Below are 60948 nucleotides of genomic sequence, written 5' to 3'. Positions count from 1 at the left end.
AAATATGAAGAAGAGACGTCAGTGGACGCAGCGTATTCTAACCCAGGGGTGGGCAAACATTTTGGCTCAGGGGCCACATTGACTTTTAAAATTTGACAGATGGGCCGGGTCAGCACAAGATACCATACATATATATCAAAAAAAAAAAAAAACGCATTTGTTAACAGTACATATGAGACTCGTCATTTGTCTGAACAGTGTCTGACATTTGAAAATAAAACCGGCTTGGTTTTGAAGACTCTGACATTTGCTTGCATTTCATGCACAAACTACGTTTTTGTCGTAGCTCCACGTCTAGATCAGTCACGTGTGTCAGTATATCCACAGAAAAGGCTAAATCACAAAGCAATCTGTGTCATTTAGTTCAGGAAAATTCTCAAGTGTTTCAAAGTGGTTCCCAAAATGAAATAATCTCCTGTTTGAGCTCCCACATTCATTGATCCAATCATTCAATCATTCACATCAAGTATGAATTCTGTACCAATCTTTGGTGGGCCAGATTAAAAAGACCAACGGGCCGGATGTGGCCCGCGGGCCGTAGTTTGCCCACCCCTGTTCTAAGCAGTCTCTGACAAAAATTAATTTCCGATAATGAATGTGTGATATAAATCACGAAGGACCCTGGTTCTATTCTCCCTTTCTGTGTGGAGATTTTATGTTTTCCCCATGTCTGCATTGGTTTCCTTTTGGTTTTTCGGGTTTCCTCCCACAGTCTTCTATCAATATTTGAGGTAATTTGTGTTGGTGGCTGCTGTTTTTCAAAGCTATATTTATGACTATTTGGTTATTTTTGACATGTTTTCAGCTTGTTTTTGTGTATATTGGATAGATTGATACTTTAAATCATTATTTAGAGATCATTTATATAAATATAACACACACATATATATGTATGTGTGTATAAATACATACATACATATGTTTTTTTTGTATGTGTGTGTGGGTATGTATATGTGTTTGCTTTTTGTTCTGTTTTGATTCTTCTGTATAGAAAGTAATTATAGCACTTCAATCAGCAGTTTAGATCTCAGACATTACAGTCTTTATCCAAATGAAAAGCTGCATCAAACACACAAAAGACAACAATTCCAAAGAAATTAAGTGCACGAACAACATATACAAAAGAAAATATAATCACAAACACAGAAATATTTTGAAATATGTGAGATGAAAATGTACAATAGAGGGTATTGCTAATGATATATGAGAGATGTAAATAAATAAAAGGTTGGACGAATGTGTGCATGTAGTTAGTGCACTGGGTCGAATGATTTGCTGTCTTAAAGTCACAGTCTGAAGCAGCCTGTCATTGAAAGTGCTATCCAGTGGTAACAGGGTGTCCTAGACATGCTGAACTCGCTATCGATGACAATTTAGTCCTCATCCTCCACTCACCCACCCCAAACACAAGCTCAAGGGGATGCTGCTGGAGGGGTGGCCTTGATCAGTTTATCAGTTTCCTTCTTGCTGCTGCCATTACAATACAGCAGAGAATGCCAGATTTTACCATACTGTGATAAAAAGTCAGAGGGACACTAAGTCGTGTCTCCTCAACAGAAAGGATATGCTTGGGCCTGTATAGTATTAGTGTCATCTGTCCAGTCGTGATCAGTTATTTTTCCCTGATCATTTCTAGCCGTGATAATGCTTGGATGAGTTTAGTGAACTGAAGTCTGAAGTGAGGAGGTTGAAGAGGACCGCTGCCAGATATTATTCCCTGCGGGGCCCCTGTACTGCGAATGACCTCTCATAATATGGAGCGCGAGTTATTTTGAAATCTAGGATAGGAGTTGGAGGTCCACCCTCCCACTCCAACTTTATCTTTAGAGTAAAAAGCTTTATTATTGTATGCTCAAAACATCAGAAAAGGACATTAATGTGAGGGACAATGACAACATTGACAATGTTATCAAATGTAGTGAACGATTGGCAAGCACAATAAAACTCCATTGAAATGAATGGTTGATGTTAAATAAAAAGTTAATACATTTAGTTCTTCTTGTTTTGCAGTTTAGTTCCCAGGGGCCTCATGCATTTTAATTTGTGTCTGATCAACCGTTTACTTTGCACCTGTTTGTACCCGTTCCAGTTAGTAATCTGCATAGAAAATTATCCTAATCACATGGCACCCCTGGGCCGTATGTGGATTATGCTTAATATTGTGACTCAATGAACATAATTTATTCAATAGGTTTCACTAAAAAATATCAGGTCTGAAGAGAAATGAGATGCTTCTGGGGTCTGCAAATCCAGATTATACAGTCACTGGATCAGTGCGATGGCTAGTTAAGAACACAATCAAGCCAAGTCACTTTGACACAGCTGAATGTGCTTTAAGTCGCACAGTTCATTTCTCCTTGAGAAGAAAAGGGAATCTTAATCACTTCCCTGAGGTCTCAGAATCTTTTGGTTTTGTAACAAGTCCAGAGAACCAGCAGCTCATGTGAGTTAAAATTTTGGAATTATTGAGGATCACTGTGGGAGAATGCCGGATAAGAAACAAAATATAAACAAACAAATAAATAAATAAATAAGGCCCCACACACACTTTTCTTCATACTCATCTGACAGTGTCTGATAAAAATGAAGAGGGCTCATCAAGAAAAGTTTATTTGAACATGGTCAGAAAAACTGCCTATGTCACTTCTGAAAATATGTTCAAAGACTTAAACAGCAGGTTCTGAACCGATACGGTGAGAACTGGACAATAAACAGAGCCCACATAATTCTAAATTTGCACAGTTACTTGAGAAAACCAAGATAAAAAAAATAAATCTCATGGGTAAAGAAGACATAAACTTTCACATTGTTAAAATCACTAGCCCATACTTGTTGCAATGGAAGAGGGACAGGCCAAAAAAATTTGATTTACATCTTCAATAGTCTTTAAATTCTTAAAAATGTGAAAATACTATAAATACCAATCATCATACTAGTCAAGAACAAAAATGGAATCACTTATCAATTCAATAAATACATCTGATAGCTTTTGACTACAAACTCAGTTTTATTTGAGGATATTGCTTCTGGAAAAAAAAAAAAATTCTACATATACGCAAAGCTGTTTTGGTTTGTCAAATGTCAGCACATTTCGGATCTAAAAATCTGCCAATGAAAAAAAAAGTATCTGCGTCAGCCCAAAAAAAGTTAACACTGTGGAAAATAAATATCTTTCTAGGACTTGAGTGTTTTCCAAGCCAGCAGTTTAAAGATTAAACTATTAATTGAACTTAATGCATCACAACAGATGTACAGTATTTTAATGACATGGCGTTCAACAATAAACGTTGTCATATCTTAGTTAAATCACTGGCTCTAATTGGAAGAAATCAAGACATGATAACAATGTACATTGTGATAACGAGTTAGATTTGTTCAAAACCAGGTAAACATGTTTAGCAGCAGTTACAGCCTTGAGTTGACATGAAAAGGTACAACATCGTAGCTTTGCCAGGAAAGCAGTTATTTCTCCACTACTGAAAAATAAATGTAATGACAAAAAAAAAAAAAGTCTCGTATCCGCCAGCAGTCACTGTTCCAAGACAGCTTTGCCATGTTTAACAGTTTGCTCATTTTGCTTCGCAAGTTGAGCTGCAAAAATTACTGTGGCCCGAAGAACCTCTTAAAACTGCTGTGGAGCTGAGGGGGGCGTTTTACTTGCAATTATCCTTGCACTTTTCACTCATGGAATTCTAAACTTCCAGTGTTTTATATAAGTAGACAAATGCAATAACAGTCTAAGACAAAGGGCAGGCAGTTGGAGGGGCGGGGGGGCTACTTGGTACGACTTGAGTTCAAGTCGCGGTGTTAGCATCACGGACTCAGCAATCGCTGTATGTTCATGAAACCGCACCTGTTGTGAAGGTTATATGGTTTACTTTAAAATGGAAGGTTTTGTCCAAAAGAACCATCGATGTCCTTGGCCACTCTGCTCAACACGGGTAATCGGAACATGATGGCAATGTTGACTAGTAGGAGGATTAGAAGCTTAATCGCTGATAAGGCTTTCTTTTGGGCAGACAGATACACCTGGTGAAAGAATTGAGCACCCAAGAATATTAATGGTGAGGGGTATCGATTCCCCGAGTAAGAGTGGATCGGCCGCCAGAACCACACAGTGGGCTGGTCATTACAGCTCAACCCATCATTTTGCTCAATCTCTGAAGTAACAGTCGCAAAACAGAGGACGACGAGAGGACATCTGAGAAAAGACTATTAATCCTTAATCATCATGTCGCAGCTCATGGAATGCCTTTGGTGATTTTTTTTTTTTTCTTTCGAATAGTCAGTTTTTATCATTACAGTCCAGAGGTAAATCTCAGTGTCACATATGTATATATTAAAAAAAAAAAAAGAAAAAAAAAAAAAAAGAAAAATCAGGAACCAAAAAGGAAACAAATGGTAGCGGACAACCAGAGTATTTCTTGGTGGTCTCCGGTGCGGTAAGAGATTTATTCTGTCCATTGAGGTTAGCCGTCCTTATTTCCGCAGCTCTCTGCAGCTGGAACATATGCTCGCCTTTTTCTTCACCAAAAAGTCACACGTTGACGCTCGCTCCAAAGTCACCGGCTCTGCGCTACTCAATGGTTCTTTGGGTGGCAGTCCTTGGCACACCACATACTTCTCTAGCCCGAGCAGCAGATTCACCACATGAGTCACAGAGGTCAAGCGCGCTGGATAGTCATCGTATAATGGGTGCGTCGGGAGCAAGGGCTGCTTTTGCACAGTTACCTGATACACAAATCCTGGGTCGATTCGTACTGTGGTGTCGGCCATGTTGGACTGTTTTGAGCACTGGATGAGCTGGAGCTGCGGGCCTGCCACCATTATGGCATACCATAGAATCGGCAGTGTGGTGGTGCGTATAGAGTTCAGCAAATTCATTAACTGGTTTTCAAGGTCCATGCTGCTCCCGGATGGAGTGTCCGCCAAACTGAAGATCTGTGTGATCTGCGTAGAGGAACATCATGGAAAAAAAAAAAAAAACACATAGGTGGGGATCATGATGACTATCGACAACATGCTCCCAAACAAAGACCTCCCCCCAGCCCCCCTTACCATGGGAAGCTCCTCATCTTCTTCAGCATGTCTCTGAATGTCCACGCCTCTGTGAGGTTTGTCCCCATCACATCTGCTGAGCTCGTCCTTCATTCAGAAGAGTGGAATCATGAGCTTATATGAACACAGAACTTTCCACCTGATTCACAGGAACTCTGCGATAAAGCAAGAGATCCAAGATGCTCTTCCCCCCTTTCTGGGATGGAGACCTAGCTGCCCCCATTAGTTAGCTTAGCAACCATGAGTGGTTGCAAAATATACTGGTGGACTACCTCAGTCAATAGAAATGAAAAACACATTTCAAATAAAACATTAAGTAAATAATATGAAATTGCAAAACGATTGCATACAATCAGTAGAGGGTATCAATATCCGCTCAACTGGGTTTTTAATTATAATAAACAGATCTCTAAGATGCTGATGGAAATGATGCTGTACAACCAGCTTTGATTTACCTCCTATCTATATATGATGCTGTTTGATTTAGACAAGTGAGATTGCTCAGAGCTCTATGTTCGTCTCGCTTCATAATAATTCGCTGTAAAATTGAAGTGGGCCACAGCGGAGAGCTGAAGATCAGCAAGACAAAACACCAGCCAAGGAGGAAAGGAATGGATGAGAGTCCTCAGTCCCTTGCAGCCAGTTCCGAGACGGGAATATTGCGTCATAATTGCCATTTACCATCTGTATATAAATATACAGACGCAGGATTGAAGGAAATGCCCACTATAAGCACGCGGCTCAAATTAGTGCCTGTGTAAAAGGGGCCAAGTTGCACTACATGGTGATATTGTTGTGTTATACCTCAGATCACTCTGAAAAGGATGTTGGCATGCCTTCCAGGTATTACACAAGCACTAGACCGCCTTTGTTTGGTAAAGTTTGCACAAACAATAGAATGTCAATGCGTTTTGGGATTTCTAATGATCCCTCTGGTCTATTGAAGTGTATTGGGCCGCTGGGCCGCTGTCTCCTGACATCAACAACGGACCTGCATTAAAATAGAGTGGCTAACCATCACGGTTTGTATCTTGATTCTAAGAGGGCGTTCTGAAAATGAGTAAAAAATGAACTAACCGGATGAGAGCTGTGATTGCTGCTGAGGTGGCGACCGCTGTCGGGATGTCCGTTTCTCACACCAAAGCCTGAATTATTTAGCTGCAGAAACACACCGATATATTAACATTTCGTCCAGTGATTTGAGTTGGGTTTCTTTTTAATTTAAAAAAAAATGAGCAAAGGACACTCCACTTCCAAACCTGCATAGATGAATGGTGGTTACTCAGGACCATCTCAAAGGCGTGTTTGCTGCTACTGGCAGACTCGGAGTTCCAGCTCATCTTCAACCATACACGTATAACACGAGAAAAGCAAATAAAGTTAAAAAAAAAAAAGACAGCAATTGAAGAGAAGAAAGATTAAGAGCTCAATTGAAGATAACTCACTGCCTGAAAGTTACTGTCATCGTCATCATTGTCAGAGAAATCCACTGCAGCTTGTAGGTGATTACTCTTCTTCAGCGATGTCTTTCGACTGTACGTGTAGTGAGGCCTCGGTCTGCCAGGCAGCAACGGGTTATCTGCCGTGTAGTCGCCTTGAGCCATCTGGAAGGGCAGCAAATGCCTCTGCCAGATAAACAAAATTTCCAATGCTCTGAAATCAACTCCAAATCATTTGCAAAAAAGAGAGCTGGACTCACTCAAAACCCACACCTCTGGTCTCTTACCATAGCTTGTCTCTGACACTGGCGCAGGCGACACTTCTGCCTCTTTTTGTTGCTCCCACCAAACTTGGGTTTGTCTATGCAGAAGTCGCACGTGCCGCAGTCTTTCCTGCAGAGGCAGGCTTTACATTCGCCGCAGGAACGTCGCTTCCTCTTCTTATGCCACTGTGAACAAGGGTGGGATCATTTAGCATGCAATTTTCAGCACAGACATTATGTAAACAAATACAAAAACCTTCCCGCCATCTTTAATAATGCATTAACTGATCATTTCTGTGATGGAGTATTCTGTCATAAAGTTCTGTTTTGTTGTTTAAATGCGCATTTCAAAGTTCTTGGGCTGGTACTGTATGTTTACTTTTGTGTGGATAACTTGAGGGTTTTAATTGGTACTTTTAAACTTTGGGAATTTATGTGTTTAATTTGTTTGCTTGTCAGACTCCCATCATGGCCAGAGCTCCCTTGAAATAAAGATATTGAAATTAAAACGTAAACCTGGGGAATCAAAGGCTGAATAAAAGAAAGATATCAACTGAATAACATATCACTACATCATAAAACTGGATCAAAATTATATATATATATTTTTTTTTAGTGATGAGCAATAACGAAGACATGAGAAAATATGGCAAGTCCCTCAAATACTGAATAACTAACTGGTTTATTCCAGTGAATCATATGCCCCATTAAATATCCTGACATTTTCTAATGTTATCTTTTTTGCCGCACTGACAGCAAAACAAAGGGGGGGTTTAAAATCTTTTTTACTGTGTAATTTCCCATGTGGTTTCTTTCACTGAAATATCTACTGTTTTTAAGAAATAACTGGGACTCTTAAATATTGATTGCCCAAAAAGAGGAATACATAAAGAGTTTGTGTTTTTTAATGAAGTAAAAAGAGAAACAGAATCACTCACATCATCGTCATCGTCGGTTGACATGTCGTCTTCATCGTCGACATCCACGCTGAGTGAGAGGTTTTCTGTGTCGCTACTTTTGAGACTCGGATGCTGCAGGAATAGAGGCAAAATCAACCCACTGGCTCCATTTTTTTTTAATTTCAACTTGTTCACTTTTTCAGCCCGTCATATCTCAAAAAGTTTGTGTGCAACAGCAGTTAACCACATGGTCCACATTGTATTTACACATTAACAGTGTGGTACTGCACAGACATTCAAAATACAAATTTGATATAACAGAAATGAAATCTGATATTGGCCTCAAAATGGATCATTGTGTATTTAAAAGGCGATTGCTTACAATGACAAAAGCTATAAACAGTCATTATTAATGCAGCCAGTTGGAGAGTGAAGGCTGACTGCTTGAAGTTAACTCAATATCATCAGCCCAGTAAACACTTAAAATTGCACAGGCTTTATTTACCTGGAAACTCAAGCTGTCTTCATATATTTCAGGAGGCTCAATATAAGCTTTTTTCTGTGTAAAGCCTCCACTTCCAGGACCCTGGTGGAACACTTAGTATGAATATTTCAGGAAGAAGTGTAACCCATAAAAACAATGAGCCACATGATAGTTACATTAGAGTTACATGACCACCTGCCTACCTTCCGAATTGGACATATGCATTTCCGTTTCCTGCAGATACGTTTTCGGGACTCAGGGCTCTGTAGGCCATGCTTACAGTTGGCACACTGCCCGCAATTGACGGTATTGTGACAGCCCACACACTGACCGCAGGGAATCCACTGCAGATGGAGAGAACAATGTTAGCTTAAAGCACTCATTCCATTATTGATTCAAATGCCAATAAGTTTTTTTTTAGCCCTTGATAAAAAGTATCTTAACTTTACCAAAAACAAAACTGGTATTAATTTCTCATTAAAAAAAAAAACACAAATTTAAAAAATTGTGTTTCAACGTAACTGCTGATCATTGTTTGTTAAATGACTATGAGATGCTCTGATCCCAACTTTTGGGAATCACAATTTGCAAGAGAAAATAAAAGGCTGATGCAGCTATTACTATTTGTAAAAATAACGCATGACAGTTTGTAAGCTTATGTCAATTTTATTGTGTTTCTGAAATCCAGTGACAATAAAAGCTATTCTATTTGTGGTGCTCCATCACTTGAAGTTCAATGCTTGTCAGAGAAGAAAGCCTGAGTTGTAGCTTACGTAAGTGCCCTGTATCTTAAAATAATGTTTCCACTATGAATTCCTGCAGATGTGAGAGCTGAAAATTTGCATTATTGTTGATCCAATCAGAGGAATTAAAAAAATGGTGATGATGTATCAGTGTTTTAGTTGCCATTGAAAAGATAGCGCCGGTAGGTTAAGAACTTTAAATTATAACTGTTGGTAAGTAAATTATTAGAGCGCACACTCTGATTTTTCATTCTGACATGGACGAAATTGATGATGATTTACCTTTCGGAAACGAATCATCGGATGTTCTTTTGTCTTCGATGCTGTTGAAGAAAGAAAAGAAAGTCAAGTTAAATGTCAACATACAGCCCATTTTATTTTTTTATTTTTTTTTGGGGGGGGGGGGGACCAACTACAGATTCTTAAGTTGGAGTCAACGTACCCCAGCACGAGGGACAACAGGGCCTTTTCCTTTGCTTATCATACCACGTTCCTATAAAGGAGATGCCACATTTGGCACAAACCCTGTGGAGAAACATCATAAGGCTCAGTCTTTGTATTATAAAATAAAGCCTTTCAGGTCACTTTATATATTATAGGGCTCACTTGTATAAGAAATATGAAGATGCACTTACAGAATGTTCTCCTCTGACCCGATGTCTCCATTAATGGAGGGGAGTGGGTGGGATCTTGACGACGATGGGATGGGGAGTTTGATTTTGTTTTCAGAGAAAGGACTCTCATTGTAAGCATCTTGGTTTGCAGACCCCATCATGCTCTCCATGGAGTAACCCGTTGTGTTTGAGTGGGGGGATTTGGTCCACTGGCTTGGGGTGAGCCTGTGGTGGGAGTCCGGTGTGTCGGCCCCCTCTCCGTGCTCCATCCAGCTGGACTCTGATGAAGAACACTCCTGCAATTTTCTCTGATGGTTCAGAATACGACAGCTAACTGTAGTGCAGCTCGTATGTCTGAGCCACCTGACTTTTCAAGTGATGTTAGAAACACAACGGTACCTTAATTCTGGTTCGTATTCTCACTGGCGTTCCGTTGCCGTCGTAGAACTTCCCCGTCTTATATTCAAATTTGGACAGGTCTAGAACTCCCTCGAGTACGGTAACCAACTCTACTCTGCTTCTGACTCGCTCACCCAGAGGACTGTTAATTTGAGAGGAAACAAAAAAAAAAAAAAAAAAACATTTTAAAAAAAGCTGAACAACAAACAAACGGTTAAACTAATATTGCTCTTGAAATGGTCAAGACGTTTTAAGAGTCTTAGGGTGGCTGACACCGTAAGGCCAGCAGGGTTATGGGGTTGGAGCTCGACTGTGACGATGGTGTCGCAGAGGAGAATGCTGTCCAAGATGCAATTCTTAACATCACCTCTCACCCACTCCATGACATGCTGACCAACTGCAGGAGCTCATTCAGCAGGAGACTGATTCCACTGAGGTGCACTACTGAGTGTCATAGGAGGCCATTCTTGCCTGTGGCGATCGGACTGTATAACTCGGTCCGGGGAGAACACAATACTAACTCACTTCTTGTCGTCTCACCATCCATCTGGTCCTATTTGTTTGTAACTTGAACCTATTAAGAATATTTTATCTTTATTTGTGTAGTCCTGCTAATCTCATCCGATTGATTTATTTTATCACTTTCACTGTGGAGCACCTGAGACCACTCAATTTCTCTCGGGATCAATAAAGTATTTCTGATTCAGACTCTGAGAGAGACACTTGTTTTAAATACAACCACCTATCATCTCTTCAAGGCAATGCTTTTCCCTTGTCCTTTTATCGCAGCAACATGTGCACAGTTATTTCAATATAATATCTGACAGGCACACAGGTTTTATCCGTCCCTTGTGTATGGAGCCATAAAAGAGCAACCCCCAAACAAACAAAAAAAAACATTTTTTTAATTCACAAAAGTTACTGAGCAAGTAAGATAGATGATAGATACTTTATTAATCCTTTGCAGGAAATGATTTGCTGATAAAAAACAACTTACAACTGTTTTCTTCATATATGGCGCATACAACTCACCAGCTATATAGCTCACCAGCTATTCAGCCAAATAGTCCCAAAAATTCTTATGGAGCAGAAATGCACCAACTTATGTTACTACTCTTACGGTTGCAGTAGATCTTAAACTGCATTCAGTCACATCACAATCACAGCAACTCACATGTATATGCAGCATCAGCTATACTACTACTACCACTACTTCTAAAATTAATTTAAATAAAGATAGAGCTCCGAATAGGAGCGTCAGCTGGTTCTTTTCTTAGGATGCAATTTTTTTCTCTTTATGCATGCTACCTTGGTTTACTGCAAATGTATGCAGCAAGGGAAGGTGACGAAAAACGCAAATGCTATTGAGCATTTGAAAATCAAAAGCAGGGATTTACCTCATGTAATAAACATCCTTTTGGCCAACGCTAGAGCCTGAGCGTCGAATGACTTCTTTCCGTTTCCAGCCTTTTCCAAGGTCAGGCCACTCCTGCCATCCCTCGTCGGGGTGCGATCGCCTACGACGGGGAACAGAAAGCCTGAAAAAAAAAGGCAACAAATACATTAAGTGCATATGCAAATAGTTCACATATGACAGGATTATTGAGCTGGTCAAGCAGCAGCTGAGATTGCTGAGCACCCTTGACTGAAGCACTCATAACATGAGATCTTTTGATAAGTCTCTAAAGCACCGTTTAAACAAACGCTTTGACGTTTAAAACTTCTTTGAATTATGATTGCACCATATCGCTGTTTAAGACAGATATGCTGTGGAAAGTAATAATAAGAATCAGATTATAGATCAAGATTACTTGTTTCGCGCCACCTATGAAGTACAACTATTCCATTAAATCAAAAATCTGTGCAATATCTATATTTATATTATATTCATACATTCTCCAGGACACCACATTTATGATCACTACATCTCACATCGCCTACTGTGAACCTGTTATTTCTACAACCATTCCCTGCACAAGGCATTATCTTTTATTTCTTTTTATACATTTGTACTCTATTGTGTATATGCTACATAGTTTTTGTATTTATTTGTATCTATATCCTTAATTTGCATATTCTTTCTATTTTTACAAATTAGCACACTTTCTACCCTGAAGTACCGCTGTGACAAATGAATTTCCCTGTTGAGGGATCAATAAAGCCTATCTTATCTTATTTTATCTTGTCGTGATCCCTGATAAAGTAAGTCAGAATCAGGCCACTTTCACAGGTTCAAACGGCTCTTTGACCACTTAGATCACGGCCTCCTGTATCTAATATCAACAACGGGCAGTTCACTGTGATATGATAGCGTACCTGAAAATACACAAAACAAGATTATTCAACTTACTGATAAACCTTTTTAAAGGCGTTTTCACTGCCTCCCACACTCTCAGTCTCTCCAGCCAAACTTTCGTCCTCTAGATCATCAAAATAATCATCATCATCCTCAAGGGGCTCGAACCAGTCAATAGGAGGCTCACCACCACAAGCCTTCGTCTCCTTGTCCTCTGTCAGAGTCTCATCAAGGTGATCGGACTTTGGGGTACCATCTATGGATTCGAACTTGGGGCTTTCATAGGCGAACGGTGTTTGAGCGGCGATTTCTACTTCACTAGTCTTCTCTTCTGTGCATTGTCCCACATCGTCTTCCGCAGGCTCTGTGCCAGGGGTCTGTAGTGGTTCCTCGTTCATTGATGCACCAGTTTCAACTATAAGCTGTCCGAACTGTCTTGCAGCAGATGGGCAAAAAATATCCTTTACGATGTGGCGTGCATCCTACAAAACGAGGAGTGTTTTCACACTCCCCGCTTGCGCTGGGCCTCCGGTGTTCTGGGCAGATCAGCCACCCGGATAGCTGACAGCTGTCCAGTCCGCTGAGACAGAACTTCACAAAGCAGAATGTTAGTGTGAACACCGTGTGCATCCGGTACAGCGTGTCAAGCAGTAACGTTAGCTTAAAACTACGTGACTGAAAAATTGGTTTTGGCATTTACCATGTAGCTGTGTGATGAGCCATTCATAGAAGAGTATTAACAAACCAAACATTACACATGGAACTGGGACGCAGCGTGTCTAGCATGGTGTTAGCAACAGTCTGATAAATTATGCACGCTACCGGGGGACCGGAGTTCCGTGTGTCAACTGTTAAATAGCTAGCAACGGTATTGTAGTAGCGGTTAGCTAGTAAACAACATTAGCCACGCTAGCTAAACCTACCTCAGATGTGTGCTGGTGAGCGTGATGAGATTATCTGGTGCCGACTACTTCTACCGCCACTGTTTCTTGTAGATGGATCTAGCGGTGTTTTGTCGGTAGTAATACATTTCGTTGGGTGATCTGGACTAAGAAACGCTGGAAGCCGGAGTAGCATTAGCCACGGTTATCTATGGCGTTCCTTCATAGTTACTACACAGATGTGCTAAAATTATTCCTCACTGTTGGGCGCTTGTATCGCTACCAGCTGACCAATGTGTGGAGTTGGTGGGTCGATAAACACACACCTTTAAAGTGATTTTTCCCAGATGCTTGACATTCTAGTGACAACACGATCCAATTCACTTTACTAGCAGAGCTGATGTTGCTAGCTAACATTACCATGCATCTTGTGCAGACGGAAACGGCGATACAACCAAAAAGCGCCCACCACAAGGATGAAAATTTTCAGACCACGCCTACAGACAAATAAAAGGTACAATTCAATCATTTGTTTCTCTATAACGGTCAAACTTCAAGTGAAAACCTCTAACAGAATAAAGAAAGGAAAACAGTGACCATCAGGCAATATAAGCAAGACTGGCATTTTGGTTTGCATACGTATATGACTCACATTATGAGCAGACAAATTAAAAGGGGGTGATTCCTCTCAACCCGACCACATCGTCTTTGATAGGTTCAAGCGTTCATCTTTTAAACGTTGCCTTCAAGGGTAATGGGTAAAATAATTGGAGTTTACCAAATCGGTTTCAATGTGGTAATTTTGCCATTGTATTAAATAATCGTTGGGTTAACTGGACAGTTCACTCGTCATGAAATGACACATGATTAGCATTAAAACAATTTGAATGTGTGGCCATACACACACCCATACACATATTTACCTAGTTTGTTGCTTTCTGGGTACCATGAAAGTACACTCTCATGCACAATCAACAATGAGCAAAATCAAACATTCAACTTCATCAAAAAAAAGAAAAAAAATTAAACATGTCAAAATTAATTTATTAAAAGCTGATGAACATGAAGAAAAATGCGACATTATATACAAATTATCACAGACACTTTTTCTGAAGTGGATTTTAGGAGTTTATTTGTGTCAATACCAAAAACAGCAGTTTACATACCACAGTCAGGAAAATATATATCCATTTACCACTAGAAATTAATTATCATAAAAAGTTTTAAACATAGTTATTAAGATAGAAAACCATATCTACCAATTTTTTTAAACATTTTCCTGGAAGTTAAATCCCCAAAACACACCTTATTTTATGTACAGTGATTATCTATCCTTGTTAGTACGGAGATCAGTCGTGAGGGGGTCATGCTGAATGGTTTGGTGCAGCATCAGAGCGAGCAAACCAGCTCTGTTAGTCATTGCAGTCCTGACATTACGCTCCTGTTCAAAGAGTTCGTCCAGCTTGTACCACTGTGAGGAGGAGGAGGAGGGAGAGGAGAAGTATCCTCTGTTACTTTCTTTTTTTGATAAGCAGCGGGCAATTGATTCAAACAGAAGTCAGTTCAAATGAAAGAGTATTAAAATAAATTCCCTGTCCTTGACAAAAGCAAGTCACCAAATATGGGCTTTTCTGTGATACTCTGACCAAAGTGCTCTTGACTTTATGAAAATTGCCACTACCTTCAAAGTACACATACTCCCTGTTCAGCTGCACTTTTTTGAATTGTACAGTTAGATACCCTTTTATTAATAGACCTGAAAATCCATGTTTCACTGCTGTGATGTTTTTCACTTGTACATCCGACCCACTGCTGCTATTTAACCGCACTGCCATAAAACTGCTGCACTGCAATATAACTGCTCCTGTTCACTATTGTAAATATGTACTTCACATCAACATCTTGTACCTTACCTGCTTGCCCTTTACTGTGTTCTACATCCGGATACATTAAAGATGATGCCTATGTAAACAAAATTGTGTTCTATGCACACCTGCTGCATAAAGGACAAGTCTACAATCATAGGTTAGGGCTACTGATACAGAAAATGTGTATGAATTCAATGTGTATGAATTCAATGCTTCCCAATGTAGCAATGAAGAATTTGACTACAAATGTAGAAATATTTCTGTAGCATTTAAAACATTTAGAATCTAGTTCGGCCTCACTGATTTGATATTTTATTGACTATTTTATTATTTATTAGCTTTGATTTCAAATATTGACATTAATGCAAAAATGTCTGATCTTTTTTCCATAGTACTTTTAAGTTCCTTTGGGTGTTTTAGTTTTAAAGATATGGTAAATGTTTGTTGATTTTTTAACATTAGTCATGTAATTTCTTGCTAATTTTTTTAGTTTTAACATTTAGATCCATGTAAATTCACGAAATTTGTGCCCTGATAGTCTCATACACTTTTTTTATAATAGTCAAGAGTTGGGAATGTACTGAAGTGATCAGTGAACTAGTAAAAATAAACAAACACAGAAAATCTAAATAAGTCACTTCTGTCTTACCACCCTGACTCGCTCCAAGTCTACTTCGGCCCTCCTAAGCTTTTCCCAGTTGTAATGTTTGTTGCATTTCCTTTTCGACACGCGACAGTATTCTCCCGTCAGCTCAAAGACATTCTTCACAAGGGGACACCCACACACCTCGTCCACGGGAATCTGGAACGAGACAACAATACTCTCTGGACAAACTCCAACATACCTACAGATATGGGGATTCACCAAAAGCCTGTTGTGGATATTCAACAATAATAATAACCGATTACCCTTCCCAGCACAAAGTAGGTTTGTTTCAGTATAACATGTCAACATTTATGAAATTGTTGTCTCTAAATTTTTGTGATTTTTCTTATTTCTTTATGTTTCTATTTTGGTCTCTCTTAAAAAAATATTACAGTAATTTTTTTTTTTTGCAAATTTCTACTTATTTATCTTGTGTTTTAGGGGGCCTTTTTTGTTTTGGATGATGATTGCTGAATTGTCCAGTTTTTGACTGACCAGAATTTAAGATGTTAATAATGCAAATTTGTTCTGTGACGTTATTATCGTTCCCGCTTGTGGTTTTGCTGAGCCATTGTGAATTTATGCAAATTGGGCATACAAACACAAGTATAAGCAGTTCTCACTGACCTTGGGATCTCTGGAATGCTCCGGACACAAAACCTGGAGTCTCTTGCAATAAGTCTTGCTCTGGGGATTGTACACATCACAGAACAGTCTTGTCGCCCTGTGTGGTGGGAAAAGCATGTATTAAAGCAAAAAAACATAGGAAACACACTCTCTATATATTACTTCCTCCCTTTCTTACCCTTCGATTCTCGTTGGGTACATGGAACCAAAGGAGGTCTGGCTCTCATACTGCAAAGACAACCATCAATTAGAGAAATTATTTTTAAATTTTGTTTTGTTAAAGATGAAAAGACAGAGTTTTGAGTATTACTTACCTTTGCGTAACATCTCTCCATATGTCTCAACGCAACCTTCGGGTTGACAGGATGGCTGCATGACACACAGAAAATCTGGAGATCCGTGTCCTCACCGTCACCTTCATTCACCTGGAGGGGGACCAGAGTGTGATGTCATAGGGACCCACAAGCGACGGAAAATGACAACAGAGCAAATGAGCCAACGCTGACTCACTTCCTCATCATGCTGCACCGCCTGCTGCTTGGCCTTGGCGATGATGCCCTCCAGCTCGTGAAAGCGACGCTCCATATCAGTGAGACGCAGCCGGGCATTCTGTTGTTCCCGCCGTATGCGCTCCAGCTGCTTCTTACCATGTTCCTCAGCAATGCAGGGACTCTGCTGCCACTGTTGGATACGCTGAGGGAGAATCTCATAGATCCGGCTGTGTCACACAAACACGCACACAAACAAACCAAACCATGCATATTAGGACACTTAAATAAGGTTTGCCATTTTAATCAATGTTTACATACAGTAGCAGTGACATCCAGAAACATAGATGAACAAAAAAGACAGTAGGTGATCTATTCTTTTCACAAAAAATATGTATTTGCCATTTCTAAAATTTGGTAATTTAGGTCAAATAACTGTGGAATTTTTAATTTCCTTTTTTCTGATCTAATGTTCACGCTTTGTTTTGATAAAAAAAAAAAAAAAACTATACAACTGTGAGGACCAAGAATGTATTTGAGCATATTTGCTTCTGTAAGTATTGTATCGCTGGATGGAGCGACAGAGTTTACCTGAATAGGTGAATAATGTGGTGTCAGTAGAAGCCAAAAGAACATGATGACATGTTTCACTATTTATTAATGTCAGATGTCTAGTGAACTACAAACACATCCATTTAAATATCATTTTTGCAAAAATGTGTGAAATAGAATGCATGCTCAACTTGGTAGTATCAATAGTGGAGTTGACACAAAGTGTGTGCATGTATGTATGTGTTATGAGCGAGTTCTTACTTGGCAGCTAACTTCATTCCACACTCCTCAGAACAGTATTTTGAGTTGGGTCTTGCTGCCTCAACGCAGCTTGGGCCCAGGCACTGATGGAGGCCTCCATGGTCCCGGATATCCCCTCTCTCAGTGTGTCTGCTTTTGTCTTTATGTTTCTGCTTTTGCTTGTGTCGCCGCGACTCCTTCTGCACCATTTTTTTTTTTTGTTAAACACAGTATTTCGGATATTAACTTGCAAGTACTCACAACTACCTGACAGTTAAACCGGCAATTCATGTTGAAGAATATGGCTTACTTTCTTGTCAAACTTCTTCTCTCGTCTCTTGACGTGTTTCACTTTCACTGCTTTCTTTCGCATGACAGGGCTGAAAGGCGGCTCATCATCATCGTCATCACTAGCCCAAGCCTGTGAGAGAAGAATAGCGGAGATATAGTCAAAACACTCCCTGATGAAACCTTTACATGTCAGTGGCTTCTATAAATGACTTGACAAGGACAAAAGTGGCAGAATTGAAACAGCTAGGGGGCAATTTAGGTGTTACCATATTGTCATCAAGTCCTGCTGCCCTGTACTGCTGGTAGAGTTCTGCCTCACTGTCGTAGTCCTCAGAGTAGTGTCTCCGTCTGTGGTAGGAATTCTCCCTCCTTTCTCGCAAGGAAAATTCCTCTTCTTTCACACGCAGCATTTTCTGAAAAAAGCAAGAGGCAACCGTTTTTAATTTCCACAGTTATTTATACAGGATAATGGTCTGCTAATGGTCTCAAAGTTCAGACAGCACTAATGGTCTCAAAGGAGCACACAAATGACATTTGACATTTGTGAAAACAGAACCAAGAATGAAGTTTTGACTCTGAAATAATTCTAATGAATGTTGTAAGCACTAAGATCCTTCACAAACAGTTCAGTGGTGGTGAAGTCTTGAACAATTTCACTTGTAAAAACTTGTATTCACCTTTCACCAAGTCACTTTGGGAGATCACAGAGAATATGGGATGCAGGTATGACAAAAATCCAAGCTCCCTCAGAATCTGGTTTCTTTACTAGACACTGTATATTCTTAATATATTACAATGGAAGCAAATGAAGGAGTGCTTTTATTAAATCAATTTGAGTTTTCTTGTATTATTTTATGCTCCTGTTCTTTTTATCATCCTATTTCTGATGCTACATTTCAACAGAATTTTGCCATCCTGCTGTTGCTACTTACCAATTGAATTTTGCTGCAATATCAAGCTAATGAAGTCAGTCAAAATATCAAATTATTCTGCTGCTTCTTGAATATCTAGAGTCAAATTTTGTACAAATGTTTTTACTCTCTTTTCCGCACTTTGCCTGTTTCTGTTTTGTGTTAAGTGTCTTAAGTGTTTTCTAGAAAAGGTAGGGGGTTAAAGTAGGCATGATAAAACAACTTTGTTACAAAAAACAAAGATTATGTTAGAGTTAAAAATATGTTAGTAAAATTAGTGTGTAAAATTATGAGAAAAATTCACTTGCATCGCTGCAGTACAAAAGTCAAACTGCCCAAGGAGTTAATTAAATTTAAAACACCCCAGGATATCGTTCAATCCAAAATTCACTATACTACAACATATTTAGACAAGATCACATATAAAACAAGATGATGATCATGTCACTTACCCTCGCTCGAACTTCACATTGCCGAAACCTGCACTTCTGCCTGATTTTGTTGGGGCCACCGAACTTCTTCATGTCCTTGCAGAAATCACACTGGGCACAGTCCTCAGTCCTCCTGCATGGCTCACATTCCCCACACATGCGGACCGAACGCTTCACCTTTTAAATAAAGGACAGTTAAGGGCATTGAAATAAGATGACATTCAACAATATTTGTGACAGGCATTTCAAAAAAAATGCTGATGATAATTTAAGCATCAGTACTCCAGAATTAAATAATTATAGGATCTTATTGGAAGTTTCCGTTCTATTTAAGTTTTGTCAGCCCAAGCCAAAAATTTTTATAAGAGCAGAACTTCAGTAGAGGGTAAATGGTTTTGTTTGAGAAAACATGTCTTAAATGTTGGGTTATATATAAAATAAAAGGAGATTGTATGTTTAATTATTATTGTATAATTAAAACTACAACCATAAAAAGTATTATTGCTTGCAAATATGAAGCTTAAATTTTGTCAGCAAAGAACATTTGTTGTCACCATTTATTGGTTTTTTTGTGAAAGTTTCCTTTTTTCTGGATACTACTATTAGATGCCTTTCAATTTAAAATACTCACTTTGGATCCGCGCCTTCTTTCACTCTTGTAATCAGGAGTGCTTGGGGTGCTGTACTGTCTTTCTCCTCTGTCAGAGTCAGGGTCTCTCTCACGGTATTTCTTTTCTTTTCTATATTTTATTTCCAACGTGGGGTCTTTATCTGTTGGAAAGGGAAAATAAAGAATAACTTGAGGATCTGTTGGATGCGTTGACACTTGGTGTTAATGCTAACAATAACAAACATATCATCACCTCTGCATCTCATGCAGTACCATTCTCGTATTGCCTTTGCCATCTTCTCCGTGATGCTGATGCAGTTGCCATGAAACCATTCGTTGCAGTTATCACACCCACTGTGGTTAGCAAACACAGAGGCTCATAAAAGTGCATCAATAGGCAGAAAACGAATTAATCAAAAAAAAAAAGAAAGAAAGAAAGAAAGACAGAGTGTGATCTTACATCATAAAACAGTTGATATCTGGTTTTCTACAGATACAGTACAGCGGTGCATTCTCCCCATCCATGCTGCTGGTCTCAGGCCCCGGTAAAGGGTCCACATCTGACAGTTCACTGTCCTGAGATCAGGGTTAAGGGCACATACAGCACAAACACTTAGAATAACACCCTGAGCTGAAAAACTCTTTAGACTCAAATGAAACTATAGTTCATTGTGTTATGCAGGTGATCTATTACGCAGTAAGTCACATTTTGTTGTTCATGTGCTGAATCCCCCATCCTTTAACTTCCTCCACAGTTTTAGCAACACTCTTACATGTCAAAAAAAACAACAACATGCTCAATAGTATGAAAAGGAAAAATCAAGCTCAGAAAAACAACACAAACGTGTTAGCTCTACACGTAATTAGTCCAGTACAAACTTTTAGTGTTACTCTTACCGTCAATGTGTTAATTTAGGCTAGTTAGCCATCAAGGTACTAGGCAGTCAAGAAAACTCAAATAACAGTTTGTAGACGTGAACTACAGTACTTTGTTTACATACTAAGCCGCTGCTGTAATGTTAGCTTCTCAGACAATTCAAACCCTAGAAACGATGGTCAAATCGTAAACTAGATTGACTATAAATGTATTCAAAAGCAGTATCACTATTGAAATTACATGGCTTAAAAGGTTCAATTCGATAAGAGTCTAGATGATGAAAACTGTTTTGCGCGAAATTAAGTTCAGTCAATTCGGACAAATGTGATTTAGGCCGTGCCTTTATCATCCACTTAGAAACCCCTTTTTACCTAATTCTGGGTTTGACGTAATGACAAAATCATTTTATACTTACCATCTTCAGCAAAACTTGTTCTTGGTGGTTTCACAAACAGTAAAAAACAACGAATAATATATAAGCCATGGACCTATTAGCCGCCGGGCTAACTGTATACGGACTCTCCTACGAAGGTAATGTCGCAAGCAAGGGGAAAATTGCCATTGGTTAGTTTTCTTCTTCGCGAAGAATGACCAATTTGAAAGATTCACTATTGACATCTGCTGGAATTTTCTTGCAATAGCTGTTTTAAACCTCCAAATAGCTGCTGAGACACATGTCCTGTCACCTAGAAAAGACTAATGAAAATCTTAAATCATCAATTACACCTTCTTCTTTTCCTTTCAGCTTTTTTTCCTAAAGGGAATCAACCTTCTCCATCTAACCCTATTCTCTGTATCCTCCTCTCTCACACCAACTACCTTCATACCCTCTCTCACGACATCCATACATCTTCCCTTTGGTCTTCCTCTAGACCTCCTGCCTGGCAGTTTCAATTCCAGCATTCGCTACCAATATATTCACAATCCCTCCTCTGTACATGACCGAACCATCTCAGTGTGGTTTCTCTGACCTTCTCTCAAAACGTTGAACATGTGCTGTCCCTCTAATGGACTCATTCTTGATCCTACCCATCCTCGTCTTCCCAAAGAGAACCTCAACATCTTTATCTCTGCGACCTCCAGCTCTGCCTCCTGTCTTTTCGTCAATGTCTCTCTTTCTAGACCATACAGCATTGCTGGTCTCATCACTGTCTTGTACACCTGTCCTTTCATTCTGGCTGATAGTCTTCTATCCCATAGTACCTCTGGCCCTTTTCTCCACCCATTCCAACCTGCTCTGACCCATTTATTTATCTCTTACCTCTACCTCTTTTCTCTTCACTGTTACACCTACAGCAACACTTTTGCACGGCAAGCATACATGTCCTGCACCAGTGGAACCTACTTCTCTGCCACTCCAGACTTACTCATACGATACCAGAGTTCCTCTCTTGGCACCCTGTCATATGGTTTTTCTGGGTGAAAAAAAATGATCAATTACTCCAATTGCATCAATTAGAAATGTAGTCAAGTCAGAGGCAGGGCACAAATTTCTTAGATAACTGCCTGAATTTTCAGGATTAAATACAGGTTTTTGATGCATGCTCTCTCTCATGCACGCACACACACACACACACACACACACACACACACACTGAGGATGCGTGCAGAGAGAGGACGTAGATCATGAGTGATGCAGCTGCTTCTCCATTGCTGACCACTGACAGGTCATTGTGAGGGCACCGTCTAGTTTGTAAACCATATTATCGCCTTCTTTGAAAATAAGCAAAGAAATTGAGTACTTTTAACATCTAATAAAAGTGTGCGCATACTTCTAGTTGCCTGAGTTTATACGATGTATGATGCACATCGATGCACATTGTTTCACTTAATTTTATTCATGTGATTGGGTAAGTTTCCTGACTAGGAATGTTTTTGACACTGTTGTTTTATCCTCTATAATGTCTGGACACATTACTGCCAAAATTTTGACTGAATATGTTTTCACCCGCTAATAAAAAAAAACAAACCTCAATGCTTTTTCCTATATTATCAATGTTTCCAACATGGAAATTAATAATAGATTAACCTCGCTGCTTTTTCAAGGATCGCCACTTATCACTAACAGCTCTGGAACCCCAGATACAGCTGGAACTCCAGAGCTTTGGTGTCTGCACAGAATGTTGTTTTTTTATTTACATTAGGACACAATTAGGATGAATATTACACATTAATGGTTAAAATATAAAATAATGCAGCCACAGGGCGGCACTGGCCTATGTCTCTCCAAGCCTGCCTTGGGGGGGCACGGAGCGGTGCCTCCCTGTGCCGGTCCCAAGCCCGGATAAATGCAGAGGGTTGCGTCAGGAAGGGCATCCGGCGTAAAACTTTTGCCAAAACCCAACATGCGAGTCAACCAAAACTATACCATACCAGATCGGACCGGGTTAACAACGACCGCCATTGGTACTGATGACCTACAGGGTACTGATGGAAATTGGGCTACTGTGGGCTGAAGAACTTCAGACTTCAATGGGCATGGTGGTGCAGGCAATAGACAGGATGAAGAAGTGATGGGCAGATTTGGTATACAGGATAGGAACACATGGGGACAGATGGTGGTAGATTTTGCAAAAAGGATGGAAATGGCTGTAGTGAACACTTTTTCCCAGAAAACACCGGAACATAGGGTAACTTATAAGGGTAAAGGTAGGCGCACACAGGTAGACTACATCTTGTATAGATGATGTAACCTGAAAGAGATCAGTGACTGCAAAGTAGTTGCAGGTGAGAGTGTAGCCAGACAGCATAGGATGGTGGTTTGTAGGATGACTGGTGACAAGGAAGATCAAGGGGACAAAGGCAGAGCAGAGGACAAAGTGGTTGAAGCTGGAAAGGGAGGAGTGTTGTATGGTTTTCAGGGAGGAGTTCAGAAAGGCTCTGGGTGGTCAGGGTGAGCTTCCAGATGATCGGACAACAACAGCTAGTGTTACCAGGGAGACAGGTAGGAGAGTACTCGGTGTGTCATCTGGAAGGAAAGTAGATAAGGAGACTTGGTGGTGGAATGAGGAACTGCAGGAGTATGGAGAAAGCGGTTAGCAAAGAAGAAGTGGGATACTGAGAGGACAGAAGAGAACAGACAGGAGTACAGGGAGATACAACATAAGGTAAAGATAGAGGTAGCAAAGGCAAAACGAAGGGCATACGGTTACCTGTATGCTCGGTTTGACAGTAAGGAGGGAGAGAATGATCCATACAGGGTGGCGAAACAGAGAGATAAAGATGGAAAGGATGTACAACAGGTTTGGGTGATTAAAGATAGAGAGGGAAATGTATTGACAGAGAGATGAAGATGTTGAGGTTCTCTTTGGGAGTGACCAGGATGGATAGGCTCAGGAATGAGTCTATCAGAGAAACAGTACATGTTAGATGTTTTGGAAAGAAAGTGAAAGAAGCCAAACTGAGAGGGTTCGGTCAAGTGTTGGAGTTGCCAGGCAGGAGGTCTCGAGGAAGACAAAAGAAAATATTTATGGATGTAATGAGAGAGGATATGAAGGTAGTTGGTGTGAGAAAGGAGGATACAGAAAATAGGCTTAGATGGAGAAGGTTGATTCGCTGTGGCGACCCCTGAAGGGAAAAGCCGAAAGGAGAAGAAAAAGACTGGGTAGAATATAAAAGAAAATAAATTAGTTGTACTTCAACTAATCTTATCAGTGTTTTTTTATCTTCAGGATTGGTTGATTGATTACCATTTTATTTCCTGAGAGATGAGCGATCAAATTGAATTATAGGATGGATACCCACATGAACTTACAGATTTGAATTAAACATGGATTAAGACAAAGCTGAGATTCAGTACTCACAATGTGCATCTTCAGAAATGACTGTCAAACATGGCAGCCTTAATGACTGTCAGAAAGGTAAGTGGTGTGTTACAGTTTTACTAAAATTATTAATTTCAACCCCAAAGAATTTTGGCTGCATATTAAAGCAAGAACATTGATGATATGTCAAATTCATAATAAAATGAATAGTGTCTACCCTAGGCCAATTAAAGTGGGGGCTACTTTCAAGTTCCGGGTTATTCCTTCATACATCTGGGTTAATTTCTTTACCTTTATTAGTTACTGTAGGAAGGAGACTTGTTGGTAATGCAACTATAACACTATGAATGTGATGAAGACAAAATGGCATAACATCAAGAACATAAATAAATGATAAAAAGCAAAGAACAGCAGAGGTATGGTGCAGCGTCTGTGTGAATAGTTCAAAAACATAAAACATGCAGCTGGTAAATTGTAAGTTTGACAGCCCTCACCCCTCCCTGTCAACTGCAGGATTAACTGTACAGACCATGAATAAATGAATGAATGAATGAATGATCAGTTAATCCCAGTTTCAATATATCTTGGTATTCTGCAGGCTTTACCGTGAATCTAATCCCATATTAACCCAAATTCAACTGCATCGCCATTTCCTCAGAAGGGAATTTTCACAAATGTGTTGCTTCTTCATATACTTATCTAAAGCAGAGACTCAAACTGATTTTAACATGCAACATGGGTGAAAAGATAGAGCGGACCAAGTGGTGTCCATCAGCGGCTCTTGTTCTGTAGAGAAAAAACAGCCTCTGTATGCCTTATTTCCATCATCCACAAAGGCCTTCGGAGTGCCTGAAATGAGTCAGTCAATCACACCCATCAGTCAAAAGAACTCCCAAACCGCCACTATCACTAAACCACTGGATGTAGATGGCAGGGCCTTTAAACGGCCTTTAACAAATAACTTGTTTTTCTTAAGGCTTTCTTACTCCAACTGCAGCATCTTCCTCTCTTCTTGCTCTGTCCTTCCAGATATCTGTGCTTCGATCCTCGTTGATCTCTGCAGATGTGCAAGTATCTGCTGCTTCCTGTGCGAATACCACTGTAGTGATTTGGGCCCCCTGTTACAGTGTCTAGACCTCGCCATGGAAATCTCTCAGATGCTTTATCACTAATTCATTTTCACACAAGAACGTCTGGGGAAGATGGATTGAATCTTTCGAAAGCCAACTGATGGGGGCACAATGACAATGTTACTTGTGGAGTTAGATGTAAAGTTTCAATTACAACTTTGCTGTTTGTTGTTCACAATTATCTCTAGAAATAATAAAAACCTGATTCTCTGTAAAATCACACATTATTTCATTTCTAGCTAGATTTATATAATAACTACTGACAGGGGTGGTGTGGCAAAGTAGGTAGAGCAATTGGCAGCATACTGCTCATGGTTCATCCACGATGGATAAATTGCAGAGAATGAATTTCCCCATGGGCATTAATAAAGGATACATTTTTATTACAGCACAACATGCTTTGGCCACTAGGAGGATCAGTGAACTGCTTTAACCAGTGCAATCCCTGCCTGTGGTAAGTCACAGAAAAGTTGGAGAGCATGTAAGATAATATGTGTAAAGAAAAAAAACAAAAACACTTTTCGTAACGTAACCTCATGGGAATAAGAAAACATTACACTGATTACTGACTGGAGATGACCTGAGCTTCAAGTAGAGAACTTGTGTCTAGCAAAGACGATTAAACAAAGGGCTTGGTGATACGGAAAAATAAAAATTACAATATTCAGAGGCCAGATCTTTAATGTCCACATATAGCACGATATCTGCATAGGCATAAAAGTCACGTTTAGGATATGCAACACAAGGAACAGAGTGTGCATAGTGAGAACACTTTAGTATCTTTCCCAACCTTAAATCTGGTACGTCACAACTCATTCACTTTCTGAAGCTTTCCAGGCCATTTTTCACAACTTCACTAATATCTGTTTTTTTCAGTCATTTTTTGATTATTTGTAATGTAGTTTTTCAAGTATTTCTGGGTCATTTGTCACTGACCAATATGTTTCTTAGTAATTTCAATGATTTCATGACTAACTTTCATGATTATTCTTTTCACGCAATTCTTTCCTATTCTATTATTTTGTGAGTGCATTCTGAAGAATTTTCTTTTGGAAATATTTATAAGTTATTAGAGGTGACTAGATGTTCCATGATTTTACAAACAAGTCAATTAAGTGATTGAAAAATAATTATTTACAAATACTAAATTAGTGTAGAACGCTCAAAAACAAAACCAGTCTTTTTACCTGACACTATACTATGCCTTGATGTAAAATAATGTATCAAAATGTTCTATATTTTAAAACCTATTTCACAATATCACATTGTTTGATATTTGTCTCTGTATAACCCAACCCAATTAAATGCTTATAACAATCCAAAATGTACTCAAATAATGTTATGTTGCCGCAGCTCTCAAATAGTTGCAATCAACTTTGAGAACTACGATGAAGAAAACAAAATATTAAATACAGGGAATCAGCATGAATAAACAACAAGCAAACAACACAAATATGCAGATAATCTTAAAAACACACATTCATTAATTTTACTTAAAGTTGCATTCAGTACCTGACAACCTAAAATGCCCCTCTGGAGTTTGTGGCGATTAATATTTGTAATATACATTTCACAAAACAAACAGTCATACCATACCATTTAAGAGCTGAGGATAGTGGTTGTTTAAAAGGCCAAAGGCCTCAGAATTCATAACATGAGAGTTGATGTGTTAGTAAATGTAACAATTTGGATTGCCCCTCTTCACTCAGGAAAACACAAAGCTAACTGGGAAAACCACTCAGTGATCACAAAGGTTAATGGAGACAAACAATGACAAACACAGGCAACAGTCCAGAAAAAAACTACTTGCCAAGCCTATTACAGTATAAAAAAATAGTTGATGAGCTACAGTACTACTGTAAAAGGATCATATTGATCTGCATTTCCCAGTTACTCTGAATATATTTGAAAATAAAACTTTTAAAAAGTTATGATTTGCAATTTGTTGCCACTCCAAAAGTCCTGCTTTGGCTAACTAGCTGCAGCAGCAAGTGATGTTATTGAAATACATGCCTTCAAACGTGTGTAATGGTGATTATACAAAAAAAAAAACTTTAATAAGATGCATAGGCTGTAATGAAATAAGGTGCAATAAAATTGCTTGAAATAAAAATAGTCTTATTTACAATACGTAAAAAGTATTTCACAATGTGCCAATTAACTTTACAAAGATCCCTTCTCTAACTGCTGGTGAAAAAAGCCAACAAGAATGAGAACACTATTAGCAAACCCTGAGTCCAGTCATCTGGACATAATAAAATAAAACTTATCATTGCTTTATCAGTTTGTTATGCCAATATCAAATTCATGAAAAAAAAAAAAAAAAAAAAAAAATCACAGCTTTTCCCCTTAATGAATAAACACATAAATTCAAGCAAAATTTATATCACTCTAAAGTCTTAAAAACTATTTCAGAATTTATGAATTTCTTAAGTTAAGTCCCTATTTTACAATATTCCATTTTAATAAGATTGCATTTATAGACCCGGATAGTATTTCATCCAACCACAAACAGGAACATTTAGGTCTGTATGGCAAAATAAACAAAAAAACTTGACTGTCCTGTTGTTTGTTAGTTTATATTTTAATGTTAGCTACTTTTGATTAAAGTTCAACTAAACTCTTTCACTTGCAAAGAAATGCTTGTCTCTTATCATAAGTCCTCGTCCATATCGAGGCTGCTCCTGCGACTGCTGGTTTTAGAGGCACCTGGTGACAAAGGAGAAAACAGGGGCTTGCCCGCTGTCTCTGGAGACAGGGCACACCTGTCGTCCATAAGAATGTCTCCCAAGCCCACCTCAGGGTAGAGAGCTGCGGCTGAGGTGTCGTCAAGCTCTGCAAAGCTCAAACCACCGAGGTCCAAAGGGCTGCTAATAGTGACCCCTGCAGGTGAGTCTGAGGAGGGTGGGGACAGGAAAGAAGTAGGTAGAGGCTGTCCGATGGCTGCCGCTCCAAGACTGAGGAGGTTATGGGAAGGAACTGGTTCTGGACCGGGGCATAGGGACTGACTGCCTTGATGGACCTGCTGCTGCTGCTGCTGCTGGAGCAGTGAGGGGTCAGAGTTCAAGCCGTGGGAGAGGCCATGAACTCGTGCCTGCATCTCCAATTCCTGGAAAAGAATGACAATTGCTATTCTTGATCAACAATGTTGTCACTTTTCAAGAAACATAAGCTTCTGGATCATCACAGCACAGAAAAGCAACACCAACCACAAACAAAAATTAAAATTAAAACCTAAATTTTAACCTTGACCAAGGGCTGACAGATATGGAAATATTAAAAAAGACCACAATTTTCAGACTTTTAGTTCAATGAATTATGAAGAAATAGTTTCCCATCATTTTCGGACCATAGAACACACCTGAATATATGCCACACTCACTAAATTTGAAAAAATAAAATAAAAAAAATGATCTTGTCTATAAGCCACAAGTATCCATTTGTTAACACACGCAGGCACACGCACAAAGTGAGAGAAATGGGAAATTAATTGGATAACTGTGCCAAAAACAAACTCACTTGTAAGAAGGGAACACAAAGTCAAGACTCCACACTCACAGACACATCACATTCTGGGGGCAAATTTGAAATTGATTCACTCTCTTCGAACCAAACTATCCGTCAAACACTAACCTGGATGCGTAACATCAAACTGTGGTTGGCTTGCTCCAGCTTCTTCTGCCGCAGCTCAATGTCTTTTGCTCTCTGCTGCTCCTTCTGTAATTTACGGATGTAGTCCACAGAGGCTTTCAGGATGGTACCTTTATTCCAACGCATCTCACTGTCATTGGACAAGATGACCAAGTATCACAAAAGCATCACGTATGGTTGCAAAGGGATACAGAAACAGAACATTTTTTGTTAAAAGGACTTGTTGTGAAGATACCTTGAAACTCGTACTTTTGGTTAAAGAAAAGTAACTTACGGGTCGCTCGACTTAGGAATCAGAGCACCAAGTTCTTTTATACGGTCGTTGATATTGAATCTCCGCCTTCTCTCAACTGTAAATGATCACATAGTAAAAACATTGTCTGGGTTTTGAAATGTAAAGTTTGTTATCATTGATACAAGAATGTGTGCTGATGTTACTGTAGGCAGATTCAACATAAGCGCAATAAATGGTTTACATAAGGCTGTACTTACTGAGGTTATGGTTATCTTTCTTCTGGCGTTCCTTCATCAGGGCTCTGGCATCTGCATCTGAAAGTGACACACAATTATTGTGTTTCTCATTATGGTGCCAAAAATATTTCAGAACTTTACAATTGGCTATGAATGTAGTTAAGCCAGTCTACAATATATGAAAATAAATAGCAAGGATTTCTTTACCAGTAATTTCCCTTTTAATTTTTGGAAGATCAGCAGGGCAGGAGTTGCTGACAGTGAGAGTGGGTGCTGCCATTCCAGGACTATGATATACATCCAACAGATTCCCTGGGAGCTTTTAAAGAAAATTAAGGAAAGAAATATATGAAATACATCTTTTCAGCTCTTAATTTTAAGCTTTTAGAGTAATTGAATGTGTAGTAACCAGTTCCACATGTAATGAAACAAAAACAAAAGAAATATTACAGGACAAAGTAAATGAGGGCATCAAAAATGACCTTTTTGACCGATAACTAACAACACAGACCTAAAATCTATTTTTAGTTTACGGATGAGTACCATGCATGTAAACTAAAGACATTTGTACATATTAAATCTGAAAATGAAACAGGATTATCTCAAGAATCCCAAACTATAATTACCTCACTGTGTTTCTTTTTGCTTTCTTCAAACAGCATCACCATAATTCTCATTTTTTGTTGTCTTGCAAACACTTGGTAAGTCCTTTTCAAGAATGTGAAATGTGAAAGCCCTTCTAGCTTTAAGATCTATTCCTTATGAGCACAAGACTCCCGGTCTCACTTCCTCCTAACTTGAGTCCTCAAAACTTTCCCCGCCCAGGCAGCACTTTTGTGACAAATGTTAAGTGAGTGCCAAAACTATATATTTACTCCTACAGTTTTTCCTTATTCACAATTTCACACATAAAAGAGACAGTCCTCTACAGGTTTTGAAAAAAAAAAAAAAAAAAACACTGAACGCATAAATGTAAAATGAATGATGAAAGCTCATTAACATAAAAACGGAAATATTCATTGATTTACATTCTTACCGTGTTTGGCAGCTGAAGACCTGAGTCAATCAATGTAATTATGTCATCATTAAAACTGGATTCAAGACTAATGATGTCCTCAATCACATCGTCAATCTAGATCAAGTGGGTAAGAGAAAACACCTGTTTTAAAAAAGTGAAGCCATATGTGTGGTGAATTAGCTGTCAGTGAGTAAACGCTGAATGGCTTCAGCGTGCAAAGTGATTTAACAGTTCCAAAGACATTCACGTGCAAGAGAAGCACCAGCGCGGTTAAAAAGCTGGTGAAGTATTTAACATCATAATGTGACACCAGGCCAACAAGACTACGATGACAAAAGGCATGCATCATCACAGTGGGACCTTTGGGCACATCACTGCAGAACAAACACAAAGTAATTAGGTAAGAAGTGAGCAGAGGGCTAGACTTTCAACTTCTCCAAAAAATGTACTGTAAGTTAACAAACACAGCCATTGGCAGGGTTGTGTAATCAGCTGTGTCAGCAAACTAAACCCACACACAAAAACTTATATTGCTGCAAAGAACCAGGAATCTTTCATACTTCCTCTTTGTTGGAACCGATGTTAAGGAGGGCCATAGGACTGTTGGGGGCACTGCTTGCGGATGGAGCAACTTCAGGGGCAGAACTACACTGTGGCACAGGAGACACGCCCAAAGTCTGAGTAACTGCCTTGTTACCCAGCGTGGTGGAGAGGTACTGCTTCACTTGCTGTCTCTGTGCCTGCTGGATGTGATACTTGGTGGGGTTCTCCAAGTGGGTCTGCACCTGATTAGGACAACAGTGGTTTTGAGCTTCGGCTCTCGCAAAGCACTGAATCCTAAAAACAGGACATGAAACTGCACACAAAAAATAAGAAAAAACATTCTCTTACTTTTAATATCTCCACAGGCACTTGTGCTGGAGGGGGGCGAGCAGCATTGGGGGGCAGTGTGACAGAAATGGCAGGAGTGGAGTCAGAGGCCCGGAGCTGAGAGACTGAGGCCTGCTGCTGGGCCTCACGTCTCTCCTGCTCCTGAGCTTGTTCTCGCATCAGCTGCTGTCGCAGCAACACACGTGAAGACATGGCTGAGGAGGGTAACACAAGGATGGAGCTATAGAAACGGCAAAGAGCAGAGTATACGTTAAAAGAAATAGGACATATTTTATAAGGGTAGTTATCAGTTGTTGTCAGACAAAAAACATCGGATACTATAGGGAGCTTTTACACACAAGCTAAAAATGCAAAACAATCTATGCTGTTGTATCATGTTTGTTTTTTTAGCAATGAATATTGTAATGGACATTTTGAAGTTGATTTTTTTTTTTCTTTCCTTACTTGGTAAATTCTCACCTGATAAAATGTGACAACTGATATATATTTCTGACTGAGAATAACTGTCGCTTGTCAGCAATCATTCTGCAGGTGGTCACATACTTTCTTGCGGGAACTTTGACAAATAAATTGTGTTGAGTTTTAAGGGGATCCACAGGTGATTTGCTTTGAGGGAGTATACTGCCCCAGTTCGACTAGTATCACCTCATCGGGCATGCAAAATCATTCCAGATTACACCACTGCAAAAATGCCTTCACACCATTATATTGAACTTAACATAATCTGAAAATCCTGGGTTATTTAATCACTTGGAGCTCAGTATATACAAACTTGCTATTTCTTCTCTTGTTCAGACCACTCACTGGCCATAAAACAATATGTCAGAAGTCAAATGACATGTACTTCACAAACAACCTTACAGGTTAAAGAAGTAGCCTCCGCTCTATCAAAACATGGATTATATACCTCCCACCCTGTTTAACTTAGAGGAGCAATATCAAATATTGAGATCATTTGTCAACCACTGAAGACATGACTCATCTATACTCATCATCATTTAAATATTTAAAGAAATTAGTCATCAAAATGTTAGAATTTTAAGTTCTTTACATTGTCCTCCTTTAGTCCTCTATACTAGTAATTGTGACATGTATCAGTTGCACTGCCAGAATGGAAAAAAGTGTTTCTCTTGAGGTTTGGAAAACATACCTTTTTAACCACTTCACTAAGGAACAAATATCTCATCAAATAATCATTTTAAAAAATCACAGATAACGACATCTCTGGTTGTTGAATGGTTAACTTTTTTTTGCTCAGTAAAGTCTGTGTCAACTACAAAAATATCAAACTGGTGTTGAATCACATTTGAAAACTAATATTTGATACTATGGAAGTTCCACAAATAATCTACCCCCAGTGAACTCCCATTCAAGTTTCAATTTCCATTTCATGGCCTCTTAGAAATCTCACAAGAAATTTTGACAATTATAGTTACTTGGTTAAACAGCAATTTCTTTCTCATAACTATAGATGACACCAAAAATTCACTAAAAGTCACTAATTTCTTCGCAAACGCCAATAGGACTACCATTTGCTACTACTTTTCTAAGGATACACTGTTTGTTTTGATTTCATTTCAGTGTGGCTAGGTACAAAGCTCCCAGTTCGGACAGTCAGGAGTTTTACTGTTAAATCCAGTGTTTACAAAACACAGCTGTAGTCCCCGGGTCGAGTCGTGTGTCCGCGATGTGTAAACTTACCGTCGGTGTTGCCTCTTCTTAAGTGTCAACTATGTGACGCTTCGACCAGCTATTACCAACCACGCGTGCCACATAACATTATCACTGAAGGGAATGTAAAAATTTGGAGTCTAGCAAATTGGTTAATGCTCTACGTGGGGGTGGAGTGTGTTCACTTTACGGATAATTTCACTTAGAAGCGCTGTCGAAATCGCAGTTAAACCATTTTTGTCATTCGAGCGTCAAGCCCATGCGAATTCATTTGACAGTTTGGTGTCGCTGTCAGGCCGCTCAACGCACCGTGTGGCCGATGTATATATATAAATCAACATTCCCATAAAGGAGTCCAGTGTTTTGTATTTACCTACATGACGACAGCTATTTCAAAGTGAAAAAGTTAGGTCGAAACGGTTGAAATACAACTATCGAACTGCGCAGTAACGGTTTAGAAAAAGGAAGTTAATGCCTAGCTGGTTAGCTACCTAGCTCCCGTTAATTGCTAAATTGGCTCACACCCTAGCTAGCTAAACGGATAACTCGATTATTGTAAAACTTTTGAACTTACTGTGGCAATTTAATATTTCAGTTGGATCACAGTCATAAATGCTGAAGGTCCTCCGCTTTCCCTGCCATTGTAAGTCGTTGTTTGGTAGGCCATCGGCAGACGATAGCCGCGGCGCTCAATAATGTTGTTTACCTCGGGCCAACGGGCTTAGGTCATCCGACACCTTTTACCCGGAACTGGTCGGCAGTGTATCTCGTCAAACCTCTAGCCTGAAGTACACAGCTTATACGTCATTTCAAGCTGTGTAGTTGTAAAATTTAAGTCTCATATCGTAAAGTTGACATTTTGTGGGGGTTTTATACTCTAAAATTATTTAAATGTAAAACACAGAAACAATCAGCTCGAAACTCCTGTTTAATCAACTGTCTGCAAATGTAAAGTCCATAGCAGATGTCAAGGTATCTGACAGTTTGGTTGCAATCTTGTCTGAGGAAGAAAGAAAAATAAAGATGTAAGATTTTGTTTCCAGTTTTGAATGAATGATTCATATCCAGATTTTCAGAATACCAACCAGCTCTTTTTTGTTGCTTTTTTCTTTTCTTGCTTGCAGCCAGGAGCGCTTGACCCTGCTGCAGAGGATGCACATTCAGTATATCCTTCAAATCTGGAGCCCTTTCTGGGGCATCATTAACCAGCAAGTCAGTCTTAGCCTTCTGGGATTTGATCTCGACTGTCATTGGCCCAAACTGTTTTGTCACAAGAGAAAAAATAAGAGTGAAATCAGGCATGGATTACAAGTAATGGCAACAAATAAATTATAAACTGTAGAAACGTAATACATCGCTCCTCACCTCTGGGTCCTGATCATCCTCCATGGCCTCCGTTTGATTGTTTGATTTTGGCTCTTCCACCTTTTCGAAAATAGAGGTTGGTTCTCCTTGTGTCATTCCAGTGGTTTCTATACAGAATCCCATTTGGACATCACAAGATGAATCTGGAATGCAGAAAAAAAGGGTAAAAAACTCTTTCTTTGTGTTCTTTTAACAACAATCTTGTAACACCATGTTCATATCCCTTTTGGCCCTTCCCCTTTTTAACCAGGTTGTTTTCAGTCAACTGGGGAGGAAATTATAAATCTTACATAAAAGAATAAAACAGTTACTAAAACAGTTACTACAAATAGACTTGCAATAAAATTGCAAGTACATTTTAAAAAAAAATCAAATCCAATGACAATATTGTTGAAAATACTCTATATTGCAATGACTATCACAAGAAAATAATTAAAAACTAAGTTGAGTTAGAGGACATGTTTGCTCATCATCTTGTTGTTTAGATTATTAATTTTTGTTCGATGACTTATAACTGTTTGCCTATGTTAGCAGTTTTTTTTTTTACTTTTTCAAAAAATGTGTTCAACAATGAATGGAAATTTAAATCAGATTTTGGAGGTAATAATCCACAAATCAGCAAACACAACTTATAATTGCCATATGTAAAGTTATTGAAGATAAGCTTTAAAATCAAGAGTTCTAATAATTTCAAAACTGTAGACATATGTGAATGTTTCAGCCAACTCTCTTGAGTATTGGGAGCAGAGGTAGTTGGCACTTTCAATATTTCAGCCTACTTTTAGACCAGTCTAAAATTCCAGTGCAAGTTTTTAGAAGATGTTTTTACCTGCAAGTACCTCCTGATTTCCTTTTTCAAGCTCATCCCAATCAAACGCTTTACCCATCTCTGTAACAATCTCAGCGCTGACGTGCGTGGGAAGTGTGTGTGTCTCTGGAGGGTGTGTGAAGTAGCTTATCCTTCCCCTAAATTATATCACATACTGGAATTAATACAGTGAGGAAAAACACTGTTTGATCAGCATTTGTAAAGCCTTGAAACTCAAGGTTTAACCCACCCTGTCCAGTCCATTAACACACTCTTGGCTGCTTTGTCAGTGTCAGGCAATCCTCCTTTCCTTAGTTTGCCTTGCCGCCGAGCAAGCAATGCCAGGAACTCCTGAGATGTGTGGAAGTCGGGAACTCCATAGTGCTCAATGATCTTTGGATCAAAAACAATTGAAATTACTGTTGTGTGCAGCTCATGCTTTCAATCAGTAAGGTAAGACTGGACACAAAAAGGTAACATACCTGTTGCTTATTGCAGCGGCGGAGGATGGCCTCAACGGGTGGAAGGGGATCAACAAGTTGTTCGATTTTCACACAGTTACGGAGAATCATTGCTGCGTCAGTCGTTGAGGTCGCCATGACAATGCCAGGGCAATCTAGAAGTTTTATGTGTTTGTCTAAATGCACCTCTTGAAGGCATCTGAAATTAGATTAATTTCTCAATAAGAGGGGCTTATCATGCTTTTCACTTTTACTGTCAATAAAGCTGTTTAAGTGTTGAATATTCATTATGAACTTGTTTAACATTTCAGATGCTACAGTTAATTTACTCTTTTTACCACAACATCTCATGTTTTGCATCATTTAGGTAATATTTTACATTCTTACAACTGCATTAGCGGAAGCGGAAGAGTGTTTAAAAACCCAAAGGTCAAGACACCTCAAAAGCACGCTTTAAGGTTGATAATTTATGATAAGAGGATGGTAAATATTGTTACAGGAGCTATTGTCACAAACATCTGGATGATCTGACAGAGTATGCATCCTACAGATGGTTGATATTTATAGACAGGATGTCATCAATATTGCATGCAAGAGAAATGGTAGCACATGATCAGGGGAAGGAAATTTGGATCATCTTGTCTGTTTCACCACAGAAACATGATGAACAAAGTATTCAAGCTCAACAATTCAATATTCAATCATTTTCCAATTTATACTTGATCTCACTAATAGAGTGTACTTGTCCTCGCATCACTAATAAAATTCACAGGAGCAAAAGCTCAGATCTTGGGATAGATTCGTTGTCAACTTCAGTATATTTACCACCCTGTGCTGTGTGTCAAGTTTATTATAGTACATGTTTCCAGTATGTTGGGTTAAGAAAAAAAGTAGAATTGCATGAAAGAGGTTTTAAAAGTTAGGAACTACGAAAGTTGCTTCTGGATAAAGATTGATGTTAGTTTTGGACAAAGATTGAATTGATGGGTTGCATAAAGATTAAGAATAGCATAAGGTAAAGGGATCTTTTTAAACCTTTAAATCAATCTATTCAGGACAGGCCCTGAATAAGATATTGAGTTGAAAAAGATAAAAAACAGGCCCTCAATTAGACAGAATGGAAAAAAATACACTATTGAACGAGCCCCAGAATTAGTTCTACCTACTTGGTTACACCTGGAGTGGCTCCAACATTACATGCCCGTGATCGTTTTAGACTATTGATCAAACTGCTTTTTCCCACATTTGGAAAACCTGTAAAAGATGAAGCAAAAGTCATTCTAATTGTGACAAATGATATATACAGTATGTTTTAATAAATTAAGACTGCTATCGGACTTTAATGTACTTTGTAACATCAGTTTCATAGTCTACTTTTCACATAAAATGATTTAATGTGTTGTGGGCTCTGAATGATACTAGTACAACCTAAAGCCACTTTAATAATGGTGATTAAAAATATATATTTATAACGTGCTTTCTGTGAAAGTACAGTACAAACAAGAATAAATTTAAGTAAGATGCAATGAAACAAAAAATCATTAATTCATTCTATTCCATTTATCTTGTAGTCATTGGTGGGGCTAGAGGTTTTTAGTTGACCTACTGCATGTTTTTGGACTATAGATGGAAACCCATGCAAACTCCACACAGTCACAGCCCCTCTATACTGTTCTTTGTATTGTATTTTATATTCTTACATTTCATATACGACTGTGTCAAACTGTATAAACAACCTACTCATTGAAAGACGTAGACTATCCCTGTACTGCAAGGGTACTTACTGAAATATTGGATTAATTACTTACCTACAACGCCAACAGTAATAGCTGTCTTAATGTCCAGGTTGCGACAGTAATTACCAAGTAACTTCATTAGGCAATCAGCACCAATGCAGGCACTGCTACCAAGAAGCTCTGTGGTGGCTTGAGTTACAGGCACATTGCTGCGCTTCTGAAAAATTAAAAACACAACAGATTAGAGAATAATATATGATTCTAATTGTATTTAATTTATTTTACAAAAAAAAAAAAAAAAAAAACACATAAATGATTGACAGGTTACCAAGTTTTTAGTCTGCTGCTGAGTAGATGCCTTGAACGCCACAGTAGGAAACTCATTACGAAGATATTTGATCCACTTTTCCACAATTTCCTTTGACACCAAATCTAGTGTTAAAAAGAAATACATATTCCCCCTATAAATCACTTGATTTTTCACTTACTATGAACATATGCACCTATTGAAAAATGAATTAAGACATTTCTCAAAACTTTTGATTAATAAAGCAACTGACAGACACATACCTATTTTATTGAGCACTAACACTATCTTCTTGTGTGTTCCACTCTGAATGACCGCCTGCTCCACCTGAGGACATCTGCAGCCAAGGGGATCACGTGCATCCAGAACTTCTAAAATAACATCTGCGGCCTCCACCACCTTTAAAATACAAACACAAATTACATTTACAAAAATTCCAGTTCACTCCACGATGCTAGACCTTCATCAGGGTGGATAGGGCATTCAAAGAACAGATTGTCAGTTGAGGGTGGCATTTTGACTGGGATATTTCTTCTACCTTTTGTAGGATGGTCTATATTGAACAAAGCTTGTTAAGCATAGATCGTTGATAGTTTATGGTTATGACGTAATCATACCAAAATTGTATTCTTTTAGCCGAGTAGTGTTTTGTTATTGGACTTCTCTGCTTGTCACGGATTGTCCATGACAAACACTGTGTTCAGGCATAAAGGTTTTCTTATGTGCACTTGGTACCAAAACACCCGGGGTGTGGACTTGTGGCCACATATCCCGGAAAACTCGGGTAAAGAGAGGGGCAGAGCTGTCAACTGATCACCACCTGGTGGTGAGCTGGCTTCGATGGTCGGGGGGGGTTGCCAGTCAAACCTGGCAGTCCAAATATAATGTGGGGGTCTGCTGGAAACGTCTAAGACTTGGAGAAGGTATTCAACCAATCCTGTTGGGGCTCCGGGTGTATGAGGTAACGAACCCCGTCATATGGGCTGTTCAGTCCCTGTATGATCGGTGTCCGAGCTTGGTCCGCATTGCTGATTGTAAATCGGACTCATTTGAGAGTTGGACTCCACCAAGGCTTTCTTTGAGGATCAGCACCTCCAAATCCAAAACCATGGTTGCTGAATTGGAAATGGGTGGAATGCCCTCTCTGGGTCGTGGAAGAGGTTTTGCCCCAAGTGCAGGAGTTCAAGTATCTCGGGATCTTGTTCACAAGTAGAGGGAGGATGGAGCAGGAGATCGACAGGCGGATCAGTGCCTTGAGGTCCCCCCAAAGGAGCTGGACTAAGTGGCGGGGGAGAGGGAGGTCTGGCCCTCACTGCTTCACCTGCTGCCCCCCGACCTGACTCCGGATAAGCGGGAGAAGATGGATGGATTGATGGACATTCATTTATCCAAGACAGAATAAAGGGTAAATATTGAAGAGCAGTCTTCCTCTACTGGATAAATAATGTAAAATGAAATATTAAATGTTCCTCAAAAATCTGTAATTGTGATATGATTTATCAATTTACATGCAGACACTGAATTTGCTAATAAATTGATTTTAACCACTATTGGTGACTGTTGCCAATTACCTAACCAATCTTATTCAACTGTTTTCAAAAATGATGAGCACTATAAGCCATTTGGCACACACCTTTAAGAATAGAAAACCTTATTTCCCCAACATACAAACTTTATGAAAGTACCTGCACGTCATGAAGTTTAACTGTATACAATTATGATGGCGATACCCATGGTCTTAATAGCAATTGAAAAAGTGTCTTCTTTGTGAAACAAATGTTCTTCCCATATATTGTCCAGTCCAAATTTGGATGTGTAACATGTTCAAAGCTGCAGTGTACCTTTTTAAATTCTCTGTAATAAGCTTTTCTTGAATTCTCATGTTCGAAGTTGACATGTTTTGCCAAATTCTGCATCTCGACCTCCTGTAATAAGAAAAGAGAAATCAGCAATGTCAAATTTTACAGTAAGCAGTGACCTTAACTAAGGGATCCTGGCATTTACCCTCTCCTCAAACTCTTGCTGTCGCTGTAGGATGTCATTCTGAAAGCTTTGCAAATTCCTCCTCTTCATCAGCTCCTGTTCTCTGGACAGTTTTTGCTTTTCTTGGAGTTCATGAAGCTTGATACATATAATGAAATTGATTAGCATTTTGAAATGTGGACAATGTCAGGAATTTAACCTTAAATTTAAGTACAGTTGTGTGTCAAATATTCACCCTTCGCTTCCTGACTTCCTCTTGCTTTCGGTGGTTCTTGACATGTTCTTTAATTGATGTCTGTCCAGAACCACTGCCCTTCTGGCCATCTTTGGCCTATAGAGAAAAACATAAGCATGTTTTTGATATAATTAACTCAAGAGGGAAAAAAAAACTTTGTGCAACGTGAAGATCTATGCATGTAATTTATCAACACAAAAATAATCAGCACCAGCCCACTGTGTATAATACAAATTACTCAATAAATACATGTATGATATCAAACTTTATTTAAAAAAAAAAAAAAAAACAACAACAAAACAAATACAATGTGTCGCGGTGCAGGTGACACAAATATTCAGCGGCAGAAGCGCTACCACATTTTAAATTTCAACCGCAGCATTGTAAAGAAACAACTGGATCACCACTAAGGTAATGCTGTTATGCTGTTGGTAATACAGTTGGTAAATTCAATACTAAGTATTATGGAATTTAAACCGTTTGACAGCATCTTATTTTACTGTTCCTCGTAGTGTATCTTTAGCAAAGCTAAGTTTGGCCGTCACAGACAACACAGCTGTACAGCCGCATAGCTACAACAGTTAGCATAACACCGGGAGCACTTACCTTCAATTTCCCGATTAAACCAAGACGCTTCGCTCGTTTTTGTTCTGAAATATACGAGAAAAAATGTTTGTAGTGGCAGACTCTTTGGTCTCAGTGGATGTTCTTCGTCCACAACAAAACAATACGTACTAGATTTTGACATTTCTTCTCAGGAGTCTCGTGCCTAGCCAACTTCACGTGTTTGGGAATGACGGGAGCATGCGCAGACATAACATCCGGTATATTTTCAAAATAAAGCAGTGTGTCTGTAACTTTGAACGGCGTGGCTAAAAAAAAAAAGGAAATTCTCAGGTGGACCTCTGTCTCATCACCACAGTGAGTGATAATAATAATAATAATAATAATAATAATAATCTATCCATCTTCTGCAGCTTATCCTCATATTAAGACAGACGACATTCATTCACTCATTCTGGGTAATTTTCCCAATTTTTTTCCAATTAAACTGCAACATGTTTTTGGAATGTGGGAAGAAACTGGAGAACCCAGAGGAAACCCACACACACACGCAGAGAACATGCAAACTCCACACAGAAAGGTCCCCTTGTCCTTTGAGCTGTGAGGCTGCCAATAATACTAATACTACTGCTACTACTACTACTAAAAATAATAATGATGAAATAATGATTAAAATAATAATAATAATAAATTGTTATCATTGTTGTTAACATTATTATTGTTGTTGCTGACATCATCATTATTATTAGAACTGGAAAACTGTTTGTTTTCATTTAGTCAGAAGTACAGGATATGTTGTGTGATGTGCTCCCATTTATTCTTCTAAATCTTGGCTCAATGAGGGAATTAATGATGAGAACACATCCATCCTGGGATTTTTTTTTCACTGTTCAGGCGATCAGGGCACTAAGACATGCAAATTGAAAGGAGGGTGGTGTAACCCCAGAGTGGATCCATACCCTCAGACCTTACTGCATCCCCACAGAATTCTATCATGCCATCCTAGTGGAATGCACAATTTGAGAGGAAAGAATTCTGGACCTTCTATATGCAAGCACTGCCGTTGCATACAGTTCCTCCCCCTCCCTCCACTGGGCAGGTCTGACCATAACCTAGTGCACACAACCCCCTGCTTTGTATCGTTAGTGAAGACACAGCCTACATGCACTAAGGCTGTTAGATGGTTGACAAAGAATGCCTTTGAGACGTTGAAGGGTAATTTTGAGGCAACAGACTGGTCTGCACTTTGTGAACCCCATGGAGTGGACATTGATGGGCTCACCAAGTGCATCACAGGATATATCACCTTCTGCACTGACTGCATTGTTCCTGTTTGGTCTGCTCTGAATTATAATTCAGAGTTGTCATGCTATTTGCGTCAAAACTCTGTTATGCAAACAGAAAACTTTGGCTGACCATTGACCTCAAATCTCTCCTCAACTCAAAGAGGGCAAACAATCCCAAAATCACTCTGGCTAAAGATCAAGGAGGCCAAGGACAATTGCCAGATTAATTTGGAGGGGAAACGTCAGAGAAACTGTATAAAGGAAGTGTGGAATGGCTTGAGGACCATCATCTGATTCAGGCTATCCAATTCCAATGATAGAGGGGCTGAGGGTGGGGTGGACAGGACTGATGAGTTGAATTTGTTTTTCAACAGATTCAATGCCGTTGCTACTGCTCACACCCAACTTGGCCTGCCTGCATCCAGCCTGCCGCCCCCCCCCCCCCACATGCACACACTGTCTGTGACTTCCCTTGTCACGGGTCGGGAGGCGGACTCGAGCAGGGAACCACACCAAGGCTAGAATATGTTCGGATTTTTTATTTTTAAAAAGGGGATGCGGGGTCTTCGCAGGGTTGGGGTCCGATGTCACACCGGCCGGCTGGGTCTGGTTGTGACGGGGTTCTCGTAGGGTCGGGGTCCAGTGGTCCACCAAGGGGTCTCACAAGGTCAGGGTCCGAAGGTCCAGGGGGGGCCTGGTCCACAAGGGGTTCACGCAAAGGTCAGGGTCTGATGTTACACCGGCTGGCTGGGTCCGGTCGTAACGAGGTTCTCGCAGGGTTGGGGTCCGGTGGTCCACCAGGGGGTCCCGGTCTACACTCAGGGTCCGGTGGTCCACCAGGGGGTCTCAAGGTCAGGGTCCAAAGGTCCAGGGGGGGCCTGGTCCACAAGGGGGTCTCGCAGGGTCAGATGTTACACCGGCCGTCTGGGTCCGGTCGTAACAGGGTTCTCGCAGGGTTGGGGTCAGGTGATCCACCAGGGGGTCTCACAAGGTCAGGGTTGTTAGGCAAAGGGGAAGTACAGGCACCACAGCTAGGTCCAGTCATGACAGGGGTCGTGGGGATAAACAATCCCCTGGCACCAGAGTGTGCCACTGCCCTTTATAGGGATCTTGATTAGCGGCCGCTGCTGCAGCTGGCACCGATTACGAATTGGACCCAGGTGTGAGACCCTGACATCCCTTCATTCTTCAGTGAATCTATATCGTCCAGAACTCCCAGGTCATGGTCATTTGTTTATCAGCCCCAGTGAATGGTTATCAGTGAATGATGCTATAATGTACCTTCTAAATCACACCTATGCCCATCTGGAACAGCCAGACAGCACCGTAAGAGTCGTGTTCTTTGACTTCTCCAGTGCATTCTATACTGTCAGGCATCTTTTCTTGTTGCTAAGCCGTCGTCAGATGACACCAGATCGGATCACTTCAGGTTCACCTGAAGCCTCTCTATATTCCTGCAGTCCAGCGGCAAACAGTGGCAACCAGAAAGGTACAAAGGTGGTCAGGGGAGGCTGTGGAGACCACTTTGAGGAGACTGACTGGGAAGTTTTCTACAATGCACATGGGGAGGACATAGATGGACTTACAGATTGCTTAACTGACTACATTAACTTCTGTAATTATAATTATAATTCCCCTCAAAAAACATGTTGCTTTCCCAACAATAAACCATTGGTGACAAAGGACATAAAGATGACACTGAACAGGAAAAAGGTGGCATTCAGGAAAGGTGACAAAGTGGAATTGAAGATGGTGCAAATTGAACTGAGGGAAAAGATTGCAGTGGGTAAGGAATCATACAGGAGGAGGTTTGAGAGCAAAGTTCCATAAAAGAACATGAGGTAGGTGGAGTGGTCTGAGAACCATCAAGTATGCCAAGGGGTGGGAGGAGACCTACACAAAGTCAATGAATTGAACATGTTCTATAACAGGTTTGATGATAGGGCCTCTGCCCACCCTCATCCCAGCTCCTCTCATGACTCCCTTCCCCCTTGCACAATGGCCTCAACCCTGTTCACCCCCTCCCAAAACCCTGATTGCCCCTCTACCCCTCACTACCTTACCTCCCCACCCTCTTCACACCATCTCTCCTCAACGACCCTCCCTGCTCCTGCCTTTTCACCTCAGCCCTGCCCCCCTCCCCATCGGGGCTCTCTGACGACCCACTGGCCTCCCTCGTCATCACCGTAGAGGACATGAGACAAGAATTCAGTCGTCTGGGAAAGTTCACAGGCCCTGACGGCCTCATCCCAAGAGAGCTCAAATGTGCTACTCAGCTGTGTGGTTTTATTAAGCATGTGTTTAACCTGAGCCTGAGCATGAGGGTTGTCCCTTGCCTGTGGAAAACCTCATGCTTGGTCCCTGTGCTGAAGAAAAAAACACCCTAATACACATAGTGACTATCAACCAGTGGCCTTGACATTGCACACCATGAAGTCGGCTCATCCTGAGACAACTTAGCTCCTTGTCAAACCAGCAGTGGACCCCCTGCAGTTCGTCTACCAGCTAACATATTAGAGTGGAAGATGCCATCATCTTCCTGCTGCACAGGGCTTACACTCACCTCAAGGAGGCAGGCAGCACTGTGAGAGTCATGTTCTTTAACTTCTCCGGTGCTTTCAACACCATTTGACCTGAATTACTCGGGAGTAAGCTACTGGACAATGTGGGTGGATGCTCCACTAGTGGCATGGATTACTTGACCACCTCACAGGCCGCCCACAGTATGTGAGGCTACAGAAGATCATGTCTGACAGGATCATGAGCAGTGCAGTGGCACCACAGGGGATGGTCCTGGCTCCCTTCCTGTCTACACTGTACACCTCTGACTTCAGCTTCTGCTCACAGTCCTGCCACCTACAGAAGTTCTCGGTTGTCGTCGTGGGCTGCATCAGCGTAGGCCAGGAGGCTGAGTACAGGAATGTGGTGGACAGGTTTGGGGAGTGGTGTGGACTAAACCACCTTCAACTAAACGTAACAAAGATAAAAGAGTTCATGGAGAACTTTAGGAAACCCCATCTCCATTAATGGGACTGATATGGACATAGTGGACAAGTACAAGTACCTGGGTATCCATATAGACAATAAACTAGACTAAAAACACAGATGCCATATACAAAAAAGGTCAAAGCCGCCTGTTCTTTCACAGGAGAGTCAGGTTTTTCATCTGCAGCATGGTTCTGCAGATATTTTATCACATGCTGGTGTCTGGCATCATCTTCTATGCTGTAGTGTGCTGGGATAGTAGGCTGAAGGCAGTAGACGCTAACAGAGTTAATAAGCTCATCAGGAAGGCTGAATCCATCCTATGAGTTGAATTGGACTCATTAGTGAAGGTGTCTGAGAGGAGGAAGCTGCTGAAGAAGCTGCTCTGTATCAGGGACAATGCCTCTCACCCCTTGCATACTGGACTGAGGTCCTACCAGAGCACCTTCAGCCGTAGACTGAGACCACCAAGGAGCATGCCACAGAAGGTCCTTCCTGCCTGTGGCCATCAATAATTTATAATCTTCTGCAAGAAGGAAACATGGCACCAATAAAATCAGTACTATGTTTCAAGGGAATGGATGCCATGTTGGAGCCTTCCAGCAGAAGAATTTCCTTCGGGATTAAAAAAGTTCTATTTTATTCTGTCCTATCCACATAGGTAGATGCATCCCTAGAGTCCTGGGTTGTGGACTATCTCACTGTGTGACAGAACAGACGACATGTGACATCAATAGAATTGAGGAACTAATTGATAAGGCCAGCAAGGTTATGGGGTTGAAGCTGGACTCTCTGACAGTGGTGTCTGAGAGGAGAATGTTGTGCAAGATGAGGACATTTCTCAATAACACTTCTCACCCACTCCACGACATGCTGTCCTATCACAGGAGTCCATTCAGCGGTCCATTCCACTGAGGTGAGCTATGTCATAGGAGGTCATTCTTGCTTGTGGTGACCAGACTGTATAACTCGGTCAGGCGATAACATCACACCATCTCATTAAAATCAGAAATAGGCTTTGTGCAATTTTTCACCTCATTTATCAAAGATTTGGCCTGCTGCTCGGTTTAGAAAAGGTGTGGCCCCGCAGCTAAAAATGCTCCGGATAATAAGTAACAGTTTCAGCTTAGTTACTGTGAATGCTGCCTTCTAAGTTGTCACTGCTGGAGACCAAGCAGAAAATGTATTTCTGATTTTTTTTTTTTCCATGACCTCACACACTGCGTCTGCTATACTTACATATTCTTATACCACTTGCCTATTTGACAGTGTTGTGTCCAGGCTATACCTTGTTGAGGTGAAGTAACGATAGCTGAGCTGATACCTGTTACATGACTGTAATGGTTTTTGCGTGCATTTTACGTGAACATGGCATAAGGAAGATGAGACAGGGAATGTTGTAAGCCTGAATTGCATGCTCAAGTCAGTTTGTTCCCTCACATTTGGTGTTGAGGTTGTCTGTATTTAAATGTCTCTACCAGATGATTTCCAGAATCTTCTTTCACCAGAACAGTGGCGCACAAGTCAAAAAAGACAGATTTAGAAATTCTGCAGAATTAGGCAGTTCATGTAAACGTAGCTTTTTTTTATTATTACTTTCTGAACTGTAGCTTCAGGCATATAGATATCTACTGGTTTATTGATTATTTTGATCTGATTTTAGAGTAAGGATTAAAAAGATTAATAATACCATGGGACACATTTTTATATATAATTAATAATACCTTGGGACACATTTATTACATCTCAAAAAAATTATTCAAAAGAACATTACAACGCACTATCTGCCAACATAGCTGTACATTGTGTTCACTTGCCTGTATCTGTTATCTATTTCTATATCTTACTGCACATTGTCGTATGGGGAAATGCAGTTTCAATCCTTGGTGTAATTACCTCACTTATTGCATGGTCTGATTGACAACAAATTTCACTTTGACTTTGGCTTTGACCTTGTTGGAGAGTGATTCTAATTCATGCTGGTCTAAGTTTAAACTTGTAAAGAGGAGACTGAGGTTATCATAAGAAATAACACAGACAAGCAACTATTTTTTTGAGCTCTGCAGAGGGGGAGACTTAGCGCACTCTTTGGAGGCAACATCCAGAGAGTCCCAGAGTTCCACCTTGCTCTGCCTTTTAATGTTTGAGTGTGTTTATTTACATAACAACTTTCATCGGCTAATACAGTTCATGCATAGTCATACAGGAGTGAGGTCAGCTTACGCTGCACCTGTGCATAGTTTTTTCATACAGCTCCTTTGTGCTTTGTGATATGTTGTCCAAGGATGATATGCTCAGGGAGGATAGGTTCCAGTTCAAGGACAACTGTGCTCAGAAACAAAAATTATGCGCAGGGAGGATACATTCCTGATCCAGGATGACTGTGCTCAAAGATGGAAAACATGGCTGGTTGTCATCTTGTGAGTAATTGAAATAACATAGTTATAAATATAGAGAGAAAACTCTAACAGACTTTGTTATGCATGGTGAAATGTACAGAAATCAATTGGAGCTCTTAATTAGAGCTCGTGTTCCAGGTTGTCTAATCAAGAAATACACTACATTACACAGATGAGGATTTCTCCTGCTCCTGATGGCCCGATCAGATTACGCTGTCATCTTATATTATTCAGCGAAACTGATTTGCTTCATTAACTCTCTGGCAACAACATAACACTTTAAGCTTTCCAGAGTAACAGCTCAACTCAGAAGAACCCGAGCCATAATGGTTTAATCAGTGTGTGTGTGTGTGTGTGTGCGTGTGTGTGTGTGTGTGTGTGTGTGTGTGTGTGTGTGTTTGGTTCACTCACAAATTTGGATTGGGATCTGTATGGAATAAGGACTTCATAAAATATGATTTAATTTTATTTATTTGCCCTTAGACTCCTATAAAACCTTACTGTTAAGGCAATAAGGTTCCCGCTGAGGCAGTAAGGTTTTACAGATTTGTCTCATGTTGTCACCTGTCAGAATCAAGCGTGTGACCTTCTTGCTGTGAGGCAGAAGCGCTTATCATTGCGTCACCTTACCATCGCAATCTTCAACAATGACTCCTTATTAAGAATAAAGATAAAGGAATTTTCTTTGTGCAGTTTTTTTTAATTTTTTTCCCATTTGCAAGAAAGCTAGATTTACTAAAAATGAGAGAGAGAGGGAAAAGAAATAACAAATATTCACTGTACAAATTATCTTTCTCAAAATCTTTCAAAGGGGTGGAAGAGGTTTAAGCAGGAGCCACAGAGGAGACTTCCGTCTTTGACGTAGACACTTCAGATCCATCATCGACCTGTTTACCGAAGAGTTGCATGATGCACGTACGGAACTGGTAGTGAGAAAACACACAGAATATTAACACATAAATAAATATGCATCCAAAAAAAGTGATTTGTGATTAATGAGACTTGTCGGGCCAACCTGACGGTTCATGAAGACGTAGATAATTGGGTTGTAAATGGTGGCGCTCTTTGCGAAATATGCAGGCATGGCTGCCACCAGAGGATGGAAAGCGTATCCAGGGTTGGCCGCAGCAAAGCAAGCAAAGAAGGTGTACGGTCCCCAGCAAAAAATATATGCCAGAATCATGACAACAACCATCCTAGAAACTTCTCTCTCAGCTTTCTGAGTCGACTCCGACTCCTTCTGTTGCATCGCAACCTGAGATACACAAATTGAGAGTATGGGATTTGCAGGTTTGTGTATGATTTAAAAAAAAAAGAAAAACTGAGAATAATAACTCACTGTGCGAATAGCCCACCAGACTGCTAGATAGCAGAGGATGATAATAGCCAGTGGAATGAGGCAACACGTGATCATGAGAACAATCATGTAAGACTGGACACCGGGGTCTTCACTTCCACTGAATACATCTGGTCCGCATGAAGTCTTTAGTCCATGGGGCCAGTACCTGATGCAACAAAATAACTGGTGTATTTGTCTAAAGATCAACTAAAAACTAAGGATAAAGACACAGCGGTACCTGCTCCATCCAAAGATTGGGGGTGCACACCATATTGCTGACCAGACCCAGGAGAACACAATTCCAGCTGTGGCCCATTTGGCATCAAACTTTATATTTCCAAAAGGTTTGCAAACAACTATCCATCTCTCCCAGGAGATGATAGTCAGAGACCAGAGAGCTGTAATACCTGTGTGGAAAAAGGAACATCGTTCATATATTGTGATGTTACTATAACAAATGAGTAACTGCATCCATTTGCAAACTATTCTGAACTTTTCCACAAGGCAAAGAGATTTTACTTACCACAAACTGACACGGTATATCCCTCAAAGATGCACATGGGATGTCCCAGAATAAAGTAACCAAAGAACTGATTGCAGACACTGATGGTGCTCGCGAAAACTGTCTCTCCAAGATCAGCAATGGCAAGATTGACCAAGATCCAATTCAGAGGGTGGCGAAGTTTCTTAAATTTTGCCGTGGCCACCAGGACCAGACCATTGGTAAAAACTGATGCAACAACCACAAAAAACATCCAAACCGTTGCCACATTGTAAACCCATCGGGGAGCAATGTGGTAATTGGGACCCTCAAAAGGATCTGAGTGAAAAAAGAAGATGTTTTTTTTCAAGGCATAGAATTTTACATTTCATCTCCTGGGTTGATTTTTTTGGTTTGAAACAGCAAGTGCATGTTTCAATTGGAAACATTTTTAAAAATTCATCTAATTTCTACAATTCTCAGTTGAGTTTTTATGCAGTAAACACAATGCATTCAATTACTCATCTCTCTAATTTTTTTGAACTCATTAAAAACATGGGGCAAAATATTCCTTGATGTTAAATTAACCAATACAGTAGAAACTGGTTTATTTTCATCTCATCGGTGGAAATTTGTGAAATATTGATATTAATTTACATATATGAATATCTGTCTTGTGTTATTCTACTCTCATTCTCTCATTCCTTGATATAAGTCCTGTGTTATGGTCCCATGTACTGCACTCACCAAAGTAATCCTATTGAACTATACCTCTGGTATGGTTGCTGTTTGTGTAAACGAAGGCAGAACTCCTGGTTGTGTCTTCATAGTATCGCCTGGCAGCAAATACTGGTTTCCCCCACTGTTCAGTCATCGCCATATCTGAGGGTCCTCGGCACCTGCTGTTTCCAGTGACTTGAAGCCTCCTCCGTCCACTGTCTTTGCTCACCTGATTCAAGCTTTTATACTTTTGTCTCAGTGACCTTGGATAGGATTAGACTAAAACATAGCCATGGTGTGTGGCTGGGAAGTTATAGCATCAATGCAATTCACCTGAACTGTAATTAAAGCTATTAGCTAATTGGGTTAAGAGGTGAAATGGCAGAAAAAAAATCCTGGTTTAAAGTGGATTCCGGTTCGCTTAAAATGGAGGTCAATCATGCGTATCAAACATGCATATGAAGTTTGCAAGTTTGCAAGTTTCACTTGTGAGTCCCTTGCAAAAGCCACAATCAAATTGTTTAAACTTAGAAGCTAAATTTGAGCATAATTTTTAAGCCACAAAACTGAATAAGTATACCGAATAAGTATATCAAAATTGGTATTCATCACAAAAACAAAAAATCAAAATGAAATTCATTGCAATTCATAGGTCTTATATAGGTACAGACAGCAGCTGTGATTTCAGGGAGTTTGTGAACAAGAGGAGATTGAAGGCGGTATCTGCTTTAGTGCCTGTTATTTACATGTAAGGGAAGTAAGATATCCCTAATCTCTCCGGATAGACAGTTCAACTCAGAACATGGGAGTTTTGACACCAATTGATCTAATCACACAGGTCACTGTCCTCAAGCAAAGGGCAAAGTGGAGAGAACTGACACATCCCGATACACATGGGATGACTTAAATAACCACAGAGTGTTTGTGTTTGCGTGTCTATGTGTGTGCATGTGTAATTAAGTATTAAGTGAGTAAGTAAAAATAATAAATAACTAAGTAAGTTTGTGCACATGGGCTTAGAGCTCATAAATAAATCAATCAAGAATGGCACCTGAACAGTTCGATTGATTTTTTGAAAAGAAAAAAAAAACAAAGAAACAAAAACAAAAAGTCTATGTCTCACATCTATTTCTTCACTATTAATTTGATGCTTTTTTTTGGTACAGAACAGAACATTTCTGAAAAGTGCCTTTTCTCTGAATTGAACAAAAAAAATAATCATTTGTCCACTGCAGGTTAAATACCCTGCATTCTGAATCTATTTTTCTCTTACCTAATCATTTCCCCATTATTCCGTGTTATTTGACAGGGGTGTGTCGAGGATTATTTTTTTTGGGGGGGGGGGTTTAAGATAAGGCACAGACTGCAGAAGGGTGGAATAAAACGTTACGTTCTATGCATGTACAAGTCACAATTACGTGGCCAGAATGAAAATAAATTTATAATGCATCTCTGGTATTGTTCAGGGGCCGGGCAAAATGTGGAGGCGGGCTGTATCCGGCCCTCGGGCCATAGTTTGACTACGTAGTTTGACTAATAAAAAATTATTTCATATTATGGAGTTTCTGAGTGGCATGGTGGCACAGCGCTTAGTGCTTCAGCCTCGCAGCACAAAGGACCCTGGTTTGATTCCAACAAGAGGACTGTTCTGTATGGAGTTTCCAAACCCATTCCTGCATGGGTTTTCCCCGGGTTCTGCAGTTTCCTCCCACAGTCCAAAAACATGCAGCAGGTTAATTGGGAAAAAAAGGTAAAATTTGCCCAGTATTAGTGAGTGAATGGCTGTTTGTCTATATGTGTGACCCTGGCATCCAATCCAGGAGTACCCCAGCTCTTGCTTGATGACAGGTGGGAGAGGCTCCAGCTTTCCCCCCGCGACCCTGAGTGCAGACGATGGATGCATTAAGCAGTTTCCCTGTTGTGAAACCAATGATTATATTACCTTATGTTATTTAATTCAAATTATTTTCCACTGGACTTTCAAACCTTTAAATGCTTTATAGCTTCACTCCTATTCATATTTTTTTTATTTTGTATGACAATACTAACAAGGAACAGTGACTTTTCAAAGCTTTTTACTGTTATTTTGTTACACTTTTAATGTCTTCTCATTCTCCCAGACACAATGGATGCCTTTAAGAAGGGCCTACTATATACATGCATGTGTGTTTATGTGAGTCTGTTTTGAAGACAAATTATCAATATCAAATGATCAATATCAGTATTATCTGGATACAAGTATTCCCCAGAGTCAGGACAAACCCCCAGTAGCAGATAAGAATAATTCAAGAATTCATCCTTGTCAATGCCCAAAATAATCAATAAACAAAAATAATAAATTCCATAAATTCACAATACATTTATGGCAATAGTTTTCAGGTTTTTAGTGCAAAAAATCAGACTGTATTTTCAAACCAACACATTTCAATTTTTTTTGCTAAGGGAAAAAAAAACGTATTAGGCTTTTCTTTTCAGAAGTTATATTGAAAATAATCTTACATAGATTATTAGCAGATCTGCACACAAAACAATTTCATTTCTATCAAAAGTGTATTGCATGACAAGCATGTTTTCTCATAAATTCTGTCTGAAAATAACATCAACATATTTGCAGGAGAAACACTGTGAGATATCGTTGGATATTGAGATATTGTGTTTTTCCCATATTCCTCAACTATACAATCATAAAATGAAGTTGAGCAATCCCATCTGATAATTTTAATCAAAATCATTTGAATATCTTTAAATATGAGCCGCTTGATTTTATGTTGACACTGCGTACCCAAACCCAAATAACCATGATTTTGAATAATTCCAACCACTCGGACCACTTTTTTAAAAAATAGTTTCATCAAACATGAAGTTATCTTTTGAATATCCAGCAAAACGGCGAATGCCAGTCGGTTGCTACATCAATAGCCTCACAGTGGGTCTCACGCAAGTCTGTAATTCATTTTAGAGATGGGGATTGATGATTTAATTTGACATGGTCTCAGGTCTTCTGTTAGAGGACTGAACGTTGGCAGTTTCTCAATCTTAGTGCAGAAGCTTGAGGAGGACCTGACTGACCTGAGTGAAATGCGGGTGAAGTCCTCTCATGCCCGGCCGACAAAAGCAGATTAAACAGGCAACTCAGGTTTCTCCGGAAAACAATTTAAGACAAAGTAATTACTTCTGGCACCTGGTCCGTAAAACTTTAATCCTTCCAGAGTGGCAGGAGAGCACGCAGCTGTCATCCATTATCATAATCTGATAATTCTGCTGTTTTTTTTCTTGATTTTTTTTTGTTTTCAAGCTCACCTCATGCACAGATAGCTCAGGTGGTGTATTTGATGGAATGATGGAGCTCTATGGGGGATAAATACTTGATTTCAGGATGGATCCTGAAACTGAACAAAAAACACCTTCTATTTCATTTAATTTGTTTTCATCTATGCATATTTGTGCTTTTATAGCTCATTAAATTATTTAAATTGCAGGTACATCTAAAAACAAATTAAACACTTGACGTAAATTAATTCTTATTTGATTTAATTTGAAAACTCTTATTTCTTTAATTTACCAGATTGCTGTTTGTGATTTCTGTAAAAACAGTAACTGAACCTCTGTTTGAGAAATTTTCTTTGATGGGCTAAAATGTGATTTAATTCTAACTTAAATTAATGGATGAGTTCTGCCTCTATTAATGCTGAAATTTTATGGAGAATGAGATGATGATATGACATGGTCTTGAATTTTCTTTTCCAAGCTGTATTTTGATTTTTTGGTCCTAATTCAGGCTACCATGGCTTACTTCACCAACAAGAACTGCCAGAGTAGGTCACACTAATCTGGATTACAAAAAAGTTACATAGCAGAATAACCTTTGCGTCACGGCTTCAAATAGTTAGCAATCCTCACAAAATGGTGACGACATCCCAAAATGCTTAAAAGTCCCTTCACATTGTTTGAAAAGTCCTAAATGGCCAAATATTTAGAAAAAACATTTTGTTTCTGGGTGCTTTTCTGAAAGTCAATCACCGCTTGGACATGCAATATTATAAGAATGTGTGTGAGTGTGTGTGTGCGTGCGTGTGTTTTGGTGTTCTTAAATTGATACCTCACAACTCATTCGTCAGTTAAGTCCTTCAAGTTTGAGAGCAGTTACAGTGAGTCAAATATTTCAATACTTTACTTATATAAATACTTTATTTATATAAATACCAATAAACACTAATATATATGAAAAAGGGTTTCAGTTTCTCAAGCATAAACTCACTAATGTTACATTTTGATAGAATCATAAGAGAAAAATATCCAAAATCCCCCATTCAGATCTGAAAAAACTTCCAATAAGGGCATCAGACAGCAAAACCCAAACAGTCTAATGGTCGATGTTTAGCACCCATAATAAATATGAATTAATACCAAGATGGTTATCAAAATGACCCATGTGTTACCTGTTTGTATCTAACAAAAGAAATATGAAGTATGGCGCCCTCTGCTGGCTAATGCAAGACACATTCTGGAGGACAGTGACCTCTTCACTCTGCGCAATCATATAAAATAGTAGATAACTTACAGTTTGTAAAAAGGAAATTAACGAAAACTTTTGGGTTTTGTAAAAAATAACCACCATAGATTACTTCTGATAAATTAATATGAGGATTATGACAGCAATTAATTTATACAACACATTTAGGTGCTTGTCCTATGTACCAACAGGACAGCAGTGTTGATTAAGATAAGATAAGATAAGATAAGATAAGATAAGATAAGATAAGATAAGATAAGATAAGATAAGATAAGATAAGATAAGATAAGATAAGATAAGATATGACATGACATGATTTTATTTATTAAAGAATGACTAATAGGTTCAGAGTATTTTGCTATTTCAAATAACTTCATCAATAGGCGTGTGTATCATGGTTCAAATGTCATGTATTGTAATCTCGGCTTTTTTTATTTCATTCAATCTATATTGTGTTTCGAGGAGTTACTTTAATCTGTTGTTGTATATTTTTTTTATTTGTTTTCATGTACATGCAAACACACAATATATCCAAAGGTCATTATTGACTTGTCTGATTCTAAGAAACGCTGAAATATGGAAATACGGTGGATATAATGGCTTGGCTGAGTGAAAACAGTTTTGGCCTTCATGAAATGGATGTTTTTTTAACAATTTCAGAAGAAAAGAGGTTTTCAACCTCTCACCCAAAAGGATTGGTGCCTGGCTCTTTGGAATCCCCCCTGGTGATACTGTAGTTAAAAGAGGTTATATACAGGACTGTCTCAGAAAATTAGAATATTGTGATAAGTTCTTTATCTTCTGTAATGCAATTGAAAAAACAAAAATTACTTGTTCATGATATTTTAATATTTTGAGATAGGATTTTTGAGTTTTCTTAAGATGTAAGCCATAAAGGCTTGTAATATTACAGTTTATTTGTAATGAATCCAGAATGTATGACATTTTGTTTTTGTAATTGCATTACAGAAGATGAAGAACTTTATCACAATATTCTAATTTTCTGAGACAGTCCTGTATAGCTATATATATTTAAAAAAAATTATCCCCAGGGGTTCTTTGACCCATTTTTTTTTTTTTGTCAGAAGATTTTACTCACTAAAACATACAACATGAAGGATATAATTTTTTATAAACTTCTGAAGAAAGCCTCAGACCTTAAAGATTGCCATTTTCTTTATTCTATTGCACAGCACACCACATATAAAAACTTTAAATACCATTTTCATTGAGAATGGGCTTTAATATTTTACATGAAAGTACACTTCGAACTTCATACAATTTTTTTTCACATTTTTTTTTGATATTCACGTGTAAGAATAATACAGTTCTATTTTTCGTAGTCATAATCAGTATTATTTACAGTGTGCATGTCATCACCATTATTTCTGATACATCTAAGCAGGTCCAACTTTCGAAACTTCAGTTGTGGACTGACTTGTGGTAGACTCATCCTCATCGCCTCCACTCATCCCGATCATTTTCCTCATACAGGAGCGGAACTGAAAAGGAGCAACAATTTGGGACTTGAAACACAGAATAATAAGAAAAATTCCCAACTGGAAAACTGTTACTTAAATGACGGAACAGTATTCAGTGAAGTAAACATTGTACATCTAATTCAATAATGATGATAATAATAATATCACAGTCCTCACAATGAGTGGTATATAAATTGTTGCTTGTGAGAAAAGCAAAGAAAACTAAAGAATAGTATAGTATTCCAACATTGTATATTGCACTTAAATGTATCATGTTTGTTTAAGTCACCTGGAAGAGCACTTTTACACATTGCAAAAAATTCAAAGAAAAGACCTCAACATTGACATTTTAAGCAACAGATAAACTGAATATATTAAAGCTCAACTGAAAAACTGCCAAATTGAAAGTGTTAAAGAAAGTCCAATGTTTCTGTTAATGATGTATTTCAGAGAAATATTATGTAATATCCAACTTCTTGGCTATGACCCTATCATGACTTTGTAATTTAATGTTACAAAATTATTTTTAAAATGCAATAAATAAGTATTTAGCTTATGCATCTATTTGACAATGAGTTGAAATAAGCAAACTTTGTCTTTAAATAAATTCAAAGAAATCCCACGATTAAGCCAACAAATACATGCCAACCTGTTTATTGAGAAGGATGTAGATAATAGGGTTGTAGACGGTGGAGGCTTTGGAAAGGCAGGAGGGGATAGTTGCCAGCCTCAAGTCAAACGGTTGCCCGCGGTTGTTGATAGTCCAAAGAGCAAAAGAAGCATAAGGCATCCAGCAGACGAGGAAGCCCAGCACCATGACCACCACCATCCTGGTCACTTCCCTCTCTGCTTTCTGGGTGGAGGCAGACTCTGCCTGTGCCTTTGCTGCCTATAGAGCGCAAAAGAACAGTGAATGGAGAAAAACACCTGAAGAATTTCATTTTTTATCAAAGCGCTACAACACTTGATAATCTAAAAAGTAGATATCACCTACGGATTTCAGCATAAAAAGAAGCTGTGAGTAGCAAAATATGATGGTGGTGAATGGTACAGCGAAACAGAAGCAGAAGAGGAACATCACATAGGTCTCATTATTAAACTTGTTGTCTGCCGTGTACCAGTCTGGACCACAGGAGCATTGCAGGCCCTCAGGTATATACCTGCCGAGACACAATCAGTACAATTGCTGCGGTTGTGGTACTGTAATATTATGTACATATAGAGGGTCATAGTGTGACATAGTGTCATAGCACAGGGTAGGCAAAAAACTAGAGGTATACATACTCCTACTTACAAAAATACAAAGTGGACTTTGTTATGCTTCCAAGCTCGATCATATAATTTCCCATTATGTCAAAGGTTTTAATTCATTTTTGATACACACATTAGGTAAAAAGAGATAAGGTCCCACGAAAGCCACCCGATGATGTATCTATTGTCTTTATTATACCTTCAAGACAAAACTGTGTTGACAGTGTGTGTGTGTGTGTGTGTGTGTGTGTGTGTGTGTGTGTGTGTGTGTGTGTTAGTCCACAATACTCACCTGCTCCATCCAAATAGAGGAGGAAGTGCAGCAGCCATAGCAAAGACCCAAGTCAGTGCACAGCAAGCAATGGCATGGTGAGATTTGAAGGAGAAGTTTCCAACAGGTTTACACACGACCAGCCATCTTTCGAAGGCTATGACTGCAAGGGACCAGAGGCTCACCATGCCTGGAGGAGGACGGAGGAAAGCAAGACAATATAATTCCCTCACTGAGCTGCAATGAATAGTGGTTACTCAGTGATAATAACACAGGTATGGGCATCATAGCAAGTCTGCCTTTTTCTATGCCAGACCTTAATGGCATATAACAAATTTTTGGTCCCAAATTACAAGATTATTTGGCCAAGATAAAGAAATGTAATTGAAAATCATTGATTGATTGATCATTCAGCCAAGCCTCAAAGACCATCAGCACTGAAGATGTTACAAATAATCAATAAAACACAGAATTCAGTCCTTAAAATCGCTATTATGTTGAAATCAGGGATATGTACTCCATTTATCTATCTATTTCTAACTTCAATTATGTTTTTCACTGCCAGTATCATCAGTATTTTGAACATATTCTGAGATTGTGAAAATAATATTAATAATTTTCTATTTATTGAGACATCTTATGTCTTACAATACTGGCATTTTTCAGAAGACCTAAAATGTTCTACAGCAAATCTCCAGAAATCACTCGACTGGTTGGTGCTATTTTATCTGACTCATAAGTCGGAGAGATGTTTGTGGAAAAATAACAACAGATCCAATAGGTAAAAAGCTCTGATAATCACATTGCATGAAAGAGAGAATAACACTACGCAAACAATGTTAATATATCACTGTTATATATATATGTATCTACACTTTCTGTAGTCCTGATGCTCCTTACCACCAACAGTTGCAGTGAATCCTTCAATCTTGCAGCCCAGCGGACCGAGAATCATGTACCTGAAGGCAAAGCAGTAGAAGCAGGTGAACGATCCCACAGAGGAGACCAGGAGATTCGCCACAGCCAGGTTGACCAGGATGTAGTTCAGGTGAGAACGCAGCTTCTTATATTGAATGGTACATGCCACCGTGAGGACATTGATGGCCGTGCCGGTGACAAAGAGAAAAAACATAAATGCCGACATGGAATAAAAGAGTCCCCGGCTACCGAGGTGGTCCTGTGGAACGAGGTATGGACTGAACATTGAAATGTTGTCAGTGTTCAAGGGGATGGGGATCCAGAAGTCCTCTGGAAACTCAACGGGACGACTTCCTCTCATCATTCTGTGCACACCGGAGAAAAAGTCAATACTTTGAAAAATGTTAGCTGTACAAAGACAGCAAAAAACTGAGGTCTGATTACACTCTGGATGGGACGACTCTTCTAAAGACGGTATGTCTGTTTGAGAGCTAAAGCTGCATTTATAGGAACTTTGAATTTTGCTTAAGCTAGACTTAATTGGCTTAATCGCCAAGGAGATTTAGAGCTTTGGGTCAGACTCACATATACTATGCTTGTGTGTGCATATGTTTGTGCACTGTCCCTTTGCTCACCCATTACAGCATGGGCTTCTTCCTGGCTATTATCCACATACGTGCGCTGCCAGGATGATCTCATTTGGCAAAACGTGAAAGTCGTAATCTGTCATTCCGGACTGAGTCAAAACGGAGCAGTAGCCATTCACTCACAAATTCAATTTGTAATATAATGCGTCTATGAACTTTACACATTTTTGTCATATTCAACTTCACTTGGATGAGCTCTTCCCGTCTTGATAGCTTTTTTCCAAAGGGTGTAAAAGTATTTACAATTAAAATGTGATGTGTGATCTTGTGATATCTTTTGTGAGCCTTCATGGTGGCGGTAGTCAAGATTTTAACATTTACAAGGGTATAATTGCTTTTGCAATCACAAGGAAGGGGAATTACTTATTCTAGATGTAAGAAAGAAATTGAGTCACATTGGGTCCATTTGATGCAGTTTTTCCTAAGGAAGGTTTTCCAATGAAGGTTTTCATTGAAATACAAGCGTCAGCCCCCTTCTTCTTCTTCTTCTCCTCCGGCTTTTCCCTTCAGGGGTCACAACAGCGAATCAATCTTCTCAGCCTAATCCTATTCACTGTATCCTCCTCTTTCACACCAACTACCTTGATATCCTCTCTCTCTACATCTATAAATCTTCTCTTTGGTCTTCCTCTAGACCTCCTGCCTGGCAGCTCCAATTCCAGCATCTGTCTACCAATATGTTCCCTGTCCTTTCTCTGTGCAGGACCGAACCATCTCAGTCTGGCTTCTCTGACCTTCTCTCCAAAACATCTACCACGTGCTGTTCTTCTGATAGACTAATTTCTGATCCCATCCATCCTGGTCACTCCCGAAGAGAACCTTAGCATCTTCATCTCTGGGACCTCCAGCCGTGCCTCCTGTCTTTTTGTCAATGTCACTGTTTCTAAAGCATACAGCGTCACTGGTCTCACAAATGTCTTGTACACATTTCCTGTCATTCAGTCTTCTATCACATGGCACCCCTGACAATTTTTTCCCACCCATTCCAACCTGCTTGAACCCATTTCTTCACCTCTTTTCCACCCTCTCCGTTGCTCTGAACTCTTGACCCTGAGTCAGGGGTCGGTAACCCGCGGCTCCGGAGCCGTTTGTAGCTCTTTCATCCTTACACTGCGGCTCCGAGTGGCTTGTGAAAATAAAGTATTTAATTGAAGTGTATTTTATTTGTGTTAGTTCCTTTTTTTAAATTTTAGTTCTAAATCGGAAGATTGTCGTGAGCTTGAAATACAAAAATAAAATTATATTTGTTATTTTTCAACGCTAAAATTAACGTCACACTCGCAGAAGCCGGTATACCCGCCAAGACACCGTCAATTTGTCGAGACTTTCAACCACAGGTAGGCAAAATATGAAAAAGCAATATATACAGTGGTACATTTATTCAACTAACCTTTATTCCTCTCCTTGATGAGTAACAATTTATAACTGCTGGTTTTTAATGCTATTTCTTTTATCTGAAAATAACCTTGAAAGATAACCTGACTATTCCACAACAGACCTAAATTGCCCAAGATATAAAGAGGCACCTTTTGAAACCCTCTTTGTGATTTTTACCAAAGTCTAACCAACTCCTCTTTGCTGCATAAAACCAAATAATTTAGATTTTGCCAATCCAATGGAGTATTTTCGTTACCTCCTATTTTATAATGATATCTTGTATACTTGGTTGCTTGTACTTGATTGCATATACTTTTATGCCGTATTCTTGATTCATTCAGTTTTATTGACTAAACCTGACCAAATGACTGTGTTGGTTAAACCCAACGAAGTAGTTGTTGTTCCTACAACTTCATACTGAGAACTTTAATTGTCTTAAACTAACTCGGTATCTGTGTAGTCTAAACCAAACCAAGCAGCTGTTTGGCATAAAACTAAATACATTTGCTATTCAGAACTAATGCATTTTTTAATATATCAACCCAGGATGGTTTTTATTTGAAATCTAACCAAGCTGTTATGTTACTTAGTTCTTTCACCAGATAGAC

General features: G+C 39.4%; 6 protein-coding genes across 10 annotated transcripts; all 6 read right to left on the bottom strand.

Moving 5' to 3' along the window:
* Nucleotides 1-2594: 2594 nt before the first annotated feature.
* On the bottom strand, nt 2595-14126 carry mbd1b (methyl-CpG binding domain protein 1b). Of its 5 annotated transcripts, none has more exons than XM_086168769.1 (16): nt 13119-14126; nt 12250-12786; nt 11297-11437; nt 9900-10041; nt 9522-9808; nt 9329-9411; nt 9169-9209; nt 8347-8487; nt 8165-8245; nt 7699-7791; nt 6785-6946; nt 6504-6683; nt 6318-6398; nt 6136-6216; nt 5059-5145; nt 2595-4950 (listed from the first exon to the last, which is right to left on the bottom strand). In XM_086168769.1, exons 2-16 carry the CDS (start codon nt 12591-12593, stop codon nt 4480-4482), a joined length of 2415 nt encoding a protein of 804 aa, XP_086024895.1. In that variant the 5' UTR covers nt 12594-12786; nt 13119-14126; the 3' UTR covers nt 2595-4479. The 5 variants fall into 5 exon arrangements, with proteins under 5 accessions (XP_086024895.1, XP_086024899.1, XP_086024898.1 ...); XM_086168773.1 differs by having other exon boundaries at nt 6504-6662; XM_086168772.1 differs by having other exon boundaries at nt 9522-9796.
* Nucleotides 14127-14194: 68 nt separating this feature from the next.
* Nucleotides 14195-21158, bottom strand: cxxc1b (CXXC finger protein 1b). Its single transcript, XM_086168768.1, has 14 exons — nt 21033-21158; nt 20201-20316; nt 19994-20094; nt 19762-19901; nt 19152-19307; nt 18055-18201; nt 17808-17918; nt 17519-17697; nt 16728-16935; nt 16532-16642; nt 16396-16445; nt 16218-16314; nt 15594-15746; nt 14195-14547 (listed from the first exon to the last, which is right to left on the bottom strand). The coding sequence occupies exons 1-14, from the start codon at nt 21033-21035 to the stop codon at nt 14401-14403; spliced, it is 1719 nt and encodes a 572-aa protein (XP_086024894.1). The 5' UTR covers nt 21036-21158; the 3' UTR covers nt 14195-14400.
* A 5016-nt stretch (nt 21159-26174) lies between these two features.
* Nucleotides 26175-33945, bottom strand: tfe3b (transcription factor binding to IGHM enhancer 3b). The gene is made up of 9 exons (XM_086168765.1): nt 33788-33945; nt 31543-31762; nt 31212-31436; nt 30670-30765; nt 29841-29952; nt 29655-29711; nt 29437-29512; nt 29145-29292; nt 26175-28620 (listed from the first exon to the last, which is right to left on the bottom strand). The coding sequence occupies exons 2-9, from the start codon at nt 31732-31734 to the stop codon at nt 28165-28167; spliced, it is 1362 nt and encodes a 453-aa protein (XP_086024891.1). The 5' UTR covers nt 31735-31762; nt 33788-33945; the 3' UTR covers nt 26175-28164.
* Nucleotides 33946-34129: 184 nt separating this feature from the next.
* gnl3l (G protein nucleolar 3 like) lies at nt 34130-40912 on the bottom strand. Its single transcript, XM_086168764.1, has 15 exons — nt 40844-40912; nt 40715-40758; nt 40109-40204; nt 39895-40011; nt 39732-39815; nt 38154-38289; nt 37912-38015; nt 37656-37800; nt 37014-37101; nt 35869-36046; nt 35637-35779; nt 35408-35544; nt 34579-34721; nt 34299-34473; nt 34130-34213 (listed from the first exon to the last, which is right to left on the bottom strand). The coding sequence occupies exons 1-15, from the start codon at nt 40854-40856 to the stop codon at nt 34146-34148; spliced, it is 1671 nt and encodes a 556-aa protein (XP_086024890.1). The 5' UTR covers nt 40857-40912; the 3' UTR covers nt 34130-34145.
* A 7215-nt stretch (nt 40913-48127) lies between these two features.
* On the bottom strand, nt 48128-50082 carry LOC147222141 (red-sensitive opsin). The gene is made up of 6 exons (XM_086168767.1): nt 49934-50082; nt 49205-49501; nt 48920-49088; nt 48682-48847; nt 48358-48597; nt 48128-48265 (listed from the first exon to the last, which is right to left on the bottom strand). Exons 1-6 carry the CDS (start codon nt 50040-50042, stop codon nt 48167-48169), a joined length of 1080 nt encoding a protein of 359 aa, XP_086024893.1. The 5' UTR covers nt 50043-50082; the 3' UTR covers nt 48128-48166.
* Nucleotides 50083-55544: 5462 nt separating this feature from the next.
* Nucleotides 55545-58777, bottom strand: LOC147222140 (blue-sensitive opsin-like). The gene is made up of 5 exons (XM_086169022.1): nt 58299-58777; nt 57420-57588; nt 56871-57036; nt 56526-56765; nt 55545-55897 (listed from the first exon to the last, which is right to left on the bottom strand). Exons 1-5 carry the CDS (start codon nt 58678-58680, stop codon nt 55793-55795), a joined length of 1062 nt encoding a protein of 353 aa, XP_086025148.1. The 5' UTR covers nt 58681-58777; the 3' UTR covers nt 55545-55792.
* Between the last annotated feature and the right edge of the window lie 2171 nt (nt 58778-60948).

The sequence above is a fragment of the Fistularia commersonii genome, chromosome 21, assembly GCF_037954325.1.
Source record: "Fistularia commersonii isolate RoL2024-O1a breed Wild chromosome 21, RoL_Fcom_v1.0, whole genome shotgun sequence".
NCBI lineage: Eukaryota > Metazoa > Chordata > Actinopteri > Syngnathiformes > Fistulariidae > Fistularia > Fistularia commersonii.
Note: the sequence above shows the minus strand (reverse complement) of the source record. Positions and strands in the feature narration are given on the sequence as shown.

Excerpts from the sequence above, each read along its gene's own strand:
- mbd1b (XM_086168769.1), bottom strand. The coding sequence starts at position 12,593 with ATGAACGAGGAACCACTACAGACCCCTGGCACAGAGCCTGCGGAAGAC. Across the intron at positions 8,246-8,346 it reads GCATATGTCCAATTCGGAAG|GGTCCTGGAAGTGGAGGCTT; the intron begins GTAGGCAGGTGG and ends GTGTTCCACCAG. Across the intron at positions 6,399-6,503 it reads ATGACAGTAACTTTCAGGCA|ATGAGCTGGAACTCCGAGTC; the intron begins GTGAGTTATCTT and ends GTATGGTTGAAG.
- cxxc1b (XM_086168768.1), bottom strand. Across the intron at positions 16,643-16,727 it reads CGGTGCAGCATGATGAGGAA|GTGAATGAAGGTGACGGTGA; the intron begins GTGAGTCAGCGT and ends GTCCCCCTCCAG. Across the intron at positions 16,446-16,531 it reads TGGAGAGATGTTACGCAAAG|TATGAGAGCCAGACCTCCTT; the intron begins GTAAGTAATACT and ends TTGTCTTTGCAG.
- tfe3b (XM_086168765.1), bottom strand. The coding sequence starts at position 31,734 with ATGTCTTCACGTGTGTTGCTGCGACAGCAGCTGATGCGAGAACAAGCT. Across the intron at positions 30,766-31,211 it reads TCGGTTCCAACAAAGAGGAA|ATTGACGATGTGATTGAGGA; the intron begins GTATGAAAGATT and ends CACTTGATCTAG. Across the intron at positions 29,712-29,840 it reads AATTAAAAGGGAAATTACTG|ATGCAGATGCCAGAGCCCTG; the intron begins GTAAAGAAATCC and ends TGTCACTTTCAG.
- gnl3l (XM_086168764.1), bottom strand. Across the intron at positions 37,102-37,655 it reads TATTACTGTTGGCGTTGTAG|GTTTTCCAAATGTGGGAAAA; the intron begins GTAAGTAATTAA and ends CATCTTTTACAG. Across the intron at positions 35,780-35,868 it reads GCCGCTGCAATAAGCAACAG|ATCATTGAGCACTATGGAGT; the intron begins GTATGTTACCTT and ends TTTGATCCAAAG.
- LOC147222141 (XM_086168767.1), bottom strand. The coding sequence starts at position 50,042 with ATGGCGATGACTGAACAGTGGGGGAAACCAGTATTTGCTGCCAGGCGA. Across the intron at positions 49,502-49,933 it reads AAACAGCAACCATACCAGAG|ATCCTTTTGAGGGTCCCAAT; the intron begins GTATAGTTCAAT and ends TTTTTCACTCAG. Across the intron at positions 49,089-49,204 it reads ATATACCGTGTCAGTTTGTG|GTATTACAGCTCTCTGGTCT; the intron begins GTAAGTAAAATC and ends TTTTCCACACAG.
- LOC147222140 (XM_086169022.1), bottom strand. The coding sequence starts at position 58,680 with ATGATGAGAGGAAGTCGTCCCGTTGAGTTTCCAGAGGACTTCTGGATC. Across the intron at positions 57,589-58,298 it reads ATTCACTGCAACTGTTGGTG|GCATGGTGAGCCTCTGGTCC; the intron begins GTAAGGAGCATC and ends GTCCTCCTCCAG. Across the intron at positions 56,766-56,870 it reads TTCTTTTTATGCTGAAATCC|GCAGCAAAGGCACAGGCAGA; the intron begins GTAGGTGATATC and ends TGCGCTCTATAG.